Source organism: Peromyscus eremicus, chromosome 3 (assembly GCF_949786415.1).
Source record: "Peromyscus eremicus chromosome 3, PerEre_H2_v1, whole genome shotgun sequence".
NCBI lineage: Eukaryota > Metazoa > Chordata > Mammalia > Rodentia > Cricetidae > Peromyscus > Peromyscus eremicus.
In genome coordinates, this window is record NC_081418.1 from 140449030 (window position 1) to 140521118 (window position 72089).

Sequence of the window (72089 nt, forward strand, 5' to 3'; positions counted from 1 at the left end):
GTGCTGTCCCTGGAAAATACTTTGGAACTTTTGGGCCTCAATTTTGTTTGGTTTGTTTGGTTCCTTGACACAGGCACTCACTGTATTGATTTTTTCAGCAATCTTGTCTTAGCCTCCTAATTGCAAAGATTACAAGTGTAAGCCACTACATCTAGCAAACTTCAATCGTTACCACCATTTCTATAAGGTTTCAACTTATCATAGATGGTTCAAAGAAGGATGGGATAAACTGATGTTTTGGATAAAATGTATTCAGTGGTTCCTTGAACTATACTTGCAAATGTTTACCAAATTTGAAACTAAATTTTATGGGCAAGTGAAATGTTTATAACAATGAAGAAAACTTCTACGTGAAACAAAACACACAAAATAAAACAGAACAGCAACCAACTAACAACTAAGAAATTGAAGCTTACAACTACACTGTAATTCTTAAGTGTGCTTTCAATGGAGACGATTTATCTTATTGATAATGAAATAGTCAGGCTGTTTTTTAGGGTTCTTTATTTAGTTCTATGGGTGTTTAAGTAAACAGAAAGAGCAGATTCTTCAGGGCTGGGGCAAAGGGTGTCCATGCACCAGAGAAGACGTGTTCTGTGTCTTCCAGGAAGAAAGATGGCCTCTGCTCTGCCAAGTCGGATTTGGGAGAATATTTTCAACCTCTTCCAGCTCATGTCCCTGTTTACACAGAGAACCCAGTCCTGTGACCAAAACACTTGTTCATTAGGAGTCACAAATTATAACAGAAAACAAATGAGGGTCCGCACACTCCATTTTACATTTAGCTCCTGCTGAAGAGTGAATCAGGGAATTTATCCAGTCTCTTCTCACAGATACAGGGGTAGAGTTGATCACAGTTATCATTATTGAGTCTTGTTTTAGATAAAAATGCACATCTTCCAGTATTAGTATCGAATTTCGCTGTGTTCAAGTCACTAAAATACAAAAATAATAGTCAATTATTTAATTTTGAACATTCACTGAAATGTCATGAATTTAAAATTTCTATTTGCCAAAATATACAGAATATGGAACTATTAATCATAAGTTCATCACTAAAATGTTTTTATTCTCTAAGTTCATTAAAAAGAAATGATCTCTTGATCATACCAAAATCCCCATCTTATTTCACACTTGCAATTTTTGATCAGCAGGTAAAACTGTTTTTAATATTTCCAAGGAATTATTTTATGCTAAACCTTCTTTCCCACTTATATTTTGTCAATAAATATGCTAGGTATAAACAAATATGTGTAGTACACGTAACAGAGTCTCATATGCTTGTGTTTAAACGAGAGAGGGAAGATTTGGAATATAGTCATAGATGAAGGCTTGTAACTAATATTTTGTGCTATTTTCCCTTTCTTCTTCCCCCATCTCATAGTTAATGGGTCTCCTCTGAAACATGATAATCTACTGAATTCCTTGTATGCAACACAACTATGATTTCTACAGGATTGTATATTAGAAGCCATAACTACCCTTCTGTGAAAAAAAATTAAATGCAAAATAAAAAACATATTAAAAAATTAGAAAACAAAGTAAATTAGTACATAAGCTAAAACAGAAGGACTGTTAGTTCCAGTTTAACCTGAGCTATGTAACAAAACCAGAAATCAAAAGGTAATTAATTAATAATTAAGATCATCCTGTAAAAACTGACAGAAATCAGATTCCTGCTCAGGCTGAGGTGTTAGCAGATGCTGGAAAAAAAATCTCAAATGGTCAGGGAAGCATTGTAGCCCATTTTCCCCCTAATAGATAGAGGAAGCTGACTACAGAATGAATTCAAAATGGAGATACTCAATAATAAATCCAGCCCAGCATAGTTGGGCACAATTATAGTTCCAGTATTTTGGAGATGAAAGTAGGAGAATCACAATTCAATACATAGGGATTTGAGCACACTTCAGTACATAGGGAGTTTGAAGCTAGTGTGGGCTGATAAGACTCTGACAAAGAAAGACAGAAAGAGAATGAAACCCACTCACACTACATGAAACTGAGAATTCAAAGTCATCAGTTTTTAGCAAAATAAATCATGTTCTTTGAATCTTGGATTTAAGATGGAGAGAAATGGAATATTCAAATTTACCATAGGAATTTAGAAGAAAATAAGATACATGAAACCAAGTGGTTTGTGGGACACAGATAGGCAAGGTTAGATACATTAGGAATGGAATATACATTAGACAGCCATAAGACATGCTCATGGGTACAGTCAGGAAATCATGTGTGTATATTTAATGTGTAAAAAGGAAGAAATGACACAGAAGATAATAACTGTTCACAAAAGATATTTACTACAAAGGAAAATGTATGCTTACACAGTGACTTGTACACAACTTGGCATGATAGCTTTCATAATTGCAATAACTCATAATTGTCAAAACTTAGAAACACACCATATGTTCACATATGGAGAAATATCATGGTATATTTGTGTAATACAAAAGTGCTTTATAACAAAAAGAATGAATCACTGGTCTGTGAATTCCAAGAGCCATGGCATTATACAACAGATAGCAGTTGATAGTTCAAGCGGCAACACACCAGATGAATAATTTTCTGATGCAGGAACACTGTTCAAGCAAAGCATATGGTGCCACAAACACTTTGCTTCTGTCTGTAATTTCACATCTGCAAAAACAGCTGTGGTGTCTCCCTAACACATGCACTATAATAAATAATCTCATGTGATGTGTATATTTAATCTCATGATTACATCTCAATATTATGGGCACATATATCTGTGGATGGTCAGAAAGATGACTTCTCATTAAGCTCTATAATTCTGATGAATAGAAAGAATACCAGGATACTTTTCATAACTCAGGCTGACACAGAAAAAAAAACAGTATTCTCGGCTACAAAGACAGCTTTTTTTAAAGCTGATTTTAGACTTTAGAGCAAATTCAAAATGAACTAGTTGCCCCTGCAAAGTAGGCACAAGGACAAATTCTGAAGTGTCTGTTTGTTGAACTTAAAGTCAAGCACAAAGCAACTTTAGTAGACATAATTCTCTCAGCAACTGACTCTCTGCGTACACTTCCAACCTCAGTTTATGACACAAGGCTTGAGGTTCAGCCACTGAATTGTTTATTGTTTAAGTCCTGAATTTCAATGTCACTTTCTGTTGGGAAATGCTGACCATTCAGCCTATGTGCCTCCTACTTGCTCACCAAGGAGCTTGGTTGACAGCCAACCATTTCCACTCACTGACTGGCTGGCCAATGTGACATCCCTAGCCTGAAAGAAACTATGATTCTCATGTTATTGAATGGCTCTGACTCTCATAATGTAGCTCATATATTTGTCTGGAATTTTTTTCTCAGAGAGAACTACTGCTATGTAGAGGAGCGCTGTGTGTGTGTGTGTGTGTGTGTGTGTGTGTGTGTGTGTGTGTGAAAGAGAGAGAGAGAGAGAGAGAGAGAGCTATAAGAGAGAGCTGTTTGAGAGAACTGTGTGGAGAGGTAGATGAGTATTTATGTAGAAGAGAGAGCTGTGTAGAGAGATGGAGCAACATCTGTATAAAGATATATGTAGGAGGAGATATGTAGAAGAGAGATGTATAGAAGAGGGATGTATATAGAGTGCGGAAGTCAAGGAAGAAATAAACAGAGCAGGAAGACAATCTGATGCATGCCATTGGCAATGACAGAAGAGCTTCAGATGGCAATTGACTGGACATCAGGAAACAAAACCTTAATGGGTAAATTTCAGACAGAAAAGCCCCAAGACCACAGACTCTAGAATGTCTTTTGCTTCTGCTGGGCCTTCACAAGTTTGCTGCTGCCCTCTTCCTCTGGTATCTGGCATGGTATGAATGGGCGTGGGGAGATCCCCACTTCTCTTAATGCAGTATGATCAACTCTTAGAAATATTCCATTCTACTGAGCTTTTTTTTTTACCTGAGGATTACTTTTGAGATGATATCCTCCTGAACTGTATTGTTTAACTGAAGTAATGATTTTATACAATAATAGTGTTAGTTTGAATAGAATTTCATGATTGGTGGTCTTTAATAAATATAGTAAGGCATTATGATGGAGATTAATTTAGTGGAAAAATTAACACAGGTAAAGGATAAAATATTGCCCCTTCCTCTGATAAAGCAGGGGCTACAGAGGATAAGAATTAGAACAAGAAAGTGTCACAAAGCTAAAACACTTGAGTTTTGATTGAGGAGCCATATAGACTGTGGGTAAGGTTAAGCTTAAGTAAAACAATTGAGTCCAAGTAGCCAAAATAGCTTAAATTCTTTTAATCTTAATGTAGATAGATAGATTATAGCTGAAACAAAGCCTTAAAATATCTTCAGGTTAGATTAAGATGTTTTGATAATAGCTTTGAGATAAAAAAAAAACCCTAGAAAACACTCTAAAGTTCACAAGGACACATAGATAATTTAGGGATCAAAAAACAAAGCAACCCAATTATTACTAGCTGAAGTACTTTCCTTGCTAGGCTTGATTGTTGATCAAAGATGTTGGTTAATTCCTTGTACACATTTCTACCCCCAATCTCCTGATTTAAAAAAACAAAAACAAAAACCTACTGAGTGGATATGTACTCTAAGTATTTAAAGTAGGGCTAATTGATTGTTTTCCATATGTGAAAGGCTAGGTTTTTGATTCTCTTAAAATTCCTTAAAAGATTACCCTTTATTATAAGTAATAAACTGATTGATTCTTTCTTTGTAAGCACAATATGCAGACTGCCAGCAAAAAAACTGGCTGAGAAAAATACCATGGTTGCTCACCCCCTGTTAATCTATAACAAGTTATTTAGATGTAAATGTATGTGAGTTCTTGGAATAACTTTGTTTTAATCATGTAAGAGAGAAAAAACAAATTTTTTCCTGTATTCAATATAATCATTCACTTGAAGAATAGAATGTAACCTGCTGTGAGATGTCTTTCTGTATGCAGTGAATATGTTTTATTACTCTTAGTTAATACAGGGAGAAGATGGTGGAATCTAGGAGAAGCCAGTGAACTGCCCAAGAAGCAAGATGTGAAAGTACCAGTAAATCACTGGCCATGTGAAGATACATAGAAATGGGTTAAGTTAAGATGTAAGAGATAACTAGTAATGAGCATGAGCTATAGATCAAACAGTTTGTAATTAATATTAAGCCTCTTAATGGGTACTCAGGAACAGGCAAGCAGGAGAGATACATCTGTCTACATCTGGTGCTCAGGTGTTTGGCAAGAATTTCTACATAAAACCTGAGAGAGCTTTAAAAAAACAGAGATTCTAAAGCAGAGCCAGGAGTGGTTTCCTAGTTCATATCTCTCATTACAGACCAAGGGACAGTTGCATCCCCTGGTCATGGTGGGCCTCACCTAACCATCGTGGACTCCCACAGCCTCTCACAGGCTGAGGTATAAAGAGACTTCTTCAGCTGCTGTCTGCAGGCTTGAGAGCACAGCTGCAGGCTGAAGAACACAGCTGCATGATACTTAATACTGCTCCCAGAGTTGGGGCAATAAATGCGGCTCCCACTGGTACCTCTGCTCTGAAGCTAGGTACACAGGGAACAAAGGAATGGGGCAGAATCAGCTGCCAAAGCTGCTGCTTTGGTCCTAGTGCTTAGCAGTTTAAAGTAGTGGTCAGAAAAGGACTACAGATACTCAATGAAGACAAATTCAGATGGAAAAAAAAACTCTAAATGGGTCACAGTATGTCCAAAAAATGAACATAGGCTTTACAAAAAGGAGAGAATGGTTATAGATAGTCATAAAAACAAAGTCTTGAAAAATAATAAAGTAGTATATAAAAAATAAGCCATGTAAAGATGGAAAATACACAGAATCTGTATTGTGTATATTATTGTGTTTTCTTTGAATTTTTTGACTGTTAATGAGCTAACTGCAGAGAGACATTTGATTGTGGGTGCTACTAATTTAAACCAACATGTGATATAGATATAATAGGATAGAAGGGTAGATTAATGAACCTACTTTTAAAGAGCAACAACTTGTTTAAAATGTTTTATGTTGGTATAAATTTAATTTATTGATACAAATTTAAAGTTAATTTTGTTATACTGTATGTATATTTCTACTCTTATTTGAGGTATTATGTTTATATAAATCATTTAGATTGTAATGGATAATGAAAAAATACAAATTGATAATTAGTCATCTATGATAATCATACTTATAGCCATGTTAGTTATGTTTTCTAGGTATACATAGATATAATTCAGTTAGGTAGGTAATCTTCAAACACTTCAAAGACCTACAAAATATGACATTTAAAATATTTTAAAAAATTTAAACTTTCTGGACAATGAGACATGTCTGTTCCTGACAGCACCATTTTACTTCAGAGAGAAGGATAGATATCAAAGACACTCTGTATGGAGTTTATCTTCTTCTTGACAAAAATAGCCATTTGGACAAAATCTGTTCTTGCCTGGACTGCTTAAAAAAATGTATCAACTGGACATGCAGGACTCATAGAAAGGTGACCACTAAACTTTGCTTGGCGAAATGGTCCTTCAGATTCCTGTTTTACAGAAAAAACTGCCAGACATTCTACAGGACACAAAAAAAGTAACTAAAAGACTCTAGGCCTGTGGGCTAAAGACAGATGTCCCAACTTTACAAAGGAAATTTAGATGACTGTCCAGGTTGCCAGCTGTCTCTATCTACTCTCAAAAGACTCCCCAAAATTGCTTATGTCCTTCTCCCATTTCTCAGGTAATAGTATATCCTTCTGGGGTCTTTGATGTAAAGACTAAATAGTTATAATTTCCTTAGTTATGATAAAAAAATAAGTTAAATATAAAACCTTAGATTCACAAATATAAAATAGATAGGATAACTTCCTTAATTTTGCCAAATACAAATAGACTAGATATTATAAATAGACTAGATACTGTAACTGTAATTCTTGCTTAATAATTATTTTGTTATATATATATATATTTTTTTACTATGTTAAAATAAAACCTTCCTTTTTTAAAAAAAAAGTGCTATAAATGATTGATTGCTAAATAAAATGCTGATTGACCAGTAGCCAAACAAAAAGTATAGGCGAGACAAAGAGTAAAGAGAAGTCTAAAAAGTAAAAGACTAAAACAAAAAGACACTGCCAGCCACGGCCATAAAAAGATGTTAAGATACTGGTAAGCCACAAGCCACATGGCAACTTATAAATTAATAAAAATGGATTAATTTAAGATACAAAAACAGCTAACTAAAAACCTGAGCCATTAAGCCAAACAATTTAAATAATGTAAACATCTGGGTGTTTATTTTATAAGTGGATTGTGAGACTACAGGGCATGGCGGGACCTGGAGAGAAACTCTCCAGCTACAAATATGTATATTTTAAAGGTATCTTGACTTCAAAATTTGGGTCTAAGGATACGTTGCTTTGGAAAACAGGCTCTGCTTTTGTTAATACAGGAAGTAAGGCTGTGGAGTCGTTTTAGGTTAAGATGGATCAGATTTGAACAAGCAAGGCCTCCTGAACCTTAAAAGATGGTGTATAACAACAAAGGTTGTAGCTGATCTTCACAGGACTTGACCATTATCTCAAATTTTCTCAGGATCCCCGTAAGATTACCAGTGTCAACAATCAACATGAAGTAGTATAAAAAACTATGCCCAAATTCCCAAAATAGTGTTTATGAATGTTTGTTTTCATTGAAAGGGGGTTGGTTATATGTGATTAATGGTCATAGTTAGTCTCTCTCTAAAGAAAAAAGGAGGATATGATATAGAAATTATAAGAAAGAGGTAGATTATTAAATCTACTTTAATGTAAAAAATAACTTAATGTCAAAATACTTTACATTGGTATGGATTTTGGTTTATTACTACAAATATATGGTCAATTTTGTTGTACTATATGTATATTTCTACTCTTGTTTAAGGTATTATGTTTATACAATTCATTTAAAAAGGTAATATATAGTTAAAAATACAAATTAATAGTCATCTATAATAGTCAAAATTATAGTCATATTACTTAGGTTTTCTAGATATGTAAGAGATATATTTCATATAGGTAGGGTAATCTTCAAACACTTCAAAGACTTACAAAATATAGCATTTAAAGTGTTTTAAGAACTTAGACTTTTCTGGACATTGAGACATGTCTGCTCCTGGCAGCACCAATTACTTCAAAAAGAGTGATGAGCAATAAAGAAATTCCATATGGAGTTTGCTTTCAGTGTGGCAAAGGCTAGCCTTTGGGAAAGAAACTTTTCTTTCCTGTACCACTTGACAATTTGTTATATAAACTAGGCAGAAAAGACCTATAGGAAAGTGACCACTGAACTTTGCCAAAACAAGGCTGGATGGTCATTCAGGTTCCCACTTCACAGAAGAAACTGCAGACATTCTGCAAGACACAGAGGAAAATGACTGATAAACTCTGCCAATGTAGGCAGGACAGAACTTCAAATTTCATGCTTCACTGAAATGTCTGCCAGATACTGTAGTCTGAAGATGGATGTCCCAACATTACAAAAGAACTTTGGGTGACTATTCAGGCAGCCAGGTGTCTCTGTTATATCTAAAATTTTAGAAGTTGCTTGCAATTCTCTTTCTGTTTACTCAGATATTATAACTATAATTCTTGCTTGATAACTGTTTTGTTATATGTAATTTTCCTGTATCAAAGTTAAAATCTTCTTTTTGATTAGGCAGAAAAGGGGAAATGCTGTGGGATGTCTTTCTGTATGCTGCGAATATATGTTATTCCCACTGGATGATAAATTAAGCTGATTTGGCTTAATACAGTGAAAAAGGAGGGCAGAGTTGAAGCAGATGCCAGCCAGCCAAAGGAGGACCAAGATGTACTAGAACACACAAAATATTAAATATTAAATATTTGCCATGAGATATGTGGCAAATTATAGATTAATAGAAATGGATTAATTTAAATTGTAAGAGCTAGGTAAAAATAAGCCTGAGTAATAGGCCAGTTTATAATTAATATTAAGCCTCTGACTGGTTATTCAGGAATAGGCAGGTAGGAGAAAGTTATCGATCTACAGTAACCACATTGTAATTTTTATATTGCCTGAAAGATTTTTTGGGGGTATATAAGCTGTAGAGGAAATATAAAATCATAGAATACAGAATAGAGACCCAGAATAAAGAATATAGAAGAAAAAAACTATCAAGAGAATGTGTGAATGTCTTTCCATTACCCCCTCAGATAAAAAAAATGGTTGAATTTTGCTTACTCTGTGGATTTCTTTCAAGCCCTACACTGATGGAAGCTGAACCCTAGGCAGGGATAGATGCATATGTCATAAAGGAGTGCAGCTTACTGGCCTGTTCCCCAAATTTTCTCAGCCTACTTTCTTATAGTCCCCGACACTACCAGCCTAGCAGTGATATCACTTACAATGGCCTGGGGCCTCCCACATTGGTCATTAATTAAGAAAATACCCTAAGGTTTGCCTACAGCCAGATGTTTGTTATTGAGGCACTTTCTCACTTGAGGTTCTCTCTTCTCAGAAAAATCTAGCATGTGTCAAGCTGACATAAAACTAATTTGCAGAATGTTGATTGCAAAGGGATACATATTTGCTAAAACTCATTCCTCATGACCTACAGTGGGTGCATTTTATCACATGCACACTCTAACTTTAAGACTTGACTTTTTTAAAATGTAATTGTCAACAGAAAGAATGAAAAAAAGAGAGAAGTAAAGGAATAAAGAAAGTTATGAAGAAAGAAGAAATGAAGGAGGAAAGGAAGAAAGGAAGCAAGGAAAAAAGTAGAGGAAAGAAAGAAAGAGATGGAAAGAAAGTAAGGAAAGAAGAAAGGAAAAAAGGAAGTAATAAAACAATCATGAGTCAAATCGTTTCAGAACTAATGGACATCACACATAAATGCACTGCATGATACTGAATACAAAGAAATATCAACAATGACATGATCCAGAAAACTGACAAAAGTGACTAATAAGACCATTGATTATGGATTAAAACATATTAATAAATCATCTACATTTATTGAGTTTAATTGTTTCAGTATGATATAAAAGAAATTGCTTGTCCCTAAAAATATTTAGGGATGGCTTATTATTATTATTATTACCATTATTGCTATTAGGCTTCATGATTCAGAATCTTATTCTGAAGCACACAATGACCTCAAACATACTATGCAGCCTAAGCCTACCCTCAAACTCATTTATCTATGAGATTATAAGTCTTAACCAAACCAAACTAGTGGGAACTCATGAGCTATGGACCAATTGCTGTAGAGCTTCTATGAGACTGGACTAGGCCCTCTGCATAGGCAAGACAGTTATGTAACTTGATCTGCTTAAGAGGCCCCCTAAAGTGGGATTAGGATCCATCACTAGGGCATGAGTGGGTTTTTTTGGAGCCCACTGCCTATGGTGGGACACCTTACACAACCTTGGGCCAGGGGAACAGGCTTGGACCTGCCTCAACTGAGTGTATCAGGCTCTGCTGACTCCTCATGGGAGGCCTTGCCTTGGATGAGGTGGGAATGGGGGTTGGGATGGGGGGAAAGACTGGGGTGGGAAAAGGGAGGGGAGGAGATCTGTGGTTGGTATGGTAAATGAATAGAAATTTCTTAATAAAAAAGAAAAGAAAAGATGATTGAAAGTCTTAAACTTTCACATGCAGCTGGCCTCACTGAATATTACTGTATCTACAGAGTTTCAACTCATCATCAAATGGATCAAAGAGAGAGAGAGAATGAGAATACATATGGATTGTGGAAGGTTGTATGAGTGTCTTAAACTAGTCTGTAAACTATTCACTAAGTCTGAAATTATTTTTTGCAGCAAATAAATGCACTCTAAAGATGATAAATTCTTCCACATACAAAAAGTGTCAGCCAGTAGCTAACCAACTAACCAACAAACAGAAACCCACAAGTGCATCCTAGTTCTTAACTGTGCTGTCAATGCCATGGATGTTGAAATGGTTTGTTCTAGTGATGATGAAATATGTGTGCTATTTATTAGACTTCTGTATTAAGTTCTGTGTGTCATTCAGGAAAAAAAGAGAGTGATTCCTTAGGGCCCTGGACCAAAGGCATCCATTCTACAGACACAAGCTGCTGTGTTGCACAAAGAAGGAAAATGGCTTCTGCTCTGTTAAGTCAGATTTCAGAAGAACATTTCTTCCCTTTCCAGCTCACCACCCTATTTGCACAGCAGACTGCGACCTGTGGTTAAAACATTTCGTCCTTAAGTAGTCACAGTTCACCACAGGAAACCAACAAAAATGACTACATTCCATTTTTAACTTTCCTAGGCACTGCACACTGAATTAGATAATTTACCCACTTTCTTTTCACAGATGCAGGAGTGAGTTCTAGCACAGGAATCATTATCTACACCTGTTGAACTGAAACTTGCACTCTCTCCTGTCTTATGTGATGATCCCATTACTGTCAAATCACTATTAAGTGAAAAATAGAATGGGAAATTATTTAAATTCAAACCTTATATTGATTCAGGCCAAAGTCTTTAAAACAAGATTTATTTACCAAAATGTACAGAATATGGCATTAATCATAAGAATATCAATAAAAGATTTCCATTTTCTCTAAATGCATATAATTGGTCTTGGGCCAATGACATGGTTCAGTGGGTGGAGGCCATTGGCATCAGACCAGTCAGCCAGAGTACAGACCTCAGATTCCACACAATAGGAGAGTAGTGACTGTTTCAACACTCCTTTAACTACTCCTGTGCTGTGTCCTGTATGTCACAGTACATGTGAATATATGCACAAAAATAAATGGAATAAAATGAAAAATAAAAATAGTCTTTTGATCACAACTAAGGTTCTTATCTACTTCACACTGTTAATTTTTTTTTTGTGAGCAAGTAAATTTAATTTTCGGTATTTCCATGGAACAATTTTACACTAAAATGTTTTTCTCTAATTTTTTTTTTACAATAAAGATAGTTTAAAAAGAAGAAATAAATACATGTGGCACACAGGACACAGTCTTACATGCAAACATTTTGAGGAGAAAGGGACATTTATAGAATAGTCACAGAAGAGGGTTTGTGACTGTTGTTTTGATTGATTTTTCTCTTTCCTCCCCCTCCTCAGAGCTATTGGGACTTCCCTGAAACATGGTGATCCTCTGACTTCCCTGTGTGCAACACAACTGCCATCTCTGACAGACGATGAATACTAAATCCTCAACTACCTTCCTTTGAAAGATAATTCAAAATGTTAAATAAAAACTAAAACACAATTCCAGGAGGTGGGGGCACATGCCTTTAATCTCAGTCCTTGGGAGGCAGAAGATCTCTGTGAGTTCAAGGCCAACCTGGTTTACAGAGCTAGTTCCAGGACAGCCAATACTACACAGAGAAACCCTATTGAAAAATCAAAAGAAAAAAAAAGAAAGAAAGACGATACATGACTACAACCTAGCTCTAGGGAGGCTGATTTAGAGGATTATAAACCCGAATAGAGTGGGCTATGGAGCAAGACCCTGATCAACTAAAACTGAATTCAGTTCATTTATGAACAGGCAGAAAGCAGATTCCTATACAGTCTGAGGCTTCAGTAAAGCTAAGACTCCCAAAACATCATTAAACATGACAGCCAGTCTTTCTACTAATAGGCAGGGCAAAATAAATAGTGAATCTACAGAAAATGATCATTCAAACATCAAATAATGAATCCTGGAGTATAAGGAGTTCAAGGCCAGTTAGGGAAATACAGTGAGTTTGACCCAGGCTAGCCTAAAGAGAATCTATGTCACAGAATACCAGACAGAGAATGAAATCCACCAAACTCCATGGGACTAAAACAGCAAAGGAATGAAACTTTAACAAAAGATCACCTTCATTTAACATTGGATTTAAGCCAGGTGAAAATAGCAGATTTAGATTTACAATAGGAACAGAAAAGGAAGATAAATGAAACTAAGTGGCCCATGAATCATATAAAGAACAGGTAATGTATAGTAGGGATGAGTATACATATTAGTCAGCCATAGGATATGATTATGGTACAATCAGTAAAGCGTGTGTGTTGAACATGGACAAAGAGGAGAAGACCCAATAGACACTAACTATTCACAAGATCCACATGGAGCACATATTCTGCATCATGAGTTCTTAACTTTACCTCCATGGTGATGCCTACCTGGACTTCTACCAAGAAACACAAGCTCACAGTTTCTCACTAGGTTCCTTAGAAGCTGACATTGTAAGCAGGTGTACAAGCTTCCGCACCTTCCCACTGGAGAAAATACTTGTGGTGGCCACAGAAACCTTCTGACCACTGGGCTTCCTGACAGAAACCTCATGTTTAGGCCCAGTAATCATACCATAATCAGGGAACAGTTTTGTAACATAGCCAAGGTCTACAAAGATCACTTAATCTGGATGCAGACATCCTTTCAGCTGCCAGAACCTCACTCTAAATGTTACCACATGCTCGTTTCACTCTGCATGGTGCTGTAGGATACAAACAAATTCATTAACTCTGTGGCCTTTCACAGTGGCAAACACCAACAATTCTAGTGCTTGGGAGGTAGATAGATGCAAAGGAGCAGAGCTAGCCTGTATGAAATGATACTTCCTATAGAAAAAACAAAATTAATAACTATAGTGATAATCTGTATGATTTGTACATATTAATCATCATGTAAGGTCTTCTGTCCTCTGGCCACCTTTGTGACAGTCTGCTTGAGAGTTCCCTTGGACTAAAGAGGAAGTTATCTTTCTGCAGATTTGGAACCTAACTGTCCACACTGGCAGGACCATGTTTAAATAGAATTGAGCCAGACCTGCGATGTTCTCAGGCACTGAATGAAAGCTTCCTGAGAAAGTTACCACTGTTGATGCCTCAGATAGTTTTTGTAGCAGCTGAAGAAGAAATTCACTGAATACCACAAAGATAATTCCATAATGAACAAAATCCAGCAGAAGGGGCTGGAGAGATGGCTCAGAGGTTAAGAGCACTGGCTGCTCTTCCAGAGGTCCAGAGTTCCAATTCCCAGCAACCACATGGTGGCTTATAACCATCTGCAATGATATCTCCATACATAATAATAAATAATATATACATATATTATATAATATATAATATACATAATAAAATCTTTTTTAAAAATCCAGCAGAAACAGTACGTTAAGCCCACAAAATTATAGGCAATAGGATTACCAACTAATACATGTAAAATAAATACGGTTGATATCTTTAGAGGGATAAAAGATAGTCACACCCAACTGTAGTTTCAGCACTTGAGAGATGGAGATACAAGGATCAAGAGTTCAAGACCAGCCTGGGGACACAAATCTCTATTTCAAAACAACAACAAAACAATAAAAATTAAATTTACTATTAAATGATATAAAAGGCAACTTGAAATTTATGAAGCTAACAAGGTTATTAAAGGACAAACAGAATTATTAGGGGATTTTTAAAATTTGTATTTCTAAAAAAATCAATAGTCAGGAAAAATGATGAATATGTGATATGAAGGCAGAGAAGGGTTTCTGAGGATTAAAGGATAAAATTGGATGACTACTGGAAAATAATGGACAGGAGAGAATAAAGATGGATCAACCAAAACTAAGGCTGCATAAAAGGCCTATGACTCCTTTGTGTGTGTGTGTGTGTGTGTGTGTGTGTGTGTGTGTGTGTGTGTGTGTGTGGTTAGGGGACTTTTATATGTTGCTTTTTTGTTTGTTTTAGGCAATTTTTGTCTTGCTGGATTTTTTTTTTAGTTTGATTTTATTTTCCTTTTTTGTTTTGTTTTTGTTTGGGGGGAGAGAGAGAGAGAGAGAGAGAGAGAGAGAGAGAGAGAGAGAGAGAGAGAGAAATAACACAAAATTGAGTGCATAGGAAGGGAGGTGGGGAGGAACTGGGTATTAAGGGGGAGAAGAAAATCTGATCAAAATATATTCTATGGAAGCATAATTTGAAAACATCAAAATATAATTTAAAAAAGTTAGATCCACAGAAAATATGAGTTATTAGGTGAAAATCAAAGTGCAAGGCAAAGGATACCTCCAAAGGAATCACCAGTCAGGGAGACCACAGATGCCTCCAAACAACCAGGCTGCGGCTGTGCCCTTGGTTTTCCACCATAACTACTGGAAACACCCTATTTCTGAAGACAACACACATTTGGTGTCAGGACATAGAGAAATCAGTCTCAGACTAATGAGGAAATATTTTCCCTTAGGCTATCTTTCAATGGGTCAAAGGTCCTGTGCAGGTTACTACATAGTGCCTTAGCTAGGGTTTTACTGCTGTGAAAAGACACCATGACTTCAGCAACTCTTATAAAGAAACATCTTACTGGGGTGTCTCCTTTACAGTTTCAGAGGTTCAGTCCATTGTCATCATGGTGGAGAACATGGAAGTGTGCAGGTAGACTTGGTGCTGGCTACCTCTTGATATGCAGGCTACAGGAAGTCTGCTGACACACTCAGTGGTCTCCAGAGCATAGGAAACCTCAAAGCCCACTCCCACAGTGACACATTTTCTCCAATAAGACCCCACCCACTCCAACAAAGCCACACCTACTATTAGTGCCACTCCCTATGAGATTATGTGAGCCAATTACATTCACACTTCCAAAGGGAGAAAAGATTTGAATGGTCTTACCCAGCACTGGACCCCCTACATGCCACAATACTGACCTGCTAGGCAATATGTCATATTTGATACTGTAATCCAAATCAAAAGCCCATGATTGCAGAGGTCATGGGCTCTAGTATGGAACCTACTACTATCATTTTGCTAAGTGGTCACATAGCCAAGTTTCATTTTTAATATTTATATTTATGGCCTGGACCTGCATTGCTCTCAACCTCCATCAGAGAAGTTTCTTTTGGCAGTGGTCAGTGGTCATTGCAGAGAAGCAGAACTGGTCAAAGTGCTTAGGAGAAGAGCATATGTGCTCAGCCTTAAAGGGGTCATCTTCATAAACCTCTTTCCCCCAAAACCACCACTACCACGCAGGAAATAGGAAAGAAGAGGAAACAGAAAGTTTGTAAGAACCAGAGGAGGAAAAAGTACTGTGAAAAGCATGACAAAATTCCTGCACAGATGAGGAGGCATATACTACCACGTAAGAAATTACTATTGTTAGGTGACGGCTGCTGGAAAAGGGAGATTCACTCTTTTGTGGGGGTAGGGTTGGGGGGTGGGGTGGGGTGGGGCGATGGGCTAGGGAGGGGTGGGTGGCCACCGGTATGTATCCTTTCTCCAGTGGATGCCCTACCATGCACCTAGGGACAGCAGCAATTAAGAAAACAGGAGTTAGAGAGGCATATGTTAAACAGAAGCAGAGGAAGCTTGGGGGTTTAGGGAAGGATATGATCATATTTTATTTTATGTATATGAGATATATTCAAGAAAAAGAAATATTCTTAATAAAGATAATCAATGAATAGTTTTCTACCAGATTATAAATTAACATAACACTTGGAGTCTACAATATGACATCTTGAAATGGAAGGTAGATATACATATATACATATAGATATGCAAAAAATGTTCTTATATTTATAAATAAGAAGCAATTTATATAAACTAAATCCTGAAACAAATGAAGTGAAAATTTCAAATATTCATACTTATACTGTCTATCAGGATGATCTAGTCACTTTCAAATGATCTTAAGTTGTTGATTTGCTTCTCTTCTCTGCATCTTAGAACACACAATCCTTAGCTGTGTTCAGTATTACATCACTAGCAGTCAGCTTCTAGACTGTTCCGTTCCTCTTCCCTGTCTAATGCTTGCTCAAACACTGCCTTGTGCATCTTATCCTTAGCTGTAAGCTCTATTGAAAAAGAGAATAGCATTGTGAAATGAGAGAAAAGCCTTTGCACACAATCATCCCAATTCTGCACCAAGTTAGAGTATGAAGGCTCAGAAAACTCACAGTTTAGGGCGGCCATCGTCAATCCATTGCCAATTCCTTGTTCTTATGTCATATGATAACCCAATCCAGTAACTGTTGGGCTTAATTTGGAGCTGAAGGAACTTCTGTAAGAAAAAAAAAAAAAGAACTCATCTGATGATAAAATTTCCCCGTGGCTGGTGGAAAAAGAACAACATAACAGGTCCCTGCTAGTCTATGTCAGTTCTCTGCTGTCCTGTCCTCCAGCACTTCAGTCCCTCCAAGCTCATTTTTAAAGTGATTTCCCTCTAGTAGCTCATTTATGTCAAAACCAATGTTAGTTATGTAAGTTATTTAAAATGAAAACCTCAGGTGTCTAGGGATACTAGGTTCATGAAATGATTTATGTCTTTAGACCAAGTCTCACTATATAACCAAGGTTGACCCTGAATTCACAATATTACTGCTGTGACTCCTATAAACCAGCACACTGCGTACATGGCTCATTAAATAATTTCAGACACAATATGAAATTATTCAATGTGCATTCCCAAAGACCACAGAGGCATGTGGGAAGTGTTCATATGGTAAGTAACACCCTGTCTTCATAGCAAATTCATTAAGAGGAAAAGTACTGTGTGAAAAGCTATTCATTAAGCTCCATGCTCCAGAGAAGAAGCTGTTCTGAAGTTTAGACTTGGAAGTGACAGAAATTGAGGAGGAAAGGGACAGATATTTGGAAAAATTTAGTGTCTTACATGTGACATGCAAGTGGCATGATATCTACTTAAATTTTTGAACATATCTTAAAATATGAGTTTAAATTTAATTATAAATTTAATTACGATTAATATATCAAATGGCAAATCACATAATTATTTGACATTAATAATTATTTTGTTGTAATTTTTATACATGTATTAAATTGCTGTACAAATTTTGTAAAATGTTCTATATGACAAAGTTTTCAAGCTGATCCTGCGAGCATTTCTCTAGAAAAATATTGTCTTCATATTGGAAGAGATTTTGTTAGGAATAATTTAAATAGAAAATGTCCACATCTTAGCACCTCTTTTTCATTTAATTACTCATTTCAGAAAATAGACATCTTTTAAAAAAACAAAAAATCGTATGAAGTAAAGATTATGGAGAGTTTCACTGACAATCCCATTGGAGCTACCTGGTAAAACTACTGAGTTTCACAGTTCTCATAGAATTTCCACTTTGCAAATTGCCCCAGAGGTCAGTTACTTTCTCTATTTTCATCCAATTCCTCATCTCAGGCAGTCTCACATCTGGGTTCCAAAAAGCAAGCCCTAGACCAAGATGTCACTGGGTGTAGTTGGCACTCCATGGAGATACACAACTGTCACTCACAGGATGTACTGTACCAAAGGTTTAAACTTATTTTGGGAAAACATGCTTGTCTGAGGGACTCTCTTGCAGACTCCTGAGAAATAGGAGATTACAAAGACATGGCTGTTTCTTTAATGAGTCTTCTCATAACGGACCCTGTGTCCTGACACTAAGTCAGCAGCAGGAAGGAGTAGCCTAGGATACTCTTACTGCACAGTTTTTGATCACGTTACAGGCAAACCATGAACAACACTCAGCCGTTTCTCTTTCAGTAAACCTGCCCTGGCTCAGCATCTCACTATCCAAGGGTTAGAGAAGAGTCTAAGTGAAGAAATGGACATGTTAAGAGTCTACAGTACCAGTTCATCATCATCATCTATCTTCAAAAGGGATAAGCTGCAGTCCTGGCAGGTCTGTTTACATCCACTCCAGTGTTTTTTGTCCATGATGAAATAATAACATTTTATGCCACAGCAGAACCAGTCTCCTTCAACCCGTTTGCCTACAACAGAGAAGGTAGATGGTGAAAATTCTTATTTTCTAATATTCTATTATTAGAGCACTGTTTTAATTAAACATCAATAACTAAGTAAAATTTCAGAGCTCTAAGAAATTTAAATTCCAGAATGTTAAGAGACCCTTTACACCCATGCTCTATGGAGTGCTTTTTAAAGCAGTAGATATATAGAAACAGCTGATGTATCCACTGTGGATAAATCAGTAGAAAAAAACATAGCACATGCACACACAAAAAAATATTATTTATCCTTTAAATTGGCTGAGCATGAAGACTTATGCCTATAACCTGAGCACTACACAGAGTGAGACAGGAGGATCAGCACCAGTTTGAGGCCAGCCTAGGCTAAGTAGTGACTTCCAAACCAGCCTTGGCTATAAAGTAGATTCTAAGACAGCCTGGGCTACAGATTGAAACCATGTTTAACACCTAAACACTTTAAAAGAGACTTGCTCAACCAAATGACGAGCATGGATGAACTGGAGGATGGAGTGCAAAGTGAAAAAGTCAGGCCCAGGACCATACTTTATGGCTCAACTCCGATGAGGTTTTAACACAGCCCAACTCTAAGAAGCAGAGGTTTGTGAGATACCAGAGCTGGAGTACGGGGAACAAACACTTGCTGCACAGAGGCAGTTACAAGGATGACTGAATTCTAGACCTGCAGCAATGCACTGTGTTCCCAGTTCATCCTCACATACTGTGCACTTAAGGATGTGCTGTGGTCCGTGTTAGATGCTCTTACCTTAAGAGAAATAAGAGACACATGAGAGAGCTTTTGAAGGTGTTAGTCTACTCTCCTGATTATGTTGATGCCTTCAGTGATAAACCCACATACCCAAATACGTCAAGTTGAATACATTAAAATGTGTGCGATTTGTGTAGCAATAATACCTCAGTATGATTATTTTGTTTAGTGAGGGACTGAGGATGTCCACGCTCTATTATCAAACTTTATCTACAACCTTTGTTTTCCTGTGAAGAGGTATCATTGTGTATCTCATGCTAGCCTGGAATTTGCTGAGCTGTCCAGATTGTCATTAAATTTATAATCCTCCTGTCTCAGCCTCCTAAGGACAGGGACTACAGCAATATGCTACCATTTACAGATGATAAAGTTATTTTTAGAAATGAGACATAATATTTTTCATGGGTCTGAAATATTTCAAAAATTTTTGGCACTTTTTTTCTATCATATTTTATAATGTGGCAGTTTGAAAGATATTATTATTCCTTGCATAATAATGATTTTTAACCCCTACCATGGTGTAGTGAGATCATATGCAAAAGCTCTTTGTAAACTCTAAATTCTGAAAATAATATTTAATAATGAATGATAAACTGTGTCAATTAAAATTAACCAGTCACAACACAAGGTAAGAAAGGTTCCTTGTAAAGCTTGATATTTTCATCTTTCTGGCCTCATTCACTGTGTCACTGACAGAGTAACACAAGTGTGGACACCATTTTGAAGTTTCATAACGTGCTGTAGTGAGCTTCACTATGGTCACAAACAGGCCAACTCTCTCATACCAAGGCAGAAGGAAAACACACACACACACAATCATTTTTATGACTGCATCCATATAAATGCTCTGAGTCCATTTCAGCCTAAAAATTTAGTGAACACTCTCTTAATGGAAACTTCCTTGTTCTGTCAGCAACAAAGCTGGAGATCCAAATTTACCCACAGACAAAAAGAACCTGAATTGCCAGCTGTGCTGACTTACAATTACATCCTCTTAGAGCAGTAGAAGCCAGAACAGCCACTGAGTTTCTAGAGGCTATAAGATTCTCCGAATTCAAACAGGGATATCTGGGATTCCAAGCCCCTCAATGAGATAACAAAACCTCAAGCCATTAACTCACAAATCACCAGCATTTTAAGCTGCTAATTGGACTTCAAATCTTCAGGGGGAGGAAACATTAGAGAGTAAAGCAATTCTTTATTCAAGATCCTCTCCTTACCTCTGTGCTGTTTGGAATCTACAACAAATTTAGTTTCCTGGTAGCATCTGTTCAGTGTTCTGTTGAGTGTGTCCAGATCGTGTTTGAGGGCCTCATAATCTATAGACTTATTTTTCAGCATTTCTTCAATTAAGTACCTGTCATTTTGCATGGTGCTGTTCTCTTGATGGGGAATATTTAGAGTTCTCCGCAATTTATATATTTCTTGACTGTACTGAAAAACTAAAATTAGTAACAGGTATAACTCAAAAATGCTCATAAAGAGTAAATATTTAATTTAATATTAGAGAAAAAGCTTTATATTAACAACCAACACAGCTCATTACTTTAATTGCTATTTTGGCTCAAAAAGTAACACTTCAATTAACTCACTATAAGAATTAAAACATCAAATTCTCTCTATTGGCAACTTCAGTGTAAAGCAGATGAAATAGCTAAATAATATTACAGTGGAAGCTCCATATGTTCTGATTAATTTGTTGTTTTCACAGCACAAAACTAACAAATAAATATTTAAGAAAAATATTCAGAAAAACCTAACACAGCATGAAAATTTCAACTAAGAAACACAAAATAACAGCACAGTTATCATTGGAGAATATGGACTACCCACAGGAGGAAGATAATAATATGCAGACATGCAGCTGTGTTGGAGCCCAGTGGTTTTCTCTAAGGATGTTTATTAAAGGTAAAGCTGAAGCTCCAGAACTTCTACTTCTGTGTACAGATTCAGTCTTTTCACTTAATCATGTCCTCAATATGAGCTGGGGAAAAATCCACAAAATGACATAATTCATTTTGTACAGCTGTTTCTTATAGCATGTATATGTCAGATTCATAATAACCTGAGCTCCAAAACCAGAATATCAACACATCTATTATCAGAAGGAACATGATCATGACTAAGACAGAATAAGGCAGTCAAAGGCAGCCCCAGTCATTGTAATGTCCAAGAGTTCACGGGTCCAGGGGAAAACAAAAAACTTACAAATTACAGCCCACCTGGAATGTCACCTGGTGACAGACAAAATAATGGACAAAGTATGATCTTTGTGGCATAATTCGTGTCTGTTGGCATTACCTAGGCAAATGATGTATTTGAGTTACTCACTGTATATCAGCCAGATTGAGATTGCCATCATCAGAAGTAAGCAGAGGATCCCGAGACCCACTGCAACGAAATGTGAGGAGATTGAGCATTCCTAAAGACATCAAAATCATCACCAGGACCATCCCATGGTCCACCACCACCCATAACCTGGGCATCATATGAAACAAAAGGATGACACCTCTAATGTTTCAAATAAACTTCCAGAATACAAACCAACTCCTACACCTAAAGTTTGGGGAACATCTCTGAAGAGAGGAAGAAAAGATTGTAGAATACAGAGACTCAGGACATCTTCTGCATGCTGTGAGATGTTCTGTATGGCAAATGTGTTGCTAATTAGTCAATAAATAAAACACTGATTGGCCATTGGCTAGGCAGGAAGTGTAGGCGGGACAAGGAGGAGAATAAAGCTGGGAAGTGGAAGGCTGAGTCAGAGAGACACTGCCAGCCGCCACGATGAGAGACAGCATGTGAAGATGCTGGTAAGCCACGAGCCATGTGGCAAGGTATAGATTAATGGAAATGGATTAATTTAAGCTGTAAGAACAGTTAGCAAGAAGCCTGCCACGGCCATACAGTTTGTAACCAATATAAGTCTCTGTGTTTACTTGGTCAGGTTTGAGCGGCTGTGGGGCTGGCAGGTGAGAAAGATTTGTCCTGACTGTGGGTCAGGCAGGAAAAACTCTAGCTACATCTGCAAGACAGGGAAGCTGAACCCAGGAAATCTCAATAATCTCATAGCCTAAGTAAGGCACACCCAACCACAACACCAGAGGACATGCCAATATGGACACGGAAAATCTCCACATGACCGGACTCCTAGATGAAGAACTATATGCAAATGATGGCAGGTGAGAGAGAAAACACATCTCTCCTAAGAATGAGCCCATAAGTGAATATCTAATACCAAGTGGTCAGTTCTAAAACATACTCATGTGAACAATGTTAAATGGAATCACAGACTGCATATATACACACATGCAAACATGTAACTAATAATGAAATGGAGAGGAAACAATACAAACAATACATTAAAGTAGGAGGGTTAGGAAGTACTGGAAGGGTAACAGAGTTAAGGGGGAACAGGATAGGATAATAATGGATTTAAAATTATATGCAATACAAAAGTCTTAATAAAGCCCATTATTTTATATAATTAATAAATTCTAATAAACTGTAAAATGAAAACTTTATACTTTAGATTTCTGGATGACATACACCCATCTGTTTATAGCCTATGTATGGAAGCAGTTCTTTAGGACTTCACAAAATTTCTACCCATTCAAGCTTGAACTCTCAGCCTCACAGAAAGCTGAAATGACAGTCTTGAGCTGTGTCATCCAGGTGTACATAGTTTCAAAAGTTCATCTTACAAAGCACTGAAGGGATAAGCAAGATGAAGGTAGGAAACTCCAAATTGCAACTAGCAGCCGACCAAGAGATCTCAACTCAGCATGGGGAGGAAGGAAAGATCAAGCAATGGGCTTGAGAAACTGGGAACCAGTAGGAATGTTCTGAGCCCTATGAAGGTCCATCCTTGAAGACTTCCTAGGAGTCAGCTCTTTTCTTGTCCATCAATTCTGTTTTCTCAGGAAAATAAGATATTTATCCTTGTGCATTTGAGGTCTTGAGTTCTAGAGACCCACATCTGATTATCACCATACTAATGTAGCAAAAGTGATCAGTTTAGAGTTTAAATGTGACAATATTTGAAGGGCAAGAGAAACAAAGAGCAAAGAATTTCCACTCCCCTCTGACCTGGCTGTTGTTGCTGATGATTGGCATTGAAGTTTGATGAAATACTTGGAATATCCTGTTTTAGTAAGAGCTTTTCTGGTTTGTTTGCTTTTTGTTTTCCTTTTTTTAGTTTGGTTTTTCAAGACAAGGTTTCTCTGTGTAGTTTTGGTACCTGTCCTGGATCTTGCTCTGTAGACCAGGCTGGCCTGGAACTCACGGAGATCTGCCTAACTCTGCTGGGATTAAAAGTGTGTGCCACTGATGCATGGCCGAGAGCTTTGTTTTTAACACATACTTTGCATGTTTCTAAGATTTTATTCCATTAGAAAATTCAGTGTTTCTTCAGACTATAGTTTTTTCTTTCTAAAGGCCACACATTTTTAACCGTATTTTGTTAAAAGTAACTGAAACCTGATGGTTTCTCAAATTTATTTATTTATTTATTTATTTATTTTTTATTTTTATTTTTTTTGGTTTTTCGAGACAGGGTTTCTCTGTGTAGCTTTGCGCCTTTTCTGGAACTCACTCGGTAGCCCAGGCTGGCCTCGAACTCACAGAGATCCGCCTGGCTCTGCCTCCCAAGTTCTGGGATTAAAGGCGTGCACCACCACCACCCGGCTGGTTTCTCAAATTTATAAAAAAGTATTCAAGGCAGACAAGGTGGCTCACAACTGTAATCCTAGAACTTGAGAGGCTGTGCTAGAAAAATCAAGGATTCTTGGCTACCCTTTGCTACATAGCATAGTTAGGACTAGTCCTGGCTAATGGAGACCCTGGCTCAAACAAAAAACAAATAATAATAATAATAATAATAATAATAATAATAATAATAATAATAATAAAAACCTAACACACAGTAAAATGAAAAATAAATTAAATTGTTGATTTTTCCTGTCTCAAAGATTATTTTTTAAAAAGCTTTAAAGTCTTTACTTCTTCTCACTGTGATGGCCTATTCCAGCTGACAATCAGCAATATATGGCTAGGACAGTTTTCAGTGTCTGGTGTGTACAGTGAGTAGGAGGAGAACATTCACCTTTGTGTCCAACCTCTCTGGGACCTTGAGTCTCATTAGGCTTGATTGGATTCTGTGACTCTGAAGAAGACTCAAAAACTCTTGAGTTTGAATAAGTCACCTCCTGATTGCTCATCTTGGAAGGAAGCAATGATGGTTTAAATTAAAACCATGTCGTGGGATGATGTCTAGGTAAAGGAAAAATTAAAACGTCCAAGTTTAGAACATTTCAGGATTTGGTGCTCGGGTAGAGTAGTAGTTTATGAACTTCTTTAAGGACCTGAATTCTGTAAGGAGGGTGGATGGTGGCTGGCTTCCACAAGGTGTGAAAAACCTTTTTAACTAGTGGTCACATCAATGATTATTGGGATGTATGAGAAAACGCCTTGAATTGTCAAATAAAGGACTGGGCAGTGACAGACAAAACTGGTGCCACCTAAGTAACTGACATAATCTAAAACTATATTAACATACCAAAAATTAAAAACTTGCTTAAAACCAAATCTCCTTGCTTTTAAAGCTTTTGTAAATGATGTGATACACACATGAATATAAAATGATCATGCCATCTTTTGACCACATTTATAAAGTATATGCCAGAAACAATGTCCAAAGGATTATATGAAAGGAATACTACAGGAAATTAAAATTTCAGATTCCAGATGTGATAATAAAAGTCTCCTGAGTAAAAGTCAAAACACCTGAACTCATATTCGCAAAGGACTCCATGGACATTAACATTCCACAAAGAATAGTATAGTGTATGATATTACTCTAGGACCCTATATAAAAGTAAAATTTTTCGACAGTGGTACATGTTCCTCCACCCCCACTTCCCTACCCCACCCCCACACTTGGGAGTCAGAGGCAGGAGGATGTCTAAGACCAGAACATCTAGATATTCAATTTCCAAATAACCAGGACTACAGAGAGGGATTTTGTCTCAAAAAATTAAAAAGAATGAAAATTTGTCAGTAGGCATCATAAATACTCAAATTAATCATTCTTAGGGTAACAATGAACTCACAAATTATTAAATCATAGCTACTTATGATCTACCTTGCTTCTTCCATTAAACAATATTTGAAGGGGAAACCAACAAATAGATAATACTAAAAAAATTGTTGATGTACTCAGTTCATTTCTAGTATATCTTAACACATCATAATTAATGAAAGTTTTAAAATTAATTTACAATTTCCCCAATTCTCTAAAAATAAAATGGTTTCCTATTATAAAATTCTACAAAGTGCATAAAAAACTATGTAAACCACTTAAACTAATTACAAAGTAAATAATTCTACTGGTCACTCTTTTTAGATCACAGACAACAAAAATTGTAGCACAATAAGAGAAAATACCTTTCCTGAAGTTAACTCCAATGGTCACAGGCAGACTTAATACAGTTCTAATATGATCAACTGTCTTTCCTATATGTGACTGTCATGCAGGCCATTTGTAACTGAATGGCATTTCTCTTGAATAAGTAAGATCATATGGTAGAGATATCGGAAGGAATCAAAGTAGCTGTTACCTATTCCACCGTCAGGTGGTGATGCAGGTGAAGGGAACCGAGGATGAGGAACAAGTTGTCCTTTGCAGCTCTATATTCCCTCAGAGGCTCCAAATGAAACACAGAAGAGTGTCCCTTCTGCATGATACTTCAGCTCTTAAAGTTCTGCCCCTCCGCTTTACCAAAGTGAAAAGAGGAAATTGTATTTTGAGGGCTGATACTGAAAGATAGGAAACATGAGCTATGCATTCCTGCATAGGAAATGATCCCCACTTCACATGCAGCAGAATCATGTTTGTAATTAGTGTTTGATGACTCAAGGAATAAAGGAAAATACATTTTGAGAAAACACTGCCAGGATCTTCAGCTAAAACATAATGTAATTAAAAGAAGCCATTGGTTAGAAGAGGTGCCAGAAACAGCTCTATATAAATAGGAGGGTGTATAGAACAAATGGGATGACTAAGTTCTTCAGTTCCAAATTTTAATAATTTTCAGGAATTTTGTCTTATGTTATTATTTCCGAGGAAATACTACTTTTTGTTTTTGAATTGTGTCTATTGAAAGTAAATGTATATTAGGAATGCTGTAAGACAATCACATTTCCATAACTGAAAACTGATGGTTTCTCAAATTTGTAAAGAAGAATTCAAGGCAGGCAAGGTGACTCACAACTGCAATCCTAGAACTTGAGAGGCTGAGATAGGAGAATCAAGGATTCTCAGCCACCCTTTGCTACATAACACAGTTAAGCCTGGTCCTGGCTACTAGAGACCCTGCCTCAAACAAACAAAAAACAAACAACAACAATTTAAAAAACAACACAAAGCAAGACAAAAAGTATGTTGTATAACTAACAGTGGCCTGAAACTCACTGTGTAGCCCAGGCTGGATTCAAACTCACTATTCTTCTGCCTCATCCTCCTTAGTTCTATGTTACTATGTTACAGATACACATTACTGAAACTATTTTCACTGTGTGTGTGTGTGATGTTTATGATGCATATGATGGCTTCAACATGGCTTATATAAACAAAAACTTACATGCAACAAGGCATGGCAACACACTGCTGCAACCCCAGGAAGCAGGGGCAGGAGAATACTCAGAAGTTCAAGGACAGCTTGGTCTACTACATATTGAGTTCCAGGCCACCGAAAGCTATTAAGTGAGACCTTGTCTATACAACACTCCTCCTCTCTGACAGCAGGTGTCAAAAAGCAAGTCTGTCCATCCTGTTCATTGTTACACACATGCCTATCTGCACTATCCTCTTTCACTTTGTGTCTTGAGTTGGCAAATGTTAGGCCTCAGCCCAAATGATGACACTTGACCATGACACTTCCAACCTTAATTTTCAACCTTAAGTCTGAACCCAAACAAGCCTCCTTTTGTTACCCAGCCTATTGCTCTGTATTAGCAGTTGAAATGAACCAGCCTGCAGAGTGAGCTAGGATCTCCATCCCAGCATGTCACCAGGTGTGGTGCTTGATGTTATTGACTTGACAGGAACAAGCAGAGGCAAGCCTTGGGCATACCTGTCAGAGATTATCTAGGTTAGATTTTCCTCTGAACAAGACAGTGAGGGATTATCTTTGCTAGGTAAATTGAGGTGAGAAGATCCATCCATTGTAGCTGGTGCCATTTTCCTAAGCTAGGATCCCAGAGTGTATAAATGAAGAGAGCAAGATGAGTACAAATGCTCGTCAATCATTCCCTGTTTCTTGCTACTGATGAAATGTGACCAGCTACCTCAAGCTCCAGCTATAGTGACTTCCCTACCATTAAGGACTATAACCTTGAACCGTGAGCTAAAATAAATACTTCATTCACTATGCGGGTTTGTCTATGTTTTGTCATAACAGAAATGATTTAAGACACTGGAATGGCAGATGTTTTGTTTTGTTTTAGAATAGAGACTATAAGTAAAGCGGAGAACCTGGGAAATCCGCAGCAGTGAGAAACTACTGTTTCAAAAAACACCACTGGTGTCCTCAGGTCTGGGGAGTCACATCAAACTGTTCACAGGAGGGTTAATGCTGTTGAGACATTTTTCTGATTTCCATCCTTGATGGGAGGCTGTCGTCCTCACATTGAACAAGTGCAGAGCACATGCGCATGTCTGAGTGTTGTTTGTCTCCTCTCTCTCAAAGTCTTAGTACATGCTCCAAATCATTTCCTTCCTGTCTGTGACAGCAGAGTGGACTACAGATATGATGCCAACAGTGTGCATGACAGACAAGGACAATAAAGTGAACAGAAACTAAATACAAAGTGGAGAAAGAATCGTAACAATTTTTCAGCTTTAGAAAAAGAATCATACCAGTAACTGGAGCGCCAAATAAAGCAGCAGCTGCAAGTTCTGTCTTCTGTTTATTACAAAGCTCTGAGCTTCTGATAAAGAGAAGCCTTCAAAAGAAAATAAATACATCAGAAGATAGAGTGTCTTCATAACTAATTGATTGACACTCACATTGCAGTTCTTTGAGCAAAGTGCAGTGTAAAAAAAAAAGGGAAGTATGGAATTACATCACAACCAGCTAAAAAACCAGAAAGTTGGGAAATTTGAAAAATGTTTTTCATTTTCTTTAACCTTTTCTTCTAATTTCACTTTTGTGCAAAAACGCATACAGATAAATATAATTATATATTCCAATATCTACTGATGTCCCTGGCTCCTTACTGCATGAGCTGCTCTTATTTGGGAAACCACATCATATGCCCACTCACTTCCGGTGAGACAGCTACCAGGAAGCTGTGTACATCAGTGCAGTCACACCTCTAGACCTCTGGTCACACCCTCAGTCCTCAGCAGTGGCTTTATCATTTCACATCTGCAAGCTGCTCCTCCTGCCCAAGGTGAGGAAGAGCTAACAGCCCACGGAGAAGCTTGGTTTGAACCACTTCACTGGGAGGAACTGCCATTCTTGACCAGCTTCTGATCTCATGGTAATTCTCTTCAGATGTCAAACTTTGACAACACTAAACATCACAGTTCTTAAAGCAAAAAAAAAAAAACCCTACCATTTTCGGATTTCCTGTGCCCATAAGCACCCCATGTTTCCTGGTATTTACAGTCACAGTTGTCTAATACTCGGCATTATCATGACTATCCACATACTACTTGTGGGGCCAGAAGTAATGAGAGCAAAAAAATAAGAAAGATGTTTTGGGAACTCAGTAAGAGTAATAAAAGGGCCCCAAAAGGTTTCAGATGAATATCTGGGCTCTTCCATATTGAGGAAGGAAATCCATAACAGTTTTTTGCCTCTTCAGTCCCTGTCCACTCACTATCTCATAGTTCAGATAAGAAACTCTAAGTAGCTCTCCAACTCCACCACATCCTCTGTGGAGTCTGCAGGTCGAGATTGTTGGAGTCCAGCTACAACCTGCTACCACCTTTCAATGGGTTCTTGTGTGTAGGAGAGAAGAATGAGGAAATGACAGAAAGATAGAAAGAGACAATAAGAAAGACGGGGACACCGATGGCTTTGAGAGGACCCTGGGTCAATACCCTGTCACCCAGGGCTTTATTCAAAGAGAATTTTTTATAATATGCCAAGGGGAGAGGAAAAAGTCCTCCCCCTTGCAAAATCAAAGAACACCGTACAGCCAGTGTAGACCTTTCCCAACAACTGGTAAACGTGCCCCGGCCAAATCATCCTATTATGCAGCCCTGCTTGGTAGAGCAAGCTCAGTTTCTCTGACCTTGAGTAAGGTTTCACTAAGAAGCCTCTGTGGGTCCCCATATCAGATCATCCTTCTCAAAGCATCTTTTCTTTTAAATTTGATTTTTTTCCTGATATGTGGTCTGATATCGTACAGGATGGCACAACTGACTATTTAGCTGAGACAGACCTGGACTCCTAATCCTCCTCCTTCCAATTTGTGAATTCTGGGATTACAGTGTAAGCCACTGGTTCCAGCCCTCACATCGTGCTGTTACTTTGTGTATTTTTTTATTTTGTTGAGATGTTTTATCCTAGCTTGTTATCCAGTAAGCCTAGGAATTCAGCTATTGAAACAATTGAAAGGATCTATGGTTCAACTTAAACCTTAGCTCTTTATAACAACTCTCATATATTTTAAGTAAAGACATAGGTTTCTAATAGTTGATATGCAAATAATGTTAGCTATTGTCCATATTCCTGATAAAAATGTTCACATAGTAGACTAGAGAATTGCCTATGCAGGTAAGAGCACTGGCTGCTCTTCTCAAGGACCCAGTTCTGATTCCCAGCACCCACACAGGGCCTAAGAACTATCTATATGTCCAGTTCTAGGGTTTCTGACCTCCTCTAGGCATACTAGGCTCATATCTGGTACACAGACATACATGCAGGCAAAACATCCATACATATAAAACAGAAAAACATTTAAAACTGTTCACATACAGACCAGCTTGGCACTGATGAAATACTTCCCTGCCCTCTTCACTGTACACAGAGGCCAGACCTGGAACGTTAGAAGAAAACCAAGTGAGTAAGAGATTACAGGAGAGCCCGGTGAACACACCGTTTTCACCAGTCCTTCTCGCTGTTCTCTGTGGTTGCCCTGGGTGTACAGTGGTAATACGCTCAAGACTAAATGTGAGAAGATGTGCTTGTGAGCATAGTGAAGAAACATCCTAAGAGATCTACTGAAAATCCAAACAAAAATCCTGAAAATAATGAGTAATTTGACAAGGTGGAACCAGAGGAGGCAGGTTGAAAAGAAGAACATTAATTTTAGTTTTGTAAATTACCAGGTAATGTCAAAAAATTAAATGATGAAGTATTATTAAAATTATCAATGTGTATAATTCATATGTCAAAATACTGGAGGAAATGAAGATCTCACCAAATGGTGAATGAAAACATAGTCATGAGTTTTAACAGTACCTTAGGATAAGGATACTAGCTACCATGCTATCAATACAGTGCATTCCCATGAGGCATTATTGAAGCAATTTTGAGAGAGTGAGGGGAGGTGGAATAGAAAAGAGAGATCGACAAACATTGAACATGGAGCATAGGTGCATTTCGCAGTAAGGGTGCTAGAATGTAAAGGCCATGTCATTCCACATATGGACACCTCCACTGAGACAAAACAGAGAATTCCCACAGTAGACCCCACAGAGTAACTGTCACATTAAACTCTGCTCAAAAATATTAACTTGAAGAGCATGAAGAGATGTCTAAGCAGTTAAGGATACAGAAACTACATTTTTCACTCAATTTTACTGTGAAACAAAACTGTCTCTGTCCATTCATCTGTTGATGGACAAGTAGTCTGTTCTTATTGCTGGCGACTATGAATAGACCAGCAATGACTAAGGTTGAGCAAGTGTCTGTACTGTAGGATTTGCAATCCTTTAGGGATGTGCCCAGGAGTGGTACAGCTGGATATTGAGGTAAATTGATTCCCATCTTCCTGAGGAACTGCCACACTGATTTCCACAGTGACTGAACAAGTTTGCGCTCACACCAGCAATGGAGAAGAGTTCCTCTTATACCACATCCTCATCACTGTAAGCTATTGTTTTATTGATCCTGGTAACTGTGACTGGTGTAAGATAAAAATCTCTAAGTGGTTTTGATTTCCATTGTTTTGGTATTGGGATTTTTTTTTTGTTTTTTGTTTTTGTTTTTGTTTTGTTTTTTTAGGAAGAACTTAAAGCTGGGTGGGTAGGAGCGAGAGAAGCTCTGGAAGGACATAAGGGAGAAGAATATGATCAAAACATATTTAAATTAAAAAATTGTTTTGAAGGACAAAAATACAATAAAATGACATTAAAACAAAATGATATTTTACTTTTAGAAAGATGTTTAACATTTCAAGTGCTTCTCAACCATTTGTTCCCTCTTTGGGGAATTCTTTGTTTAGAACTGAACTCCATTTTAATTCGATTGGTTTCTTTCTTTTTTAATATTTATTTATTTATTTTACACCCTGAACTCAGGTCCCCCTCCCTTCTCTCCTCTCAGCCCCTTCCCTCACTTCTCCTTTGAGCCCCCCATCCTCCATTTCTATTCTGAAAAGAGCAGGCCTCCCAAGTATATCAACAAAACATGGCATATCAAGTTACAATAAGACTAAGCACTTCCCCTTTTATTAAGGCTGGGCAAGGCAGCCCAGTATGAAAGGGTCCCAAAAGCCAGTATAAAAGTCAGAGACAGCCCCTGTTTCCACTGTTAGGAGTCCCACAAAAACACCAAGCTACATAACTGTCACATATATGCGAAGGTCCTAGGTCAGTCCCAGGCAGTCTTCTTGGTTGTCAGTTCAAACTCTGTAAACTCCTATGACCCCGGGTTAGTTGATTATGTGGGTTTTCTTGTGATGTCCTTGACCCCTCTGGCTCCTATAATCCTTCTTCTCTCTTTCCAACAGGATTCCCCAGGCTCATCTGTTTCTACAAGTTGTTGTATGAAACCTCTCTGGTGACAATTGACATAAGCACCAGTTCCAGCATATCTAATAGACAGGACAGACTGTAGGTCAAAGGCTTTGTGGCTGGGTTGGTGTCCCAATCCCTCCATTGGAAGTCTTGTCTAGTCACAGGAGATGGCCAGTTCAGGTACATATTCCCTGTTGCTAGGAGTCTTAGCTGGGGTCATTCTTGTAGATTCCTGGGAGTTTTTCTTGGACCAGATTTCTATCTGACCCTGAAATGCCCTCCCCCTTCCAGTTATCTCTTTCAGTACTTTTCCCCTCACTCTAAGGATTCTGTTAGAGGAAAACATGACGCAAGGCATTATGGAATTACTGCCTTTTGAATCAACTGGCTCTTTCTTGTTGTAAACCTCTTGTGCAGTAATAGCTATGATTCTCCCCATTTACTGTGCATTCTCATGTTAATGTACATGTAATCTCATGACTACATCTCAATCTTATGGGTACACATAATTGTGGATAGTCTAGAAGAGGTTTCTTATTTAACTGTACATTTTTTTATGAATAGAAACATACTAAAATATGCTTCATGCTAGATCTATTGTTCCATGTGGACTGTAGACACTTAGAGATCTGGTTCTCCATCCTTAGCCACTGACAAGGTAAATACTAGCCAGACAAAGTATCCTCGTAGAACTTTCACAGAGTGGAATTGCAGGTGCCTGGCCTTGTTGGATCAAAACTCTGCAGAAGAATTATAGTGAACCAGAAGTGATAGTGCAGGTGTCTGGCTTTGGTATATCTTAGTCCTTCAAGAGATCAATAGCACCTATGTTGCCCTCAGCTTCCTCCACTAGCACCTCCCCACTCTGACTCAAATAACAAATAACACTTTATATTTATTTCTACAACAGTTTTTAATGCAAGATTTTAGGCTCAGTAGACTAATTATATATAAGTCCTGAGATTCAGGTGACTAACAGATAAGGCTGTTAACTGACTAATCATTTCTGGATATTATTAATCATGTTAAATAGTACACATATTCTTTGCTTTTTCCTTAAATCTCTCATTGGTTTAATTCCTTCCCTTGTAACCTTTGTAGCTATCCCTTTAAGAGACAGTCAGAACGTTTTACAACCTACATCTGTTGTCAGTCATCAGTCAAGCTGATCAAGTCTTTGTCAAGTGTGACTCTTATTAGAATTTACTTGTGCCTGAGAGCTTACTTTGTAGTTTTTACTAACAAGTTGTTAATGAATGGATATATGTGTGTGTGTGTGTGTGTGTGTGTGTGTGTGTGTGTGTGTGTGCGCTTGGGGGAACAAAGAAGAGAAGAAGATGTAAAGAACTAGATAGATATGAGAGAACAGCAGGAGAAAATTAATTGAGAAGAACAAGGATGAGGACAGAGATGGAAAGAACTAGGTGAAATGTTGAGAGAACAGCAGAAGGGATTGAGAGCAGGAGAGACTGAGAGGAGCTAAGTATGAGAACAGAAAAGAAGCTGTGTAGATAGAATTGACTTAGAAGAACAAAGCGAATGGACTAAAGAGCTCAGTGTGCTTAGATTCATTTGATATCCCTCAGATTAGAAATCTTCAGCTGTTTGTTAGACTGTTCACAGACCCTGGGAGACAACAATAAATGCTGGACCTTTTATTGTTTTTGGTACCAGCATATATCCAAAGGATGCTCAATCATACTACAAGGACACTTTCTCAACTATGTTCATAGCAACTTTATTTGTAATAGCCAGAATGTGTAAACAATCTAGATGTCTATCAACTGAGGAATAGATAAAGAAAATGTGGTACATTTTTACAATGAAATATTACTGAGCTGATAAAAACAATGACATCAGGAAATTTGAAGGCAAATGGATAGAACTAGGAAAAAAATTATCCTGACTGAGATAACCCAGACTGAGAAAGATAAACAAGATATATGATCACTCATAAATGGAGATTAGCTGTAAGGTAAAAGATGACTATGCTACAATCCAAAGACCCTGAAGGATTAGGTAACAAGGAGAGTTCAAAAGGGGACACCAAGATCTTGGAAGGGGAAATAGAAAAGATATCATGAGTGGACTGCAGACAGGTGGAGATGTGAACATGAACAACCAGGTTGGGGGTGAGGGGGCTGGAGGAGAAGAATACTGAAAGAGACTACTGGAAAGAGGGGGTATTTGGGGATCAGGTAAAAACCTGGTGCAAGGGAAATTCCCAGAAATCTACAAGGATGACCTCAGCTAAGTTTCCTAGAAATAGGGGATATGTAGCCTGAACTGGCCTTCTCTTGTGACCAGGCAAGACTGCAAGTAGAGGGAGTGGGAAACCAACCCAACCACATAAACTTTGGCCTGTAAGGGTGGCCTAGAGATTGAGGGAGTGGCCAGCCAATGATCCTTCTACCCTAAATCCCATCCAGGATAATAAGCCCACCACTGACACTGTCGGGAGCACCAGGACTCACAGACTGGGTGACCCCAAGTCCTAGGATTGAACCAAACATGTCTGGAGGGGAGAAAATGTCAATGTAGTGATGCCTTACAATATCTGGTTATACTCATAGATTGGTGGTGCCTAGCCCAATAGTCATCAGAGAGGCATCATCCAGCAACTGATGAAAACAGATGCAGAGACCCACAACCAAATATTAGGCAGAGCTCGGAGAGCTTTCTCTGCAGAAGAGAGAAAGGATTTTAGGAGCCAGAGGTGTCAAGGATATAACAAGAAAACACAGAATCAACTCATCTTGGCTCTTAAGAGCTCACAGATATCAAATCAAGAACCAAAGAGTCTGCCTGGGAATGACCTGGGCACTATGCACACATGTGACAGTTGTATAGCTTGGTCCTCTTGTGGGTCACCTAACAGTTGGAACAGGGGCTGTCTCCAACTCTTCTACTGGCTTTTGGGATCCTATTCCTCATACTGGGTCACCTTGCCCATCCTTAGTACAAGGGGAGGTGCTTAGTCTTACTGCAACTTGATATGTCATGTTTTGTTGATATTCATGGGAGAACTACTTTTTCCTAAACAGAAAGGGAGGATGAGTGGATTAGGGGTGGGAAGAGAGGGATTGGGAGGAGGGACAGGGAGGAGAGTTGAGAGGGGAAACTATGACCAGGGTGTAAAATAAACAAATAAATACTTTTTAAAAAAGAAGACACTATTGTTGAACATTTTGGTTACAGCACATAGAGAAATCAAGTTGGAACACATCTGAAAGCTTCCAATCTAATGGCTAGTGTACACAGAGCCAGAAGGTGACTTATAAGCTATGGAGGGTAAAAAGCCACCAACATTATTATGAAACTGAGAATCTTGAGTAAGGGAATACCAGCATCCCAGGATAGACGTGCCCACTGGAGGCAAACTATTACTCTCTGGTTGGATTTGAGGCCCACTAAAAAGAAATTTTGTAGCTGGCACTAAGAATCTGGTCAAAACCCATGGATGCACAGGTCATGTTCTCAAGGGAGAGGGAATTAAATACTATTAGTTAGATCAATTGAAATAGTACCAATCTGTCTTTTCAATATTTATGTTTATGCCCATAGACAAATGCATTCATTCTTATTTGAGTGTTAAATGATCTTGTGAAGATATCACATTTGATATTTTCATATTTATTATCCACCATATATATAGCTTTGCCTGCTTGGAATATGTGTGTTTATACAACTTAATTTAGTCTTTGACAATTCATATATGAATTTAACACATTCTGGCCACACTTAGTCTCCCTGGCCTTTTATTCCTGCCCATCACCAACAACTCTATGCTTGTGATGTCTTCATCCCACTTTCATGTAGCATGAATCTTAAAGGTAATTATTAACACAATCAAACCTGAGGCCAGTTATTGGGGTGAATGCTGGAAAATCAGAGAAGCAGAACAAGCCACAGCTACCTCACCTCGCCAGTTCCTCAGTTGATCCTGTTTCCTCAGACTGGAAGCCTCTGAGTCCTCATCCAGAAAGAATCTCAGCTGATCTGTGCTGCTCAAAGGCCTGAAGCTTAACCAGCCAAAAGCTTCTAGTTTCTGGTCCTCATGCCTTATATATCTTTCTTCTTTCTGCCATCACTCCCTGGGATGAAAGAAAGGCTCGCTTTCTGGGATTAAAGGCGTGAGTCACCATGCTTGGCTGTATCCTTGAACACATGGATTTCTGCATCTGGAATGCTAGGATTAAAGGCGTGCACTACCACTGCCTTTATGTTTAATATTGTGGCTGTTCTGTCTCTGACCCCAGATAAGTTTATTAGCGTGCACAATATTTTGGGGAACACAATACCACCACATTTCCCCTTTTTTCTCTAAAATTAAAAAAAGCTTATAACCAATACATGAAAAATTATATCTAATAAGTATATACAATATACACAGTCAAGATTACATTAATAATGTCTAGTCCATTAACATTTGACAGATTCAGATAAAAACTCCATTATATATATTAAAAATGTCCAGTCCAGTAACATTTGATAAACTCAGACAAAAAAAATTCATTACTTATCCTGTTTAAAACAAGTAGTTCCTTTTTAAAAGTAGATTCCATAATCTCCCATTTTATCTTATCATATCCATATTCTCTCTTTTTGTTCATAATAGATTCAATAATCTATCTTTTGTCATGTTTATATCTTCCCCTTTTCCTTTTTAGAGTAAATTCAGTATCTACCCATTTATCCTATTATTACTTTACCTTTTTTCTCAGAGTAGAGTCCATGTTCCACCTCACTTTCATGTCTTTTTTGTGGTTGTGTATTTGTTTTGCGACACACAGAATTTAACCTGGGACATTCACAGGCACATGGGTGTGAAACTAGCCACGGGAGCCAGAGCTACTCAGCTGTGTCTACATCACTGAAGTTAGTAACTTCCTCTCCTCCAAAAGCCATAGAGAGTCCATAGTTCCCTTTGGAGGATTGGGCCTCATGAGTCCCTCCCAATCTATGACTGATTGTTTATGGGTCGATCTTGTACAGACACTAAGCAAGCAACCAAAGATGTTGTGACTTCATGATTGCCATAGCCATGTGATCCCCTTAAGTCTATCATGGCATCCTCCCCATTGTCTGTCTCTTTGGGTAATATTTTAAACAAATGCTTGTGTTTATATTTGTAACAGATTAGCCTGCATCTTTCTCTCCTTTTCTTTCTTCTCCCATTTCATTTGTTTGATTTTCTGAGACAGGGTCTCACACTATTTCTTTCACTGGCCTAGAACTCAGTATGTAGCTCAGGCTGGACTTGATCTCTTGACAATACTCCTGTTCAAGTCTCTTAAGTGTTACAATTCTGGATGTGAGTCATATAATTCTCTTTAAAGACATAGTTAATTGTTTGCTTGCTTGTTTGTTTGAGATAGGTTTTTACTCTGGAGCCTTGACTGGCCTTGAATTCACTATATTGACCAGACTGATATTGAACTCACAGAAGTCTGCCTGCCTCTGCCACCTGAATGCTGGGATTAAAGGTGTGTGCCATCACACCTAGCCCTTTTCTGTTTAGGATATGGAGAAAACACTGGCCTTAAATGTCTATTTGGAGTTTTTTGAAGTTATTCTTGTATATTTGAAAGTTTACTTTTTAGAAGAATTTGTATTTTCTTTTCTTAAATATTTGATGACCAAGAGATAATCTTGGCCTGAAGATATTTTTGGGGTAAGGTATTTACTAGATTAGTAACAACATTTATTTAATGGATGTAACACAGTTTAGGCATTTCTATCTGTTAATTTTGATAAATTCATCCTCAAATATATTTGTGACTTTTGTTAAAATTATTAAATTTCTATTATTTTTCTAACTGTGTTAGTGTCTTAGGGCTGTTCTAATGAAGAGCACACATTTGTGGCTTAAGGAAAAACAATTCTCTTACTGTGTGGAGTCCAGATTTTGGTTTGCTCATTTGTTGTTGATTTTGTGGGGTTAGGATTTCATAGTCCCAGCCTAGCTTCAAACTCACTCTACAGAGGAGGATAGCTTTGAGCTGTTGATCCTCCTTCCTTGACTTCCTCAGTATTGATATTACAGGTGTGTAAACAAGCTCCATCTGGTAACCCAGATGTGAACCATTTGGTTTGGACATGACCGTTACCATCACTTGAATCAGAGAAGCTGTGATCACCCACAGAAGACTCTCATGAGTCTTGCCCGTTAGCTTTCCTTTGTGCAGAGATATTAAGGATGCTCAAGAATGCCCATAGGACCTAGAAGCCCAAAAGAAAAGATACCTTTTAGAAATCTCCCTTCTCCAATAATAAATAAACAACAGGCTTTGCAAAAGACTCCTGAGTAACCTGCCTAGGAGTTACCTGTGGTACAGTTTTTTTTGGGTTTTTTTTGTTGTTGTTCTTTTGTTTTTGTTTTTTTTTTTACTAAATGGTTCATGCAGCTTAAATTTATTTTTTCCCATAAGTTTGCTTATTTTGGTTTAGGAGACAGGGTATCACTGTGTGGCACTGGCTGGCTTGATACTTGCTAAGCAGAGATATAGAGAAGTGTTGTGCCCAGGCCGTCTGAAGCCACAAGATCATGAGTAAATTTCAGTAGCCAGACACAGCTGGAGAACATGGATTGACATAACTGAATTTTGATTTTTCTTAGACCTATTTTTTTTCTTTCATGCATCTTCATTTCTTCAATAAGAAGATGTGTAGCACAGTTTTTGTTAAATATCAGCCACAATTAAGAACTTTAAATTTTTAAAAAACACTTGGACTTTTAAATCATTGGAAATATTTGTAAAGACTGTTAACTTAAAAGTGATAAAGTGTGTTCTATTATACTAACCTGAAATGTTGGGGAAAAGAAAGGAAAGGTTATGGTTCAGCAGTGATATCCCAAGTTGTAAATGTGTGGGACTTGTAATGGCTAATCTTGGTTGTCAGCTTGACACACCTAGAAGAATTTATTCTATCACATTGGCCTGTGGACATGTCTGTGGGGGCAGGTTCTTAATTACTAATTAATGTAGGAGACCCAGCCAGTTGTGGATGGTACTGACCCTGGGTAACAGTTTGTGGGCTATATAAGAAAAATAGAAAACCGGGCGGTGGTGGCGCACGCCTTTAATCCCAGCACTTGGGAGGCAGAGCCAGGCGGATCTCTGTGAGTTCGAGGCCTGCCTGGGCTACCAAGTGAGTTCCAGGAAAGGCGCAAAGCTACACAGAGAAACCCTGTCTCGAAAAACCAAAAAAAAAAAAAAAAAAAAAAAAAAAGAAAGAAAGAAAAATAGCTAAACCTGAGCTGTGGATCAAGCCAATGAGAGAGTTGATCTGTGGTTTCTGATCTGAGACATCACCTAAATTTTTGTATTGTATTCCTCCAATACTGAGTAGTAACATGTAAAATGAAATAAACCACTCCCTCTCAACTTTATTTAGTTCAGTGTTTTATAACAGTATCAGAAAGCAGACTAGTACAGTACCTACACATATTTTTTACTTCTAATGAAAACAAGTCCTACTCATGTTTCCCAGTTCTTTGAACTTCATTCCACTTGAATTCATCTCCTATTATTATTATTAATTCTGCTGCTGGTGTCCTGTTTAAGTCTCTCTCTGAATTCACAGCATAAGCTTATGCTGTTTTGGTAGTTATAATCTACTTGTTGAAGCAATCAGTTAGCACTAACTTCAGGATGGAAGATTTAGAAGGCTAAGAACTTTGGTAAGCAGATAGAAGCAAAGTAGCTCTGTTCATTAAATATTTTGCAATAACAGAATAGTTCTGTATAGGTGCAGCCCATGGGAAGCCACTGTCATTTGTGTGATAGCTACTGATCACTTCATCTGTATATAATGTACCTGAATATATAGTGCTATTACAATTATTTTTCTTGCATTTTAGTTGAGAAATTGAAAATTTGAAACAATTGTGGGCATTGATATTCAATCCATCCAATAACTCTGTGCTGCTGATTTTTCACTTATCTAGTATTAGTAGAGTTAGTTTACTTATTTATTTATTAATTAATTTATTTATTTATTACGTTGTTTAATGTTGATTAATTTAGCTATACAGATGGTTTATGACTTTAATCAGTATACCTGTAGGTCCTGGCTTGGTAGTCTGTTTGTCATAAACTACTATATGGTTCCTTATGCTTTACACAAATGAGTATTAGAAAAGCTGTGATTATAAATGCCAGGACACATGGGGTGGTTATGGTCACAAGAAATCTCAAAATAGAGTTCTTTCCAGTTTTCATAAGAGCTGTGAAGTTTACCATATTTCAGTTTTGTGAAAGCTTCATCTTAAGACAGAAGTACCAAGAGGTGTGAAGCTGGCCAGGACCAGTCAGTCTTCCTAGTGAAAGCAGTGAGTCAGCCCATCCTTCCCTGTGAGCTGGTGGCTACTAAATGTGTCCCTCACCTTAGCCTCAGACAGGAAGACCGATTTGCACTGTGAAGTGATGATGCCACCAAGGTCTGAAGGTCAAAATGGAAGGTTTGAATGTGTGACCAGACATGTGTGTCTCAACATAAAGGAACAGGTAGTTGTGGTTTCACAAACAAAAGCTTTTATAGCAAACAAGTCAGAGAAATAAATATATATTTGGGTGTGTATATGTGGGGTTTTTCCGCAAAAACAATAAATTTACAAGACAAAATTCAAGAAAGCAGAAACTTTCTTCAAGCTTCTAACATTTCTGTTTCATTAGTAGGTTGAAATGAATTTTGGTATTTCTGTTTTGTGTTGCACTTTGGTCAAAGAATCACAGTGGAATTGTCAGTCAATTTGGTCTGAAGTGGCTCTATTTTCTCATGCTATTTATGCTCATTAATAATTTACATTTTTCTAGAATTCAGAGCTTGGTTGTACAGAACTCAGAGGAAGCTGCTGCTTTTTTGGCTTTAAAGTTATTGACATCCTCTGTCTCTGTCCAAAACCAAAAAATTGCCCAATGTGTGGTCAGTTTTTGTTAGCTATTCTGTTTCTTCATCAAGTGAACTGGTAATCACCTCATCTCCTGTTAATGCTTTGGTCACAGTAATGAGCAAAACAGGTCTGGAGTTCTTGCTCACAGATTTTGCATGATGTTAGGGGAGGCCAACAGTATGTAGAAAGCACAAAGAAGCGTGTCCTGTACTTGCTTAGGCCCCACAGTAAAGATGACTTCCTCTCAGCAGAGATAAGGATGTAAAAAGAACCATTAGTGTTTCCATGTGCAGTGTGATACAACCCCCAACTCTCATCTAGGGTGACTGTGAATATTCAGGAGCAGCACTGGCTCACTGCTGAAGATCTCTCAGTTCCTCATTTTGGTTCAAGAACCATCCCTATTCTGTCTTCCAAACATCTGCACTCTTTGACAAGGTCAGGTAGAAAACCTAGCTCATCCTGTGGCTGAGAGAAGCTTCTGCATTCTAGAAAGCTCAAAAAAATAGTTATTTTTGAAATCTAAGATCTTCTCTCTATCTTCCTGATTGCAATTATTCCAACCCTAGGGATTATTTGACACATTTAATGACCATGTGGGGAATAAAAGGTTTGAAAATTCAGTGTTTTGCTCAAATTTATGTAGTAAGGAGAGATTGGAGTCATGGACTACAAATAATAATGTTTAATGTTGAATGCATGTTTACCATTCTATTGGCCAGTTTATGATTAAAAACTTTGTGAAACTTGGGCTCACACTTTAATCCAATCTCTTGTGAGGCCAGGCATGGCAATGTAGTGAGACCTGTCTTAAACAAAAAACAAGGAAAACATAAAACAAAACAAAAAGCTATTTGTGTATCTGTATATCTTGTTAAATCGTCACAGCAATCCCGGAGAGAAAGTGTGTTTCTGTTTTGCTGTGGTCAAAGACTTTGTGAATGATTTGACTTACCTGAAGTCACAGGAGCTTGTTGGTATTTCCACTCAAGTCTCTCTAGTTCCCAGATCCATATTTTGTGGCAAGCTAAAACGCAGGCTATATTTATTTAGTCTTAAGGTGTGTGTGTGTGTGTGTGTGTGTGTGTGTGTGTGTGTGTGTGTGTAGACAAAAGATAGAAGGATGCCCCAGGATGTGGGAGTGGAGAAAAAAGTAACTAACTAGAGGTATTATGGAAGCATCCACATTGCACCCAATGAACTTGTCTCACACTGTTGAGATGAAATAATGTCTGTGAACTGTTTCAAGATATATCTGGTATACAATAATAGTAGACTTGAGTAGTGACTCAGAGATATCAGGGTTTAAGAACCGTTTAATGAACCTGTTAGGTGTCTCCATTGGTAAATGCAGTGGCCACACAAGCCTGATGACCTCACCAAATTTGATCCATGGAACCCAAAGTGGAAGAAAAAAACTAATTCCCAAAGTTGTCCTCTTATCCCCACTTGCAAGCCATGGCATGCATTCAATCTCACACACACTCATTAGACACAATAATAATTAATTTAAATGTTTTTTATAAGTCTACAAAAGGAATAATGAAATAAATAAATAAATAGATAGATAGATAGATAGATAGATAGATAAATAAATAAATAAATAAATAAATAAATAAATAAATAAATAAAACCAGAAACTAGCCATGTAAGACAGAGGCAGGATAACCTAGTGGTGAGGATAGGAGCAAATTGTGAAACAGTTAGGAGGAAACACTGGAGGTGGGAGCTGAGAGAGTGGTGATTAATGGCTGGCTAGAAGTTAGTAAAGGAAGAGAGAAGCAGGAAGTTCACCTCTGCTATAGTCAAGTGGGATTAGGTTTGTCATTGTATTGTTAGTTCCTCTTCTGTTCTCCAGTCCCTTCCCCATTTCCCAACACCAGTGCTCCATTAACCCCTGTCATTTGATTTGAAGAACAATTTAAATGGGTTTCATCAAAAACAACCCATCAGGTTTGAAAAGATAGTTTCTTCATTTTGAGTGACCATGTTTCAGTGTGGAAGCATTTTCACAAACTTTTGTGGTTTTACAGAGCTGAAAAAGTTATAAATCAAGGAAAATAAAATGTATATTCATTTCATGAGTACATCAGAGAGTTGGTTACAGAAAGATGGGGGAAGCATTTTTGTAGGCCATGAGATGACATTTTTAGCTTCCAGTGGAAGTTAGTGGTCTGCTAAGTTAATAGATTTCACCAAGTTTTTATCTAATAGTTACAGAATGTTAATTCTGACACAGGTGTGCAAGGAATGGCTGTTAAGGGGGATAAAGTTATCACATAGCAAATTAATTAGCCTCTGAATCTACAGCGTTCCAACCTTTCCACTTCACTGCAGTTTTCAATCAGTGATTAGTAAATCACTCTTTGCTGACAAAGCTTCTTTGCAGGAATTCTCATGACAAATCCATGGGCAAAACTCTTGGAAGAAAAATTCACCTTGTCTCAGCTTCAAAACATAAGCAGTTGTGATTATTTTCCCATACAACTGGTAGACTATAAATGAACTAGAAAGTGTATGGTAATCAATATTAGAGTTCCTTAAATGTCTATCTCCTTTGATCACATGACTTCATGCATAAAATGTCTATGTTTTAAAGTATAGCCAATATAGTTTTTAAATTAACAACAAAATAGTGTAAATAGTTTAAATATTCAACAGTAAGGGATTATCTAATTATTTAATTTGTTCTGTATAGAAAAGATTAATAATTATATATCTTTAAAAATCTTATAGATCACTATTTATAAAATGAAAAAATGCTTACTATATATTAGAAAAGTTGAATTAGAAACATGGTGTTAAATTGGTGTGGTGGTATACAGCTAAACTCCCAACACTGAAGAGACTGAGTCAAGAGGACTCAGAGTTTGAGGCCAGTCTGGGCTACATAATAGGTATGATATAACAATTGCTATATCAAACAAAAGAAAAAAACACCAAAAAACTCAAAACAAAACAACCAAAAGTCTGAGTCTGTTACTCAGTGGTAGAGTATTTTCTGAACATGCACAATATCTTAGGTATTATATGCCATCACCATGAAAACATCAGCCATAAGACCACTCTGAATGGAAAGGCATCAACGACCACTGTAAACATTCTCTATGAATAAAAAGGTAGGAGAGCATACAGTAAGACTTTTAAAGTGGAAATATAAGTGCTTAAAAGCAATTCCTAAAACACATTTAGCTATAATAAACATAATTTAAAAATAGAAAGCAATTTTAATTTTTTTCAAATAGTAATTAATGCAAGAAAAACTTTCAATCAACCTACTACAAAATTAGGAGTGGAAGGATTTCAGTTATCTCCTTTTACTAGTGATTTTGAAAAGGATACTGGTTTTACTTTCTAGCAGATACATTTATCTTCTCGGTCTTCAAATATCCATTATGGAAATGATTTGCAGTATCTGACATGGTAGCTTGGTTCTTTCCTACCCGTCAGCATCAGCTTTCATCATGCAATTTCCTCTTTTTTTTTTTTTTTGGTCAAGAGGAGGGGCAGAAAATCATGAGCTTGAACATCACTCAGAGGCGATTCAGTTCTGCCTTTTCTCTTGGAGCCTTTGAGAGCATACAGAACAGAAAACACCAACTTGTCCCCCAATTGGGGATCAATTCCCTCAGCAATAATCATTTCGGGTCGAAACACAGGTAATAGCTGCTTTTATTGTTTTTCTATCACATGATTTTATGTTCTCTAGAGAATTTCAGATGGTGTGACCTGAGAGCAGGATAAATGGGGAAGGCTTGTTGGTTGTGTTAGATCTGGTTGACTCTGACAGCATGTGAAAACTGGAGTTCAGCACCGGTTTTCTTTCTGAGTGTTCTGTGACTTCTGCTGTGTGCTCAAAAATGAAGAAAAGGGTTCTATGGATTTCATTACCCTTTAACTGGATCAAATGTTTATATATTATCCATCTTGAAGAAGTCATAACAGGAGCCAGGTAAGGTGGCTCTATGTACTTGCTACACAAGCCGGACTGATCACCTGATTTTGATCCATGGGACCCTCATAAAGTGGAATGAGAGGACTCACTCGGAAAAGTTATCCTCTGAACACATGGACCATAGCTCAAGTACCCTCACCGTCAACAGCAATAATAATAAGTAATGATTTTGAAAAAGAATTCTGTAACAGAAAGATTCCTCTTTCTCAAGAAATAAGACAAAATATAAGTAATTTCAGAAAACTTCATGAATTAAAAAAAATAGAGGATGCTGTCACATGTGAAGCTTGTTTTCCATACTATCCATATTATCTGCTGGCTGTCATCTCAGTTACTAATGTCAGGGATAAGGTAAGTTACAAATATTTACTATTCAGTAATACATTGATATCTATTATCAGATTGGATCCCTTATGGGCATTAACTGGTGATTGCTGCATAGTGACAGAATTTATTTTCATATAGGTGTCTCTTGCAACATCATATACTAGAATATAATATGTGAAATAATCATGTACATGGAATGATTTGAAATTAAACCTTCAGGTTATATCCTGCTATGCCCCTCTCTATTGCTCTCACACCTCACCCCTGCAATACCCTTTCTACTTTCCTGGTTGCTGCAATTACTCCAGGTTCTGTAGCATGTCTGAGGACTTGGAGTCAGGAGCCTCAGATGTGAGACAACATGAAATATTTGTCTTTTGGGGTCTAGGTTACCCCACTCAGTAGGATATTCTCTAGTTTCATGCGTTTATCAGGCTTGTCTCTGGAGAATAATGTGTAGGATGTGACTAAGTGGAGAGGTTGGACATCTCAGGAGAGATATTTTTGTATTTTCAGCCCAAAATGTTAATCAGCAGCAGTATTAAATTTCATATATTGTTTCAAGGCTTTGTCTAGGAAACTCTGATAGTCATGCATGATTGAAAAGACTATAAGAACATTTTTGCATTCATGTATTTATCAAAACATGTAAATAATTATAAAAAAATTTTATTTATTCAGAAAGCTTTGATTTTTTGTTATTTCAATGGATAGTTTAAAAGTATTTCAATGGTTTGTGGTAGTACCAGTTTTGGCTAACATTTTATGTATGTGTTCTGTCAATATTACATTGACTTATTAGTAAATTTTTAATCCTTTCTGTATCTCCTAATAATAAGTTCTGAGGCCATTAGATGTATAAATGAAAGAAATCTTCAAAGACTTCTCACCTCTAGTAGAAAACAGGGTCAGTCCATGTGATTTAGGGTGTTTGGATCATGAGGGGAATGAATCAGACTTCAACCCTTTCCCACCCCATTGCAGCACTGTATTCTGGTACCTTCTTAGAGGTGGACATTTTGACTTTTTCTTTAGAAATCACTCAAGGGCAGATTTTAACACAGACCATACTTCACTTACTCCCAAGATGGGTGATGAGGAGATTACTTACACAACAGTGAGATTCCATAAGTCTTCAGACTTACAGAATCGAGGAAGGGCTGATGAGACACAAGGGCCCAGAGAAGCTGGCCACAGAGGTAAGTGTTTAAACATCTAAATTCACCTATTTTTGGTGCATCATAAACTTCTAATTTTGAAAACAATATCCTACAGGCTGCCATTAGAAACAGTATCTCTACTTTTGAGGGTTTTTTTTATTTTTAAGACATTGTTTCTCCTTCTAATAGCCTTGGCTGTCCCAGAACTCCCTTTGTAGAATAGGCTGGCCTTAAACTCAAAGTGATTCTCCTGCCTCTGTCTCCCAAGTGCTTGGATGTACCATCATGCCTGGCTAAAATCTGTTTCATTTTATTTTCTTGGGTTGGTTTCAAATCAAGGTTTTCTGTGTAGCTTTGGCTGTCCTGAAACATACTCTGTAGAACAGGCTGGCTTCAAACTCAGAGATCTCCTGCCTTTGCCTGCCTAGTATGGTGATTAAAGGTGTGTGCCATCACCACTCAGCAATAATCCTATTTCTAGGTGTTAGCTAGAAACAAACAAACAAACAAAAAGCCAGATGGGCAGAGTAGAATGATGGGAGCCTGTAAGAAAAAAATAATAGAGACTGGAGAAGGGAGAAGTGAATATATTCTGTCAAATTTGAGAAACAATTAAGGGTTTTTGTTTGTTTGTTTGTTTTTGTTTGTTTGTTTTTGTTTTTGTTTTTTTTAGTTTCATCAAGAAGAATTCTGAATCTTTTAAAAGTAACACACTAAAATCTGTAGAAACACCAAGTGTGTTTAGAGAAATAAAATCTTAAGGAAATGAAAAGTATTTATTATAAACAAAACATTTATTCTAACAGAAGGTGTTTTTATTTTCTTAAGTATTTCTCAACATCTAGTGCATGAAAGCTGCAAGAGTCATCTATCAGATGACAGAGTCTTTTCCTGGGAAGAAGCTGTAGAGGAAGAGAGGGGATGACAGATGGTAGTGGGGATGGGGGTCAATAAACCACATTATGCTTTTGCAGAATAATTAAGTTTACTAATGAAAACTTTCTATTCTTTTTCTGCTCACTCTTCATATAATGTCACAAATGAACCCTAAACTTTAACTTCTTTGACATACTGAAAATCGGAGGCTTGAGTTTTAAATTCCCAACACCTCAGAAACATAAAGATGTTTTGTATTATCTAGAGAAAAATAGAACTTATGTAAAAAAAAAAAAAAAAGCAAGAGTTGACTTCTAAGCTCCTTTAAGGATGGCCCTCTATACAAGACAGCTCCAGAACTGCCATGGTACCCTACAGTTCTCAAGAACATCCATCCCTCTTCCCTTCTTCCTCATCCTCAGTTATATGTCCTTGGTGGACTGCACGCTCCAGTTTGGGATTGGCTACCTGGACTGTGTCTGTGCCTCCAGTGCTTTCTGAAGGATGCACTTTTGATCCTGTAGAACTGGGTGAGGGGCATGTACCTGTCATAAGGCTATTTCCAGACTGAGTTGGGAGGATTAAAAATACAAGACCAAAGGTGAAAAACGTTTGATAACCTGTGAAACTTCGCACATGTAAGATTTCTAAAATGGGTGTAATACAATTTTGAAAGCAATCTTCATTAAGTTTGTATGATGGAGTTCTGTAAAATTTTAGAGACTAATATCCCATCATCTCCATGCTACACAAAATTATAATTATTATTTGGACTTGCTTTTTTTTTTTTTTTTTTTGGTTTTTCAAGACAGGGTTTCTCTGTGTAGCTTTTCATCTTTCCTGGAACTCGCTTGGTAGCCCAGGCTGACCTTGAACTCACAAAGATCCGCCTGGCTCTGCCTTCTGAGTGCTGGGATTAAAGGCGTGTGCCATCACTGCCCGGCGGACTTGCTTTTTTAATGGTGATTATTTTCTTAATTTAAGAATCTTCAGTCCCTTGGCACTTCATTGTGATACCTCTTGGAATCCTTTGTTCCATTCTGCTGGTGATAGTTGCAGTGTTGGTGACATACAGTGAGTAACAGTAAACGTCTTCTTTGCCTTTCTGCTAAATAATATCTTCAGTCACTTATTATGCCGTTAACACACTCTGCCCATTGTCCTGCCTATATTCAGGGGATGTGCCACATAGCATTGGACTTAGACTATATATATATACTTTCGAGAGCCAAAGTTTCTCTGTGTAGTTTTAGTGTCTGTCCTGGATCTTGCTGTGAAGACCAGGCTGGCCTGGAACTCACAGATATCTGCCTGGTTCTGCCTCCTGAGTGTTGGAATCAAAGGTTTGAGTCACCACTGCCCATTTCTTAGGAAGTTTTTAATCCTGGCACACTACAGTGTCCCTTTCTCTTACAAACCTATTTCATTAACTTTGGGGCTGTTGAGAGCTTTTGTACTTTCTCATTCATGGTCATGTTCATTCTGAGAACTTGGTGATAGTCTGCCTTCTGAGCTGAAGAGACTGGGAATCTTAGGTGAACAATATGTGAGAAACAGCTGTGCAAAAGAAATGATGACCTTCTTTTCATTTTCCTCAGTCTATAATGAGGACATGGCTGTGTAAAAAGACTAGATATGTACAGAGACCTTAACACTTCAGCCTTATCAGATTCCTTTACATCTTTAGAAGAAATCACTCCCAGGATGTGCTAAAATATACCTATGTATCAGGATATTATGCTTTCCATCTGGTCTTTTGAGAATTGTGCCATTTCTTTATGTTCCTTAACTCACATTTTCAGTGGATGTTAAAGTTGACTGAATTCTTTAGTTAGATATTTATTTGTAAGTTTTATGCTGAGAAAAATCAAAGAAATTGGAAGGCAATGTGCTTCCACCATAATTTAATTCTGCTTTATCATTTACTTTATATGGAAGTTTCTGGTAGAGGGAAATTAATGTTTCCATTTCTTTAATGAATTAATTGAGGTGTTATTTTCTAAATGTCAAAATAGCAATTGAAGTAATAATATATATTGTCAACTAGGGGGCTTTTCTTATATCTTAAATTTTAATATTTAGTATTTGTAACCATTTTTGAGTTTTATCTTTTGTTAATTTTAGTTTTCCAATATAGTCAAGAAAACCATGAACTACAGAAAAATCTAAACAACCCCAATCAAAGGAATATCACCATGCAAAATAACAACTGCTTAAATGAAACTTTGAGAAATAAGTCTACAGGGTGTGATGACTTCAATCAGAAGGAACCAGACACTCTCAATAGAAAACAGAACAGATGCTGTGGGAAAACTAAGGTTGTTTTTGATTGTGTGCAGCACACAGGTAAGGAGGGAATATTGAATAAAGAATTGCATTATTCTGTATTGATTCTTCTCCAGAAGATCTGAAGTCCAGTTAGCAACTAATAATGCTGGTGATCCCTGAGCTAATGGGTGGGGTTTCCTTGTCTCATGAAGGGGCCTAAAACCCTGGAAATCCCTGTTTTGATTAGGAAAATATAAGTTTCTAGAACTCAGTGGCCTACCTGTCTCCCACGGCTTCCAAGGGATGGAAGCTCAGTCAGCACAGCTGAGAATTCAGGTCGTTTTCATGAGAGGTCAAATCTGAGTCCCCATTTCTTTTGTTGACAGAATGTGGAAGTTTCCAGTAAGAGAGTATTTACCAAATTCTTAGGGTGAAATGAACTTAAAGTATTTATATGGATGCAGTCATAAAAATAATTGTGTTTGGCTGTGTGTGTGTGTGTGTGTGTGTGTGTGTGTGTGTGTGTGTGTATGTGTGTATGTTTTCCTTCTGCCTTGGTATCAGAGATCTGGCCTGTGTGTGACCATAGTGAAGCTCACTGCAGCACACATGGGAACTTCACCATGGTTCCCACACTGGTGTATCTCTGTCACTGAATGACACAGAGATGAAATATCAATCGTTACAAGGAACCTTTCTTTCCTTGCATCGTGACTGGTTAACATTAATTGACACAGTTTATCACTCATTATTAAGTATTTTTTTTCAAAAGTTAATGTACACAAAGAACTCTTAAGTATGATCTCACTGTGCATAATAGCAGGGGTTGATGATCTTTATTATTCAAGGGCTAATAATAGCTTTAAAACTGGTAAATTTTAGAATGTGTGACAGAGAAAAAGAGGAAGTCCCCAAATAGTCATTGAGGCATTTCAGACTCATCAAAAATGTTTTATATTATTATTTTATAATAACATAACTACCATCTCTAAGTGGCAGCATGAATCTACAATGCTTGTGATTAAAACACTGAGACAGAAAGATTGCAAATTTGAGGACAGTCTAGGTGTCCAGCAAATTCTAAGCAAGATTGAACTACAGAGTGTTGATACCTCTTCTCAGAAAAACAAGGGTTTGACATAAAGGTTTATTAATAAAGAATGGGGGTCCCTAGCACAGACCAAATAAATAAATTATCGAGAGGTTGTAGCTATGTAAACTACACAGGTTTTAAAGTATTCAGATTTAATACTTTGGGCATGTGGGTGTACCCTTGAAGGCAGGAGAACAGGAAATCATCATCAAAAGCTTCCTTGTTTGTCTCTTATTTCTATTAAGGTAAGTGCATCTAACATAGACCAGAGCACAGCTGTATGTGTACAGTAGCATGTGGGCCACTGTGGGCACAGTGCATCACTGCAGACCTAGCATTGCATCATCCATGTAACAGCCTCTGAGCAGCAAGTGCTCATTTCCCCTCCCTCTAGCCCCTGGGATCTTACAAACCTCTGCTTCTTAGAACTGGGCTGTGCTGTAAACCTCATCTGAGTGAAATAAAAATATATGGTCCTGGCCCTAGTTTGTCACACTTTGCATTCTGTCTTCAAGTTCATCCATGCTTCTCTGAAACACTTTCTTGTAGACTTCTGAGAAAGGGAAGTTATTGCAAAGGCCTGCTGTCTCATTAGTAATGAATCGGCTCATAACAGGACACTTAGTCCTGACACTAAGTGAGCAGCAGTCAGGAGTCACCTGAGAGACTCTTACTACACAGTTGGTCGGTTAGATGTGAAAATGGTTTCATTCTATAGCCCAGCCTGCCTTGGAACTCACCATATATAATCAAGGCCTGCCTGGAATTCACTGCTTAACATAGACTGACCTCAAACTAGAGGTGAACCTCATGCCTCAGCCTATGGAGTGCTGTGTTTGTAGGCAGGCATAAGTCATCGTGCCCACTTGGATTTCTTCCCTGTCAAGGATAAATAGTATTCCTTTGTGTGTATATGATACATTTTCTCTATTGATTCATCCATAATGAACACTTAAATTTTATCCATATCTCTATTATGAACAGTGCTGTATAGAACATGGGTGTGCAGGGGTCTCAGCATTCTAGTGTCTCAATTTTTGAGAGCTGTGAGGTTTTACTTAGTTATAGATTTGTAATAAATACATTCTTCTGTAGGACAAATCTTAATAGGTCTTATAATAGAAACCCGGAGACATATATTAAGGTAAATGTTGAAAGATCAGAGGAAACAAGCCACAGCCACTTCTCACCTCACCAACTCCTCAGCCAAAAAGGGAAGATCCTGTCTCCATGAATCCTCAGACTGAATGCCCCTGAGTCTTATCTCCACTTGCCTTATATTCTTTTCTCTGCCCAGCCATATCTCTCCCTGTCTCAACCTTCCTAGTGCTGGGATTAAGGGTGTGTGGCTCCCAGGTACTGGGATTAAGGGTGTGAGCCATCACTGCCTGACTCTGTTTCTCTTTTAGACTGGATTAATGTCATGTAGTCCAAGGTGGCCTTGAAGTCACAGAGATCCATCTGCCTCTGCCTATAGTGCTAGGATTAAAGGTGTATGCCACCACTGCCTGGCATCTATGGCTAACTCTATGACTAGCTCTGCCCTAGATCTTCAGTCAAGCATATACAAAATATCACCACAGTCCTATTAACAGAATACCAGAAAATAAGAATTTTCACCATTTCCTTCTCTGTTGTAGGGAAACCTGTTGAAGGACACTTGTTCTGCTGTGGCATAAAATGTTATTATTTCATCATGGACAATAAACCCTGGAGTGGATGTAAACACACCTGCCAGGACTGCAGCTTATCCCTTTTGAAGATAGATGATGATGATGAACGGGTACCATAGACTCTTACAGGCTTCTTTATTCTTAGACTCCTTCTCGAACCCTTGATAGTGAAATATTGAGCCCAGATATTTAAAAGAAAAAAAAAGAGTCCTTCAGCAGTTGTATGTGATTTTCCTGTAATTCGAGCAAAAATCATACAGTAAGAGTTTTCCAGTCCATCCTTCCTACTTCCTATTTAGTGTCAGGACACAGGGTGTTATGAGGAGACTCATTACTAAGGAGACAGTCCTGTCTTTGCAGTCTCCTCCCTTTGCCAGGAATCTGCAAACTAATCTTGCAGAGAAGCATGTTTTCCCTGAATAAGTTTAGCCCTTTGGTATAACACATGTTGTGACTGACAGTTATTTATCTCCATAGAGTGCAACCTACACCCAGAGAGACCATGGTCCAGAGTTTGCTCTTTGCAATCCAGAAGTGAGACTGCCTGAGATGGGTAACTGGATGACAATAGAGAAAGTAACTGAGTTCTGGGCCAATCTGCAAAATGGAAATTATATGACAACCAGAAATTAAACAGTTTTTCCTGTTAGTTGATTTTCACTGAATCTGCCCATAATATTAACTTCCTAGTATTCTTAAATTTCATAAAAAGATCTATCTTTGGAAATGAACATTTAAAGGAAAACAAGTGGCCAGGATCCTGACATTAACTGTTTACTTTTGTTACTAAAAAAGTTTCTTCAAATACATAGAGGGTATTTTTCTAGAGAAATGGTTGAATAATCAGCTTGAAAACTTTGTCATTTAGAATATGATGCACAATTTCTTCACCAATTTAATACATGTCTGAATAATTACAGCATAAAATCAATTTTAATGTCAAATAATAATATAATTTTTCATTTGATACAGTAAACATGGGTAAATTTAAACTTATATCATAAAATATATTCAGTAATTTTATTAGGTGTCATTCCACTCATGTGCCACATGTAAGACACACTATTTACTTCCAAGTATCTCACACTTCCTCAAGTTCTGTCACTTTGAGATCTAAGTAACAGCATGGCTTCATTGCTGGAACATGGAGGACAGTGCACAGCTTTTCACAGAGGACTTGGACTTTTCATCTGGATTAATTAGTTTTTTTAGACAGGGGGTTCACTTAAGTTGAACACTTCCCACATGCTTCTGTGGTCATCTAAAATGTGTATTTGAATAATTTAATAAAGTGTTGGGCTTACTTAAGGAGACAGGGTCTGAAGCTGGGAGACTGTGAATTCAATGTCAGCCTTTGGCTACACAGTGATACTTTCTCTGAGAAACACGGTCACAAATCATTTCATGAATCCAGTATCTCTAGACACCTGAAGTTTTCATTTTATATAACTTATGTAACTATCATTGGTTTTTACATAAATGAACTACTACTGGGAAATCACTTTAAAAATGAACTTGGAGGGACTGAAGTGCTGGAGGACAGGACAGCAGAAAAATGATATAAGAATAGCTGGGACCTGTTATCCTGTCCTTTTCTTACCAGGCAGACATTTTATCAAAATATGTGTTATTTCCCTTACAGAAGTTCTTACAGTCCCAGGTTACTGAAAACAGACACTGGATTGGATTAAAATATAATGGAAGCAAAAAGGAATGGCAATGGACTGGCGATGGCCCATCTAAAGTGTGAGTTTCCTGAGCCCTCACACTCTAACACTGATGCACAGTTGGGAGGATGGCTTGCAAAGGCTTTTCTCTCATTTCACATGGCTTTCCTCATTTTCTATGGAGTTCACAGGTCAGGACAAGATGCATCACACAGTGTTTGAGCAAGTGTTAGGCAGGGAAGAGGAATGTTTTAGAAACTGACTGCTAGTGACGTAATACTGAACATAACTCAGGGTTGTGTGTTCTAAGATGCAGAGGGCACAAAAAACCAAAGATTAGGATCATGTGAAATAACTTGATCATCGTGAATAATATTATGAGTGTATCTTAAACATACACTTGACTTGTTTCTGTAGTTAGCTTATATAATTATTAATTTATAAATATAAAAACACAATATATATGCAAAACATATCTACTTTTCATTTCAAGGTTGCTGTAGTCTATAAGCTCTAAGTTCGTTCTGATAGAAAACTCTTCATTGATTTTCTTTACTAATACCATTTCTTAAAAATCTCATACATATACAGAATGAAATATGATCATATCATCCACAACTTGTCCTCTCAACCTTCCCCTGACTGTACCTAAGGTGTTCCCATCTAACTCATGTTTTCTTACTTGATGCTGTCCACTGGTGGATGTTTGCAGGCTATCCGCTGGAGCAAGGACACCTCCCAGTGGCCACAACCTTAATAAAGAATGTGTCTCCCATTTCCAATAGCAGTCACCTAATAATACTATCTCCTTAAGAGCTAGAGGGCCCCACCCCAACTATGGTGGAATCTTGTTCTGGTCTCATATAGGTTACCACAGCTGCTGTGAGTTTGTGAGTAGGAAAGCCTTGTCAAGTCCCGATTGCAGGACTTCATAGAGCTTTTCTTATCGTCAGGCTCTTATATTTTTTTCCCTACTTTCTCTTCCCTAATGTTCCCTGAGTCTTGGGATGGTTTTGAAGGGAAGGGAGTTGAAGTTGTCTTCATAGGGCTAGCTAAACACATTTTCTCTTCTCTTCTGAACTTTGACTAGTTCTGCTGCTCTGTACTGATTACTGCCTACTGCAAAAGAAGCTTCTCTGACCAAGGTCGAGAGCAGCCCAGATCTAGGCCATAAACACTTGTACTAAGAGTACAGTTTGACTACATGCCCACTTATCAACATGATTGTAGCAGTTTCCAACCTAGGGCGCTTGACCTCCACATTCATGGGCTTTTGATTTGGATTACAATAGCAAACACGATATCACTTATATAGTAAAGATCTCAACTCTAATAAGAAAACAGTTAGTTATCCGGTAACAATGGTACCATTGAGAACATCTTGCCTAGCAGGTCAGTATTGAAGAATGCAGACTTCAGTGCTGAGTAAGACCATTCATTTCTCTTATCCCCCAGCAGCCTTCAAATCACCTTCACATCCTTTGAAAAATAGCTCAAGGAAAGAAGTTTCCTGATTGATTTGAAACTGATTTCTCTGTGTTCTGACATCACAGTGTATGGTGTATCAGCAAACAGGTCTTACCACGTAGTTATGGTTGGTAACCAAAGGTAATGGCAATATGCTGTGCTGGTGTGGAGACCTCTGTAGTCTCTCTGACCAATAATTCCTCTGGATGTATCTCCTGCTTTATACTTTGATTTTTATTTAATAACTCATGTTTTCTGTGGTTTGTAGCTGGAGTTTTCTGGTCCTGCCTGGCCCACAGTCAGGACAAATCTCTCTCACCCGCCATTCCCGCAGCCACTCAGACCCAACCAAGTAAACACACAGAGACTTATATTATTTGTAAACTGTATGACCATGGAAGGCTTCTAGCTAGCTCTTCTTATGTTTTATATTAACCCATTTCTTTTAATCTGTAAGTTGCCATGTGGCTCCTGGCTTACGGATATCTTAACATCTTTTCATAGCGGCGGCTGGCAGCCTCTCTGACTCAGCTTTCCTGTTCCCAGAATTCTCTTCTCTGATTGTCCCATCTATACTTCCTGTCTGGCCAATCAGCACTTTATTTATTAACCAATCAGAACAACACATTCACAGCATGGAGAACATCCCACAGCAGTGGTTCTAACTCTTTTTATGGTTATATTTTCCTTTTCAATTTCATTTTTCATTGGAATATATTTTGATCAGCTTTCCTACCATTTAAAATCTCCCACATCCTCCTCAAGTTCTTTCTTTTTCTCTCCCCATAACAAAAACAAAAGTGAAGATAAAGTAAAAGACACCCAATCAGATAAAAATATTAAAACACACACACACACACAAACACACCCCAACCCCAAACCACCAAAGGAACAAAGAGTCTACTTTGTGTTGGTCATCTACAAACTTATTAGCTAGTGGGTGCCCATAAGGCCTTTTATAAACCCTTACTTTTGTTTAATCGACCTTTGATCCTCTCCTGTTCTTTATGTCCAGTACTATCGACATTTGATGTTATAATTCTCAGAATTCCTCCTTCCATTTTTATATCACACATTACCATTCCCCCTGCTTATTGATGTTTTCAGTAATACTATTATTAAAATTTCTCTCCTAAAAATTCTGTTTTTATCCAAAAATACCGTTGGCGTGTGTGTGTGTGTGTGTGTGTGTGTGTGTGTGCAGTTTTGTATATGTATATGTATATATTTAAAAACAATGTTTATTATCCACATCCTAGAACATAACCAATCAAAAAAAAATGAACAAAAAACCAAAAAATACTGTTCTCTTTTGTGGGGTTGTCTTTTTTTACAATTTTTAAAATTTATTACTGGGGGTGGTAGTGCAGGCCTTTAGTCCCAGCACTTGGTAGCAGAAGCAGGCAGCTCTCTCTGAGTTCAAGGTAAACGTTGTCCACAATGTGAATTCCAGAACAGCTAGCACTGTTAACACAGAAACGTGTCTTGAAAAACAAAAAATAATTAGTTAATTAATTTTTTTCCAGTCCAGTCACAGTCTTCCCTCCTTCTTTCCTCTCCTCCCTTTTCTTCCCACACTCTAATCCACTCCTATTTTCTGTTCAGAAAAGGTCAGGTCTCCAATGACATACCAGCCAGGCATGGTATATCAACTTGTGGTAAGACTAGGCACCTCCTCTTATTGAGGAAGGATGTACCCAGTACGAAGAGGGGTCCCTCTTTTTGTACACTGTGAAGATGTGTCACTGTTACTGGTTTAATAAGAAGCTGAACAGTCAATAGCTAGGCAGGATTCCCAGGCACAAAGGATGCTGGGAAGAAGGGAGGAGACACAATGAGTCACCAGCAGACAGAGAGGGAGCAGACATGCAGGAGGAGAAGTAAAGCCATGAGTCATGTAGCAACAGGTACATGAATATAAACGGGTTAATTTAAGTTATAAGAGCTAGTTAGAAACAAACCTAACCTATCAGCTGAGCTTTTGTAATTAATACTAAGTCTCTGTGTCATTGTTGGAGAGCTGGTAGCCCAAAAGAAAAGTCCATCTACAGGTCCCCAAAGCAGGTAACAGAGTCAGAGAAAGCCCCTGCTCTCACTGTTAGGAGATCCACAAAAGAAAAAAAATAAACCAAGCCACACAACTGTCACATATATACAGTGGGCTTAGGTCAGTCCTATGCAGGATCCCTGGATTTTGTTTCAGTCTCCGTGAGTCCCTGTGACCTCAGGTTAATTGATTCCATGGTTTTCTTGTGCCATTCTGGCTCTCACAATCATTACTCCCCTCTCCTACAGGATTCCCCAAGGTCTTCCTGCGGTTGGACTGTGTGTCTCTTCATGTTTCCGTCTGTTGGTGGGTGAGACCTCTCTGGTGGCAATTAGGCTAGACAACAATCTATGAGTATAGCAGAACATTATTATGAATCATTTCATTCACTTTTTTTCCAGTAGTGTTCAGCTCTATCCTAGGTCTCTGGACTACCTGGCCTCTGGGTCCTGGTCCTCCAGGCAGTGTCAGGGGTGGGCTCCCACTCATGGTATGGGTCTCAAGCTTGACAGTCATTGGTTGTCTATCCCCATAATTTCTATACCACCTTTACCCTAGTATCTCTTTGTAGGTAGGGCAAACTGTAGATTGAAGGTTTTGCAGCTCAGTTGGGGGTCCAAATCCCACCACTGGATGTCTTACCTGGTTATTGGATATGGCCTGTTCAGATTCTGTTTCCCCCATTGTTAGGACTGTTAGCTAGGGTCACCCTCATAGATTCCTGGGAGTTTCCATTGCACTAGGTTTCTAGCTCATCCCAGAGATGACCCTCATTCCAGTTGTCTTTCTCTGGACTCTCTTCCTCCATCTTCCCCACATGATCCCTCTGGTTCTCATGTCCATCCACCCCAATCCAGAACACCCCTCCCTTCCATCAGCAATGTCTATTCTATTTCCCCTTCACAATGAGATTCATTGACCCCGCCCCCCTTGAGCCCTCCTTGTTACTTAGCTTCACTGGGTCTTGGGATTGTAGCATGGCTATCCTTTAGTTTAGAGCTAATATTTGTCTTTCTAGGCCTGGGTTACCTCACTAGATGATCTTTTCTAGTTCCATCCAGTTGGTGGCAAGTTTCATGGTGCCACTGTTTTTTTGTTTGTTTGTTTGTTTGTTTGTTTGTTTGTTTGTTTGAGACAGGGTTTCTCTGTGTAGCTGTGTGCCTTTCCTCGAACTCACTTTGTAGACCAGGCTGGCTTGGAACTCACAGAGATTAGCCATTGTTTTAACTGCTCCATAATACTCCATTGTGTAAATGGACCATATTTTCTTTATCCATTCTGCTTTGGATGGATGTCTAGGTTGTTTCCAGTTTATGGCTGTTAATATTCTGATCTGCCCCTTGGAAACCAAAGTTAGTATTCTGACCCACCTGATGGCATTGATGTGGTCCTGATGTAAAAACTTCATTCTAAGGAAAAACTCCTCCCCCTTCCTCTCTCTCTTCCACCTTTTTCCTCCATGAGATGTGCACCCTTGACCCCTCTCTCTCTCTCCCCTTCTCTCTCTTTCTGTCTCTCTCTTTCCTCTTTCTCTTCATTTCTTTATTATAATAACTCTCCACATGAATGCAGTGTCTGGGTTGCAAATTATTTGCCACCACCACTGCCATAGCCGCGATGCCACATGGCATGCATCTGCCCAGCTCACCACTGTATCTGCCCACTATGTTTATCTGCACTCTTGGCATGCCCTTGGGAGACCCCCACATGCAGTAATTCATGACAATGACTATTATAAATAAAGCTGCTATGAACATAATTGAGCAAATATCCTTGTGGTAGGATGGAGCATCCTTTAGATATATGCCCAAGAGTGGCATAGCTGGTCTTGAGGCAGATTGATTACCAATTTTCTGAGAAACAACCATGTCACTTTCCAAAGTGGCTGCATAAGTTTTCACTCTCACCAGAAATGGAGAAGTTAATTATAATTTTTAAATATCTTTTATATCATTAAATAATCATTTTAATTTTAACTTTGTTGCTTTTAGGTAGCAATTCATGTGTCCCAGGCTGGCTTTGAACACCTGATCCTTGTGTTTCCAACTTGCAGGTTCTGAGACTACTGGCAGGTGTGACTGTGCCTGTCCTGTACTTTGTCACTTGCAAGATATCAAGTATTCTTATTTTACAAGTGTTAGATGGAAATCCTAATGTCTGAAATTTTATGCACTGAATGTACTGTTTCTGCTGGATTTTTTTCATGATGTCATTTTCTTTGGTGCATTTACTGAATTTCTTCTTCACTGGCTGCAGAAACTATCTGAAGCATGTTATTCATAGTAGTAACTGTCTCAGGAAGCTTTTACTCAGTGTCTGGGAACGTGACAGTTCTGGTCACTTCTGTTTGAATGTGGTCCAGCCAGTGCAGACAGCTAGGTTCCAAATCTGCAGGAAAATAATTTCCTCTCTCTCCTCTAAAGATACTCTCATGCAGGCTGTCACAGAGGTGGCCAGAGGACACCTTACAAGCCTTACAAGATGTTTTAATATAACCAAGCACACAGATTATTATTGTTGGTATATTAGTTTTGTTTTTCTATTTGAGTATCATTTCATACAAGCTAGCCCCACTTGTGCATCTACCTCCCAAGCACCAGGATGGATGCTGTCTTCTACCATGACTGACCACAGAGTTAATGAATTTATTTACAACCTACAGCACCATACAGAGTCAGAGATGGGCAAATGGTAGCATTTGGAATGAGGTGCCAGTGGCTGAGAAAATGACTGCATCTAGGTGGTAATATCTTTGTAGACCTTTACTATGCTACAAAATTGCCCCCTGATGATGGTATGATTACTAGGGCCGGAACTGAGGATTCGGTATAAAAGCCTGGTGTTAAGAAGATTTATTTCACCACAAGAAGCATTTTCTCTAGTGGGAAGAAGCAGTAGCTTGGACATCTGTTTCAATGTCCAATTCTAGTAGACCAAGCGAACAGCTATTAGATTAACTTGTCTTCCTTGTGTAGAGCTCCAAATGGGCATCTCCACGGAGGTAAAGTAAAGAGGTCATGATGTAGAATGTGTGCTCCATGTGGATCTTGTGAATAGTTAGTGTCTACTCGGTCTTTTCCTCTTCACTCATGTTTAAAACACATGCTTTATTGATTGTACTCATAACGGTGTCTCATGGCTCTCTAATATGTATACTCACTCCTATTGTACCTCACCTGTTCTGTCTATACCCCAAAGGCCAGTTAGTTTCATTTATCATCTTTTGCTGTTCCTATGGTAAATCTAAACACACTATTTCTACCTGGCTTGAATCCAGGGCTTCACAAATGATGACCTTTTCTTGAAGCTTTATCCCTTTCACATCACAACCCATGGAGTTTGGTGGATTTCATTCCCTGTATTATCCTCTTTTATACATATTCTTATCAGCCTTACCTGGATAAATCTCATATGTTGCCCAAGGCAAGAAACCCTGTCCTGTGTGTCACATACACTTATATTTTTCTAGTTTTTAAAATGTTTTTATTCCAAAAAGCATCATAGGAAATAAACTTTAGTGTAAAATGATCTTTTGGTAATACTAAAAATTAAATTTATTTGTAGATTAAAAATGAACAATGTGGAATAGATATTGAATTGAATTGTGATCAAGAGAATATTTTTTTATTTTTATTACATTTATTTATTTTTGTGTGAATGTATGCATGTGTGTTCCCATGTCACAGCACATCTGTAGTTAGAGGCAGTTGAAGGAGTCACTTTTCTTCTTCTACTCTGTGGTATCCGAAGTCTGAACTCAGGCTGTCAAGTTTGGTGGCAATGGCTGTAGCCACTGGTCTGTGTCACTGGCCCAAGACCTTTTTAAAATGAGTTTAGAGAAAACAAAAAACCTTTAGTAAAACACAATTAATTCTATATTCTGTATATTTTGGTCAATAAAAATTGTTTTTAAAATCATGGCTACATCACATCAATATAAGTTTCAAATTTTAATAACTGCCCATTGTGTGTTTTGTTTACAGTAATTTGACAATGATAAAACTATTACGGAAAGATGGAGACTGTGCACATCTCAGTTTTGTAGGTATGCGTGATGGTGACTGTGGCAGAATCCACCCCTGTATCTGTGAAAAGAGAATGGATGAATTCCCTGGTTCCATGTACAGTATAAAGGAGAAGTAAAAATGGACATTTTGTCATCTTTGCTGGTATCCTGTGACGATTTGTGACTACTTAATAACTGAATGTCTTAACCGAAGGACTCAGTCAGCTGAGCAAACATGGCAATGAGCTGGAAAGAGAAGAAATGTTCTACTGAAATCTAACTTAACACACCAAAAGCTTTCTCCTTTCTTACTAAACACAGCAGCTCATGTCTGGAAAATGGATGCCCTTTGTTCCAAGTCCTGAGGAATCATCCTTTGTTTCCTGAATGACACAAGAACCAAATCCAGAATGCTGATAATAACTCACATAGCTGACTCATCATCCCTAGGATAAACCTTTTCAATATTCCATTGCTTTGACATCACAAATAAGAGCTACGATGCAGTTTTGGGGTTCTATATTTGGTTGGTTAGTTAGTATCTGTTGTTTTTTGCAGGGAGAAGAACTTATGTTTAGAAAGGATTTGTTTTCTCTAAAATTAAATTTCAGATTTGATGAATAGTTTCTAGGCTAGTTCAAGAAACTCATACAACCATTCATAGTACATATGTGTTCTCATTCTCTATCTCTGTCTCTGTCTCTCTCTTTCTCTTTCTCTTTTTTTTCTCTCTCTCCTCTCTCTGTCTGTCTGACCTATTTGCTGGCAAGTTGAAAACCCATGGATACAGTAATATTCACTGAAGCCATCTGGATGTCACGACTCAGACTTATAATCTCATAAGTACTTGAACTTGAATGCAGTCTAGGCTGCATAGTGTGTTTGAGGCCATCATGGGCTACAGAAGAGACTCTGTCTCGTGAAGCATATTAATAATGATGATCACAATAATAATAGTAAACTGTCCATAAATATTTTCAAAGCCATTCCTGTTATAGCACCATACTAAAAAGATAAGACATTAAATTTAGTATCGATCTAGTCATATGATCTGTTCCATAATCCATATTAATAATTGTCAGTTTTCTGAGTTATATCACTGTTGATATTTCTTAGCATTCACTATCATCAGTGCTTTCCCTTGTAATGTCCTTTAGTTCTAAAAGAGTTATTGACATATGATGTCTTTATATTTTTGACTCTGACATTAAAAATATCAAATTTGACCTTGGAGTGTGTATGTAATCAAAATGTCCCTACTGTAAGTCGTGAGAAATATGAGTTAAAAATATGTACATCTCTTCAAGAACCATTGTGGAGGCTAGTTTTATGTCAACTTGACATAAGCTAGATACATCTGAAAGGATGGAATCTCAATTAAGAATGTGCCTCAGTAAGATCTGGCTGTAGGCAAGTCTTTAGCGCATTTTCTTAACTAGTGATTAATTGGGAAAGCCCAGCCTTTTGTAGGTGGTGCAACACCTGGGCTCACAGTCCTGGGTTCTGTAAGAAAACAGGCTGAGCAAGCCATGGGAAGCTTCCCATAAACAGCACCCCTCCATGGCCTGTACATTAGATTTGACCTCCTGGTTCCTGCCAGGTTTGAGTTCTTGTCCTGACTTCCTGTGATGATAAACAGCAATGCTGAAGTGTAAGTCAAATAAACCTTTCCTCCTCCATTTTATATAGCTTTGCCTGCTTGGAATATGTGTGTTTATACAAGTTAATTTAGTCTTTGACAATTTCATATATGAATTTAACACATTCTGGTCACACTCAGTCCCTGTGGCCTTCGATGCCTGCCCATCACCATCAACACTATGCCTGTGAAGTCTTCATCCCACATTCATGTCTTTTTTGTGGTTTTGTATTTGTTTTGCAACACACAGACATTAACCTGGGACATGCACAGGCACATGGGTGTGAAACTAGCCACTGGAGCCAGAGCTACTCAGCTGTGTCTACATCACTGAAGTTAGTAACTTCCTCTCCTCCAAAAGCCATAGAGAGTCCATAGTTCCCTTTGGAGGATTGGGCCTCATGAGTCCCTCCCAATCTATGACTGATTGTTCATGGGTCGATCTTGTACAGACACTAAGCAAGCAACCAAATATGGTGTGACTTCATGAGTGCCATAGCCATGTGATCCCCATAAATCTGTCATGGCATTCCTCCCCATTGTTTATCTTTTTGGGTAATATTTTTTTTTTTGTTTTTGTTTTTGGAGACAAGGTTTCTCTGTGTAGCTTTGCGCCTTTCCTGGAACTCACTTGGTAGCCCAGGCTGGCCTCGAACTCACAGAGATCCACCTGGCTCTGCCTCCCGAGTGCTGGGATTAAAGGCGTGCGCCACCACCGCCCGGCCTGGGTAATATTTTTAACCAGTGCTTATGTTTATATTTGTAACAGATTAGCCTGCAGCTTTCTCTCCTTTTCTTTCTTCCCCCGTTCCATTTGTTTTATTTTCTGAGACAGGGTCTCACACTGTTTCTTTTACTGGCCTAGAACTCAGGATGTAGCTCAGGTTGGCCTTGATCTCTTGGCAGTACTCCTGTTCAAGTCTCTTTAAGTGTTACAATTCTGAATGTGAGTCATATAATTCTCTTTAAAAACATATTTAATTGTTTGCTTGCTTGCTTGTTTGTTTGAGAAAAGTTTTTACTCTGTAGCCTTGACTGGCCTTGAATTCACTATATTGACCAGAGTGATATTGAACTCACAGAAATCTGCCTGCCTCTGCCTCTCAAATGCTGGGATTAAAGGTGTGACCCATCACAGTTGGCCCTTTTCTGTTTAGGATATGGAGAAAACCCTGACCTTAGAGGTTTATTTGGAGTTTTCAGAAGTCATTCTTGTATATTTGAAAGTTTAATTTTTGGAAGGATATGTATTTTCTTTTCTTAAATATATGATCACCAAGTGATAACCTGGGCCTGAAGATGTCGTTGGGGTAAGGTATTTACTAGATTAAGAACAAATTTTGTTTAATGGATGTAACACAGTTTAGGTTTTCTATCTGTTAATTTGGGTAAAATTCATCTTTTAATGTATTTGTGACTTTTGTTAAAATTATTAAATTTCTATTATTTTTCTAACTGTGTTAGTGTCTTAGGGCTGTTCTAGAGAACAGCACACACTTGTGGCTTAAGAAAAAACAATGTTTATTCTCTTACTGTATGGACTCCAGATTTTGGTTTGCTCATTTATATTTGATTTTATGGGGTTAGGATTTCATCACCCAGGCTATCTTCAAACTCACTCTACAGAGGAGGATGGCTTTGAGTTGTTGATCCTCCTTCCCTGACTTCCTCAGTGTTGAGATTACATATGTAACCAAGCTCCAACTTTACCCAGATTTGTACCATCTGGTTTGGGCATGACCATTGCCATCGCTTGAATCAGAGAAGCTGTGATCACCCACAGAAGACATTCATGAGTCTTGCCCGTTAGCTTTCCTTTGTGGAGAGTTATTAAGGATGCTCTAGAATGCTCACAGGACCCAGGAGCCCCAAAGAAAAGAAACCTTTTAGAGATCCCCCTCTCCAGTAATAAGTAAACAACAAAAGACTCCTGAGTAACCTGCCTAGGAGTTATCTGTGGTACAGTTTTTTTCTAAATGGTTCATGCAGCTTAAATTTATTTTTTCCCTTTGTTTGCTTATTTTGGTTTTGGAGACAGGGTATCACTGTGTGGCACTGGCTGGCTTGATACTTGCTATGCAGAGATATAGAGAAGTGTTATGTCCAGGCAGTCTGAAGCCACAAGATCATGAGTAAATTTCAGTAGCCAGACACAGCTGTAGAACATGGATTGACATAACTGAATTTTGATTTTTCATAGATCTAGTTTTTTTCTTTCATGCATCTTCATTTCTTCAATAAGAAGGTGTGTAACACAGTTTTTGTTAAATATCAGCCACAATTAAGAACTTTGAATTTTTAAAAAACACTTGGACTTTTAAATCATTGGAAATATTTGTAAAAAACAGTTAACTCTTAAAAGTGATAAAGTGTGTTCTATTATACTAACCTGAAATGTTGGGGAAAAGAAAGGAAAGGTTGTGGTTCAGCAGTGATATCCCAAGTTGTAAATGTGTGGGACTTGTAATAGGTAATCTTGGTTGTCAGCTTGACACACCTAGAAGGACTTATTCTATCACATTGGCCTGTGGACGTGTCTGTGGGTACACGTTCTTAATTACTAATTGATGTAGGAGACCCAGCCAGCTGTAGATGGTACCAACCCTGGGTAGTAGTTTGTGGGCTATATAAGAAAAATAGCTAAACCTGAGCTGTGGATCAAGCCAATGAGAGAGTTGATCTGTGGTTTCTGATCTGAGACATCACCTAAATTTTTGTATTGTATTCCTCCAATACTGAGTAGTAACATGTAAAATGAAATAAACCACTCCCTCTCAACTTTATTTGGTTCAGTGTTTTATAACAGTATCAGAAAGCAGACTAGTAGAGTACCTACACATATTTTTTACTTCTAATGAAAACAAGTCCTACTCATGTTTCCCAGTTCTTTGAATTTCTTTCCACTTGAATTCATCTTCCATTATTATTATTAATTCTGCTGCTGGTGTCCTGTATAAGTCTCTCTATGAATTCACAGTGTAAGCTTATGCTGTTTTGGTAGTTATAATCTACTTGGTAAAGCGATCAGTTAAAACTGACTTCGGGATGGAAGATTTAGAAGGCTAAGAACTTTGGTAAGCAGATAGGAGCAAAGTAGCTCTTCTCATTAAATATTTTGCAATAACAGAATAGTTCTGTATAGGTGCAGGCCCATGTGGAGCCACTGTCATTTGTGTGATGGCTACTGATCACTTCATCTGTATCTAGTGTAACTGAATTTAAAATGCTATTTTTTCTTTCATTTTATGAGAAACTGAAAATTCAAAACAGTTGTGGACATTGATATCCAATCCATCCAATAATTCTGTGCTGCTGATTTTTCCCTTACCTGGTATTAGTAGATTTTGTTTGTTTGTTTATTTATTTATTTATTTATTTATTTATTTATTGCATTGTTTAATGTTGATTAATTTAGCTATACAGATGGTTTATGGCTTTATTCAGTATACCTGTAGGTCCAGGCTTAGTAGTCTGTTTGTCACAAAATACTATCTGATTCCTTATGATGTTCACAAATGAGTATTAGAAAAGCTGTGATTATAAATGTCAGGACACATAGGGTGGTTATGGTCACAAGAAATCTCAAAATAGAGTTGTTTTTACTTTTTATAAGAGCTGTGAGTTTACCATACTTCAGTTTTGTGAAAGCTTCACCTTAAGACAGAAGTACCAGAAGGTGTGAAGCTGTCCAGGACCAGTCAGTCTTCCCAGTGAAAGCAGTGAGTCAGCCCATCCTTCTCTGTGAGCTGGTGGCTACTAAATGTGTCCCTCACCTTAGCCTCAGACAGCAAGACCGATTTGCACTGAGTAGTGATGATGCCACCAATGTCTGAAGGTCAAAATGGAAGGTTTGAATGTGTGACCAGACATGTGTGTCTCAACATAAAGGAACAGGTAGTTGTGGTTTCACAAACAAAAGCTTTTATAGCAAACAAGTCAGAGAAATAAATATATATTTGGGTGTGTATATGTGGGGTTTTTCCGCAAAAACAATAAATTTACAAGACAAAATTCAAGAAAGCAGAAACTTTCTTCAAGCTTCTAACATTTCTGTTTCATTAGTAGGTTGAAATGAATTTTGGTATTTCTGTTTTGTGTTGCACTTTGGTCAAAGAATCACAGTGGAATTGTCAGTCAATTTGGTCTGAAGTGGCTCTATTTTCTCATGCTATTTATGCTCATTAATAATTTACATTTTTCTAGAAATTCAGAGCTTGGTTGTACAGAACTCAGAGGAAGCTGCTGCTTTTTTGGCTTTAAAGTAATTGACATCCTTTGTCTCTGTCCAAAACCAAAAAATGGCCCAATGTGTGGTCAGTTTTTGTTAGCTATTCTGTTTCTTCATCAAGTGAACTGGTAGGCACCTCATCTCCTGTTCATGCTTTGGTCACAGTAATGAGCAAAACAGGTCTGGAGTTCTTGCTCACAGATTTTGCATGATGTTAGGGGAGGCCAACAGTATGTAGAAAGCACAAAGAAGCGTGTCCTGTACTTGCTTAGGCCCCACAGTAATGACTTCCTCTCAGCAGAGATAAGGATGTAAAAAGAACCACTAGTGTTTCCATGAGCAGTGTGATACAACCCCCAACTCTCATCTAGGGCAACTGTGAATTTTCAGGAGCAGCACTGGCTCACTGCTGAAGATCTCTCAGTTCCTCATTTTGGTTCATGGACCGTCCCTATTCTGTCTTCCAAACATCTGCACTGTTTGACATGGTCAGGTAGAAAATCTAGCTCATCCTGTGGCTGAGAGAACCTTCTGCATTCTAGAAAGCTCAAAAAACAGTTACTTTGAAACCTAAGAGCTTCTCTCTATCTTCCTGATTGCAATTATTCCATCCCTAGGGAGTATCTGACACACTTAGGGAATAAAAGGTTTGAAGATTCAGTGTTTTGCTCAAATTTATGTAGTAAGGAAAGATTGGAGTCATGGACTACAAATAATAATGTTTAATGTTGAATGCATGTTTACCATCCTATTGGCCAGGTTGTGATTAAAAACTTTGTGAAACTTGGGCTCACACTTTAATCCAATCACTTGTGAGGCCAGGCAGGGTAATGTAGTGAGACCTGTCTTAAACAAACAAACAAGGAAAACATAAAACAAAACAAAAAGCTCTTTGTGTATCTGTATATCTTGTTAAATCTTCACACAAATCCTGGAGGGAAAGTGTGTTTCTGTTTTGCTGTGGTCAAAGACTTTGTGAATGATCTGACTTACCTGAAGTCACAGGAGTTTGTTGGTATTTCCACTCAAGTCTCTCTAGTTCCCAGATCCATACTTTGTGGCAAGCTAAAACCCAGGCTATATTTATTTAGTCTTAATGTGTGTGTGAGTGTTTGTGTGTGTGTGTGTGTGTAGACAAGAGATAGAAGGATGCCCCAGGATGTGGGAATGGAGAAAAAAGTGACTAACTAGAGGTATCCTGAAGCATCCACATTGAACCCATTAAAATTGTCTCACACTGTTGAGATGAAATAATGTCTGGGAACTGTTTCAAGAGACATCTGGTATACAATAATGGTAGACTTGAGTAGTGACTCAGAGATATCAGGGTTTAAGAACCGTGAAGTGAACCTGTTAGGTGTCTCCATTGGTAAATGCAGTGGCCACACAAGCCTGATGACCTCCCCAAATTTGATCCGTGGAACCCAAAGTAGAAGAAAGGAGCTAACTAATTCCCAAAGTTGTCCTCTTATCCCCACTTGCAACCCATGGCATGCATGCATTCAATCTCACACACACTCATTAGACACAGTAATAATAAATTTAAAAGTTTTTTAAGTCTACAAAAGGAATAATCAAATAAATAAATAAATAAAAACCAGAAACTAGCCATGTAAGACAGAGGCAGGATAACCTAGTGGTGAGGTCAGGAGCAAATTGTGAAACAGGAGGAAACATTGGAGGTGGGAGCTAAGAGAGTGGTGATTAATGGCTAGCTAGAAGTTAGGAAAGGAAGAAAGAAGCAAGAAGTTCACCTCTGCTATAGTCAAGTGGGATTAGGTTTGTCATTGTATTGTTGGTTTCTCTTCTGTTCTCCAGCTTTTTCCCCATTTCCCAACACCAGTGCTCCATTAACCCTTGTCATTTGATTTGAAAAACAATTTAAATTGGTTTCATCAAAAACAATCCATCAGGTTTGAAAAGATAGTTTCTTCTGGAGCCATTTTGAGTGGCCATGTTTCAATGTGGAAGCATTTTCACAAACTTTTGTAGGTTTACAGAGCTGAAAAAGGTATAAATCAAGGAAAATATAACATATATTCATGAGTACATCAGAGAGGTGGGCACAGAAAGATGGGGGAAGAATTTTTATAGGCCATGAGATGACATTCTTAGCTTCCAGTGGAAGTTACTGGTCTGCTAAGTTAATAGATTTCACCAAGGTTTTATCTAATAGTTACAGAATGTTAATTCTGACACGGGTGCACAAGGAATGGCTGTTAAGGGGGCTAAAGCTATCATCACATAGCAAAGTAATTAGCCTCTGGATCTACAACATTCCAACCTTTCCACTTCACTGTAGTTTTCAATCAGTGACCAGTAAATCACTCTTTGCTGACAAAGCCTCTTTGCAGGAATTCTCATCACATATTCATGAGCAAAATTCTTGGAAGAAAATTCACCTTGTCTCAGCTTCAAAACATAAGCAGTTGTGATTATTTTCACATACAACTGGTAGACTAAAATAAAGTAGAGGTGTATGGTAATCAATATTAGAGTTCCTTAAATGTCTATCTCCTTTGATCACATGATTTCACGCATAAAATGTCTAAGTATGTTCTAAAGTATAGCCCATATAGTTTTTAAATTGACAACAAAATAGCTTAAATAGTTTAAATATTCAACAGTAAGTGATTATCTAATTACTAATTTGTACTGTATAGAATTGATTAATAATTGTATATCTTTAAAAATCTTATAGATCAATATTTACACAATGAAAAAATGCTTATTATTTATTAGAAAAGTTGAATTAGAAACATGGTGTTAAATTGGTGTGGTGGTATACAGCTAAATTCCCAGCACTGAAGAGACTGAGTTAAGAGGACTCAGACTTTGAGGCCAGTCTGGGCTACATAATAGGTATGATATAACAATTGCTATATCAAACAAAAGAAAAAACACCAAAAAACTCAAAACAAAACAACTAAAAGTCTGAGTCTGTTACTCAGTGGTAGAGTATTTTCTGAACATGCATAATATCTTAGGCATGATATGCTATCACCATGAAAACATCAGCCATAAGGCCACTCTGAATGGAAAGGCATCAACGACCACTGTAAACATTCTCTATGAATAAAAAGGTAGGAGAGCATACAGTAAGACTTTTATAGCGGAAATATCAGTGCTTAAAAGTAATTCCTAAAACACATTTAGCTGTAATAAACATAATTCAAAAACAGAAAGCAATTTTAATTTTTTTCAAATAGTAATGCAAGAAAATGTTTCAATCAACCTACTACAAAATTAGGAGTGGAAGGACTTCAGTCATCTCCTTTTACTAGTGTTTTTGAAAAGGATACTTACTGTTTTTTTTTCTTTTTAGCAGATACATTTGTCTTCTCGGTCTTCAAATATTGATTATGGAAATGATTTGCAGCATCTGACATGGTAGCTTGGCTCTTTCCTACCCGTCAGCATCAGCTTTCATCATGCAATTTCCTCTTTTCTTTTTGGTCAAGAGGAGGGGCAGAAAATCATGAGTTTGAACATCACTCAGAGGCGATTCAGTTCTGCCTTTTCTCTTGGAGCCTTTGAGAGCATACAGAACAGATAACACCAACTTGTCCCCCAATTGGGGATCAATTCCCTCAGCAATAATCATTTCGGGTCGAAACACAGGTAATAGCTGCTTTTATTGTTTTTCTATCACATGATTTTATGTTCTCCAGAGAATTTCAGATGGTGTGACCTGAGAGCAGGATAAATGGGGAAGGCTTGTTGGTTGTGTTTGATCTGGTTGACTCTGGCAGCATGTGAAAACTGGAGTTCAGCACTGGTTTTCTTTCTGACTGTTTTGTGACTTCTGCTGTGTGCTCAAAAATGAAGAAAAGGGTTCTATGGATTTCATTACTCTTTAACTGGATCAAATGTTTATATATTATCCATCTTGAAGAAGTCATAACAAGAGCCTGGTAAGGTGGCTCAATGTACTTGCTACACAAGCTGGACTGACCACCTGAGTTTGATCCATGGGACCCTCATAAAGTAGAATGAGATGACTCACTCGGTAAAGTTATCCTCTGGACACATGGACCATGGCTCAAGTACCCTCACCCTCAACAGCAATAATAATAAGTAATGATTTTGAAAAAGAATTCTGTAACAGAAAGATTCCTCTTTCTCAAGAAATAAGGCAAAATATAAGTAATCTCAGAAAACTTCATGAATTAAAAAAATAGAGAATGCTGTCACATGTGAAGCTTGTTTTCCATAATATCCATACTATCTGCTGGCTGTCATCTCAGTTACTAATGTCAGGGATAAGGTAAGTTACAAATATTTACTATTCAGTAATACATTGGTATCTATTATCAGATTGGATCCCTTATGGGCATTAACTAATGAT

At 37.8% G+C, this 72089-nt stretch overlaps 2 protein-coding genes across 2 annotated transcripts; one reads left to right on the top strand and one right to left on the bottom strand.

Annotated features, from left to right (window-relative positions):
• Positions 1–781: 781 nt before the first annotated feature.
• Positions 782–24685, bottom strand: LOC131906524 (T-cell surface glycoprotein YE1/48-like). Its single transcript, XM_059257140.1, has 6 exons — positions 24571–24685; positions 21798–21857; positions 20687–20908; positions 18561–18703; positions 16888–16991; positions 782–935 (listed from the first exon to the last, which is right to left on the bottom strand). The coding sequence occupies exons 1-6, from the start codon at positions 24683–24685 to the stop codon at positions 782–784; spliced, it is 798 nt and encodes a 265-aa protein (XP_059113123.1).
• Positions 24686–46704: 22019 nt separating this feature from the next.
• LOC131906525 (killer cell lectin-like receptor 2) lies at positions 46705–54437 on the top strand. The gene is made up of 5 exons (XM_059257141.1): positions 46705–46816; positions 48638–48727; positions 49778–49999; positions 52655–52797; positions 54330–54437. Exons 1-5 carry the CDS (start codon positions 46705–46707, stop codon positions 54435–54437), a joined length of 675 nt encoding a protein of 224 aa, XP_059113124.1.
• Positions 54438–72089: the final 17652 nt, after the last annotated feature.

What these genes read in the sequence shown, in the direction of transcription:
- LOC131906525 (XM_059257141.1), top strand. Translation starts at nt 46,705, where the DNA reads ATGGGTGATGAGGAGATTACTTACACAACAGTGAGATTCCATAAGTCT. An exon ending in CAGAGAAGCTGGCCACAGAG is followed by an intron (nt 46,817 to 48,637) that starts GTAAGTGTTTAA and finishes TCTTAATTTAAG; the next exon opens with AATCTTCAGTCCCTTGGCAC. An exon ending in TAGATGATGATGATGAACGG is followed by an intron (nt 52,798 to 54,329) that starts GTACCATAGACT and finishes TTTCCCTTACAG; the next exon opens with AAGTTCTTACAGTCCCAGGT.
- LOC131906524 (XM_059257140.1), bottom strand. Translation starts at nt 24,685, where the DNA reads ATGAGCAATCAGGAGGTGACTTATTCAAACTCAAGAGTTTTTGAGTCT. An exon ending in CTCAATCTGGCTGATATACA is followed by an intron (nt 20,909 to 21,797) that starts GTGAGTAACTCA and finishes TACTAATTTTAG; the next exon opens with TTTTTCAGTACAGTCAAGAA. An exon ending in TAGATGATGATGATGAACTG is followed by an intron (nt 16,992 to 18,560) that starts GTACTGTAGACT and finishes TTTTTCTTACAG; the next exon opens with AAGTTCCTTCAGCTCCAAAT.